Source organism: Sciurus carolinensis, chromosome 13, assembly GCF_902686445.1.
Source record: "Sciurus carolinensis chromosome 13, mSciCar1.2, whole genome shotgun sequence".
Classification (NCBI taxonomy): Eukaryota; Metazoa; Chordata; class Mammalia; order Rodentia; family Sciuridae; genus Sciurus; species Sciurus carolinensis.
In genome coordinates, this window is record NC_062225.1 from 83,939,953 (window position 1) to 84,012,041 (window position 72,089).

General features: G+C 40.4%; 1 protein-coding gene across 1 annotated transcript; it reads right to left on the reverse strand.

Moving 5' to 3' along the window:
• Window positions 1-28,603: 28,603 nt before the first annotated feature.
• Window positions 28,604-33,062, reverse strand: Lratd1 (LRAT domain containing 1). Its single transcript, XM_047523550.1, has 2 exons — window positions 32,848-33,062; window positions 28,604-31,829 (listed from the first exon to the last, which is right to left on the reverse strand). Exon 2 carries the CDS (start codon window positions 31,791-31,793, stop codon window positions 30,915-30,917), a length of 879 nt encoding a protein of 292 aa, XP_047379506.1. The 5' UTR covers window positions 31,794-31,829; window positions 32,848-33,062; the 3' UTR covers window positions 28,604-30,914.
• Between the last annotated feature and the right edge of the window lie 39,027 nt (window positions 33,063-72,089).

Genomic DNA, 72,089 nt, shown 5'->3' on the forward strand with positions numbered 1-72,089 from the left:
GCAGATCTGTACAGGAGATGCACTGCCCAAGCAGACCGGGATGGGTCAGCTAGATGGGCGGGCCTGGGTTCTTTCAAAGGACTGACTCCAGAATCTTCAGGCCAAACTCCTGCTCTCTTACCAGTTCTATTGTCTTTATGAAATCAAGGACAAAATTTATTCCCTCATTCCTTAATATTTCATCTGTTATATGATGCTTAGTATTTCATCTGCCAAATTATATAGGTCCTTACAGTCTAAAATGGTTTGAAATAATTGTATGAAATAATAGATCAATAAATAATTTGGAACTGTAAGAAGTAAAAGTTGTTCTTATTAAAAGGATTGAAAAACATCTGAAAAGATAAAATTTTTACAAAGGTAGATAGTATCATTTTGTTATAATTTGCCAAATTTTAAATAATGACTTTCCACATTTGTGTGTTACTGAACAGTAGCAAAGAACCTCTTAACTTGTTCTCCTAGGGATGGGAAGTGGCCTCTCCAAACAGGGGGCACAGTTTGTAAACTAAGTCACCCATCATTCTGATGATGTGAAACTTCACCACTCAGCTCTGACCAGCGACAACACATAGGTGTTAGTAGGGTGGTGTGAGGGGTCAAGAAAGATTGAATTTGCAGAGTAAAAAAAGCCAACCTTGGATGAGCCTGTACCTCCCTTCAAACTATGGAGAAATAAACAAAGTTTGTGTGTGTTTTGATGTTTCCCCCAAAGACACTGAAGGCCTGACTTCAAGGCTCATGGGTAGTAACATTTACAACAATTTGGCAAGTCTTCAATAAATTTGTACTAAGCTTTATCAAGAAGAAAACAGACAGATGATCTCTTATCCCAATAGTGTAACACTAGACATTAGTAATAATAGTTGAAAAGTATAATAACTAAAACAAACATAGACTAATTGAAAAATATTTAAAAGCACTAAATAATTCCTGTGTTTAAGTGGATATAAAAACTATAATATGCTTATTAGAAGGTTACTAAAAATAAAGAAAATCCATGAGAAAGAGAATGGGACCAAAGCTGTACTTAGAGTAAAATAAATAATACTGAATGATTTTCTAATTTTAAAAGATCAAAATGCATTGAGTTAACTAAGCATGAATTTTAGAGAATGTTAGTAAGTGCAGAACAACAAAACCAAAAGGGAAAAGACAATTACCAGAAGCTAACAATTTATTAATAGAACAGTAGAAAATTAAAAATATGATTTTTTTATTTCCTTGATTAAGAATAATCATGTAGAGCTTGATACAAATATATTTGATATCTCAAAAATAAAAAGTCAAACAAATTAATTTTTTTTCTTGAAACATTAATGACCAAATGTGTTTCAAGAAGAAGGAAAAACCTGAATAAAACATGGAATTGAAAAAATAGAAAAAATTATGATTCTAAATGACTCCAGGCTCAGACAGTTTTGCATATTTTATGTTTTCATAGAATAATTCTCATGCTGTTGAAACTGTTCCAAAGCAGAGAAAAGCCAGAAATACAAATTTATTTCATCAAAATATGACAATTATAGCACAGAAAAAGGAACCCTGACCTCACCTGCAATTTTGGAGATAGATGGGAAAGAAAAAAAAAAAAAAAACTTTATATACTGCCAAGAAATTGTGATTCAGAATCATATTTAAAGGTTAGTATGGCATGGCCACATAGATTTTATTCTTGCAATGAAAGACAATTTAAGTAAAATTGGTTGTATTATTTTAATACATCTTATCCATACATTAGAAAAGAAACATTTTTAATTACTTAAAAAGGGGTAAGAAGTCACTTAATGAAATTTATCACCCATTCCAGATTAATGAGAAAAAGAAACAGATACCCAACAATGTAAGGTAAACTGGGACTATGAAGACAATGTTTCAGAACATTGTAAGAATGTGAAAGTCAGGAACCCACTGCATGTCACTGTCAAAGCAGTGGACATTCCTATTAAAGTTGGGAACAAGTCAAAGTGAAAAATAAAAGCCCATTATCAAAACAGTTCAGCAAACAAAAGACAAATGAAAGAGAATCTGCAGACTCATTCCCATCAGTCCTGGAGGACATGGGTTGGGGACAGCAGCCACGTCCTCCTGCATTCCAAACTCTCATTGCCCAGTGAATGTAACCTATAAACACTTCAGTTTAGTTCCTGTAGACTTCCTGACATCATTAGAATGATAAACAACTTGGAGAAGGTCTGTTCCTGCTTATTACAATTCTTACCTGGCAAGCATGACATAAGTGAGGACCAATAGCTATTCTCATGCACCAATGCAATTGTAACAACTAGTTTGTTGTAACTGTAACTTCCTGTTTTTTTAATCTGTAACGTCAGACCCCTTGAACACCATTTTGGGAGAACTTACTTATTCTGTACAAGTAGAATTTGTGTCCACCCTCATCCCCAACCCCAGGGGCGATCCTCATTTTGGTCCTAATAAACTATGTTCTCACATGAGGTGTGCCTCATTTTGCCTTTTAGGTTGACAAAACTTTAGAAAATTCAGTAATATATAAGATATAAAGGTTTAACTGGTTAGATCAGGTATCTAGTTAACCAAAGAAATCCATTATTCAGGATATCCAAGAGAATAGCAAACTGTTAAATGAACACGTGATTTTTATAACATGATTGGATTTAAAAAATACAAAATGGAATAGTTTACATAGCTACCAGATTTGACTAGGTTAAAATTATGGGAGAGAAAAGAAAATTCTAATAGATCAAAAGAAAAATTGGTGAACCTCTGAAATACCCAGGAATAACAAGAAACATGCAGATCTACCTGAGAACACTAGACATTTATGGCCCAATGTAAAAGAGACACAAATAAGTGGAAAGATATTTATGCCCTCAAACAGGAAACTAAAATATTTTAATTATTAAGGACAATTATATCCCAATTTTTAAAACATTCAATGAATTTTGACTTCAAAGTAGTTCTAATTTGGAAGAATAAAGAAAGTTTTAAGACTGGGGAAATCTGGAAATTTCTTCCTACCAGATGTTAAAACCTGCTTTAAAATGACGATTGAAACAATGTGCTGTTATTGATTCACGAGGGCATGCACAAACTGGGTAACTCCAGGAGAATTTAATGAAGGAGCTACTTATAAAAATGTGGATAGGCAAACATACTCTTGTTTGATGGTCTTCTATTTCCTGAATTCAATCAGAAACCAGGGAGCAAAGGAACCCCTTCAGGCAGGCAGATAGAAGACAGAACAGATTGGACATAGTGGTCAGATCCAGAGATTGCCACAGACAATCTTCCACAAAAATGCCAGAACTGACAACTGCCTAAAACAGATAGTCCAAAAATACACTCTAACATAGTCATTAATTCAACAAATATTCATTGAGTGCTTCCCCAATGCACAAGGACATTCATATGTTTTAAATCAATAAAGGAAGCAAGACTATTCAATAAATGGTACTAGAAAATTGAGTAGCACTTTGCAAAAATTAGATTAGTGCCTGTGCAGTTCTGTGCAAATGGATTCATTTAGCACCCATTCCCTCCTCTTTCTAGCTTAGCTTCTTGTACCCCAGAGGCTGGGAAGTCTAAAACCACCTGTTGTGCAGCACAAGGGTTGAAAGTACAGATTTGAGTCAGACAGTCTGGGTAAAAATTCTAGGTGTCATCCATAAGCCATGTGATATTAGGCAATTACTTAACCTATTTCTCTATTGTAAAACAATAAGCCATTCAAATACAATGGAAAATACACGTGAACTCTTCAATGTGCCCTGCTTGGGAAGAAAAATCCTTATCAATATAGAGAAACTAGATGGTAATTTTGAGCTATGTGACCGTATCATTTACATGATATTGTATTGAAGATCATACCTGGAATTAAAATACATGCAGATCAAGAAGAAAGTGTGACAAATATGACAGTGGCCATACTTTAAACATATTTAAACTTAAAATAAGTTATCATAAAAATGTTTTGAATCTAAAAGATACCACCAACTAGTTCTTAATACAGATGCATCTGACATGTGCTTCTGGGTAACCTAAAAATGCAAATTAAAAGCAAGATATCATTTCTCCTCTTTTCCAGGTTGGCAAAAAATAAAATAAAAAGATTAAAGGATTTATTTTTATGCTGGCAAAGGAGGTAGCGAGGAAGCACACTCACTCAGTTGGTGGGAATATAGATTGGTGAAATCATTCTGGAGGACAATTTGGTAATATTTACCAAGGATTTATGCATCCTACTCCTGGCTCTAAAAGCCAGGCTTCAAGCTGTGGCTGGGTACATAAAAAAACAGCTTGAAAACAAATTCTATTTCAGGCAATTGCCCGCAGTCGCTCCCTGGCTTGACTTGACTCTCTGCCAATCTCCCCAGCCACAGCATCCTGCTTCTAAATCCCAATTCTGTATTCGAGAGCTCTGGGATCCTCATTTATTCCAAACTGTTCAGACTTCTCTGGATTTGACTTCCGACCCAACCCTAAACCCCAAGCTGCCTGGTTTCCCAGTGTCTCCTTTAGGTTTGGAAGGGGATCCCCTCCAGTTCTCCAGTCACAGCCGTAGCCCCTCCATCTGCATCCCTCCACTCACATTAGAGGAGACAACCCCAACCATGTCTAAAGTTGATTCATTTCTGCCCAATGCAGAAGTTAATGTATAACCTTCAGAATGAACATCATTGAAAAGACTCCTTACATGACAATTGTGTTTTTTTTTCATTTCATATCCTTGCATGTGACTGACTCAGTTATGTGCTATCTCTTGTTGACCACTTTCAACAATGTAATTGCTTTGACTGTATTTTCTGCAGCTTTGCTCTAAGCTTTTTAAATGATTGTTATTCTCTTCCAATATTTTTGGATTCCTCCTGCTCTGGGGAAGTAAAATTTCTCCCTTCTCATTTAAGAACCAGTGGATTTTGTGAGTTATGGCTTTAGCAATTTTGAAAATTCCTATCTTCCTTTTCTCCAATTTTTGAATAAAATGTGAGTTGTTTTTAAATGAAGGAAAAAAATGAAAAGGCACTTTTTATATCCCTTCTGTATTCTTTGCAGTGACTCCACTTAATACGGATCATATTATAACAGTTAATTCTCTATAGAAATCAGAATGAATTTTGAAGAGATAGTGAATGGGTTAGATTAAATGGCAACTGTAGCGGGTCAGACAGGGATCTTAACTTTCTCATTTTAGCACCTGTAATAGCTTTCTGAAGTATTGTATTGACTGTCCTGGGGGAGAGGCGGCAGTTGGATATTTATCTGAAGATTGCCCACTTTAGAAGTTCAAATAGAATAACAATCCCTTAGAGATGACTTATCTTACTTTCTTAAAGGCTTAAAATGCACACACACACACACACACACACACACACACACACACACCTGTCCCTGGTTAAAATCATCTTCTTACTTTATTAAATGTTCTCATCTCTAGTTCAGATACGTTTTTCTTCTCCTTTTTCTACTCATTGAGCTCAAACATAATTTTTAAAAAAGAAAATGTTAAAAATAATGTACAGCCAGACAGTACAGAAATAGGGTCTTTGCATTATGGCTAGAAGAATATAAGTTCAATCAACAACTCTTTGTCAAATATCTTCCGTGTGTCATGCAACTGAGGACATGGAGGGTCCTAGTGAGACTATTGACAACACTCTGGGGGAGAGCAGACTGGTGAAACAAAAAATGCTGTCTGTGCTGCACTTGAGATGGGCAGAGAGAACTGCCAAAACAGAGCAGGGAGCTCCCCAAAACTCCAGAATCCACAGGGCTTCTCAGAGGACTTGAGAGTTTGCATGCAGAGGTGTCCATCTAGACAGTGAGAAAAGGAAGTTTACTAAGGATGAGAATTCTGGAGGGTGGGAATGGCAAGAACAGTGGTAGAAAGGTAAAGAAAGAGACTAACTGGGGTAATTGGTTGTAACAGGTGCAACCTCTTCAAGGACTGTTGAGCAATACAGTTTGGCAACCAACCTGTGTCCAAACTCTCTTATTTATCACTATCATTTCTGGAGATAATTTCAAAGAAATAATGTGAAAGAAGTAAAGAAAAAAAGCACGAAACCATTTATAGCAGGTCTTTATAATATTAAATTATGAGAAGCAATCTCTAAGTCTCACTAGAATACTTTATTGTAAAAATTTGAAAATTGCAGTTTCATTAGAAATAAGAAAACTTGTCCAACATGAGTCTAAGATAAAGTTCCTGTTATGGTTATATGTAGAAAGCTTTATAGAAGAAGGGTTAAAAATAGCAAATGGTCATAAAAATTGCCACTCCAGGAAGTGAAAACAAGTTTTAAATTTTTTATTTGTGAAGTTTTAGGATAATTTAATATTTCTCTATACAATTGCTATAGTGCATAAAAAGGAAATGCCAATTTAGTGATTTCTAAACCTCTGAATTTGGACTTGAACTTGAACCTTGAGTCTTAATTTCCCATTTAAGATAATAATCCATGAACTAAAAGATGACTTTACAGAAAAGGTGGATTTGAGAAATCAGAATTTAACCTTTTAATCAAAATATATCATAAAAGCCATGATAACTTTTAACTGACATTGCATGGTGGACAGTGTTTGAGGTGAGGTACTAGCAAACCAAGACTTATAACAATCATGATAAATATGCTAAATAATTTGGATACAGTATATGAAGAGATGAAGAATTTAAGATGATACATGAAAACTAGAAATAAGAACAAACTAAAAATTGTAAACTAAATTCTAATTAAAATACACAATATATGACAACAAAAATTCAAAAATTAAATGAATAGGATTAATACCAGATTTTAACTACAGAACTGATATTGAATACAGAAAAGTAGAAATAATCACAGCTGAGAGAAAAAGGATTGAAGAACATGAACAAAGCCATAATGACCTGTAAGACAGAATCAAGTGAACTAATGTTTAATTGAGGTAAAGAAAAGAGAGTCCATGATGTATTAATACTTAAGGAATGTTGGCTAAAAATTTTCAGTGATCAAAGTAGCAAATTATAGAAAAAATCTGCAAAGTCCACACAGGATAAATACAAAGAAAGTCATATCTAGGTTTAACATAGTCAAACTGCAGAAAATCACTAATTTTAAAAAATCTTAAAAGCAACTGGGAAAGTAGCAATGGGTTAGAAGACAAATCATATCAACAATAATGAGTGACAGCTTACTATAAATCCCAAAATAAGTATGGCCAGAAGAAAATGGAATAATATCACAAATTGCTGAAAAATTTTTAAAATGTTTATCCAGTAAAAGTATGCTTCAAAAGTGAAGGTGAAATAATGACTTGTCACATCAACAAAAGTCAATACAATTTCTCATCAGCAGTCTCCATCCAGAACAGTTCAAGAAAGTCATTCATGCTAAGTGGAAATGGTATCAGATGGAATTGGGGTCTAAAGAAGGAATAAACCAGAGTGGAATGCTACATATATAATATAAAAGACCCTTTATGTTCTTAAATTCTCTTAAAAATTGATTATTTAAAGACAAAACTAACATTAAAGTATGCGTTTTTACAACAAATTTTAATATAACATATATGACAATAATTACAAAGAAGAGAGGTGTATGATGTTATGTCTTACATGAAGTGATGTGAGATTAATGTAAAATCCCTAGAAAAGTCCCTGCAGCAAACTATAAACAACAAAACAAAGAAATACAGCTAAAAGCTCAATGGAAGAAATAAATAGAATACTGAAGAAGTGCCATTAACTTAAAAAAAATAGTGAAATCCTGAAGAGATTCCATTAAGACAAGAGAGAACAAGGAGCAAAGAACAGAAAGAACAAATAGAAAAGCAGCAAGATAATGGATAAAAACACAGCCACATTGATAGCAGCATAAAATACAAGTGGCCATTCCAAAATACAAGCTCCATGATTCAAAGGCAATATTTTCAAATTGGATAAAAATAGACAGTCATATGCTGTTTATAAGAGACATATTTTGGATATAAAGATAGAGTTGAAAGGAGTAGGAGGCAAGTGTTAAGCATAAGCCAGATAATGGGTAGCTGATATCATATACAGACAGATGACCAGACAAGAACAGGCTATCTCATAATGTACAAGGTCTCTCTCAGTAATTGGTGGAGCAAGTGAATCAGTAAGGACATGGAAGGTTTGAACGACACCATTAAACAACTTGAAGCTGATTGACATATGTAAAACTTGTGCTAAACGACTGCAGAATAAACAGAATAAACTTGTGACACATCACGGAGATACACGACATGGGCAATAAATAAGTCTCAATAGGTTCCAAAGAGTTGGAATCATACTGACTATATTATCTGTTCTCATTAGAATTAAACCAGAAATCAGAAATAATAAGCTATCACAGACTATTTGAAAATCAAGAAAATATTTTTAAATAATGCTTGGGTCAAAGAAAACGATTAATGAACCCAATAAATTTCTAACTAGATGCAGCAAAGGGGAAAATAAGACAAAAGACCAAAATTATCAGGAGTGAAAAAGAGCACGTTACTGCAGATTCCATAAACACTCAAAGACAATAAGTAGGCATTGGTGCAATTAATTGAACAGCTTACTGGATGAACAGATTCCTCAAAAATCTTTGCAGGTGGTGGTAATGCACAGCAGAGGTGGCCATCTGTGGTTTACGGATGCCCTGTCCATACTCCTACCCACCAGGGTCTGCCACCCTCTAATCCATCCCAGGGCACTTCTGACCTGCTTCCAACTTCCTGGCTTCAATTCATGAAGGGCTCTTGCTTGCCCACAAGACAACATTCTGATTTTGTAATATAAACACACTTCATGACTCATTTTGGTTAACTTATTCAGCCTCTTATTTTCATTCACATCTGCATCTTACATTTCAGTTATAAAACCGAAAAGTTTAACTGCACATTTTATTGATTCTGTGGTGCATATTTTACACATTTTGATGTCTCTGACTTCGGTATTCATTTTATAATTAATGGGATCACATGACTAATTTGCATGTTGCTTTTGTCTGAGTGATATCTAAAAATAGCAATGCTGTCTTTATAGATGTCATGCTTTCTTTCAAGCCTTCTTGATTAAACACATATCGACTTCCGTCTGTCTTGCTTTCTTTCTCTATTCTTTATACCTGGTGATCTGAACCCTTAACAGTGTTCACAAACATCACCTGTATGTTGAGTTTATCTTAAGAAAAACTCTCTGGTCTATGACATGACACTTTGGTGCTACTGTGTTGCTGTATGCCATGTGCTCCTTTTGGCCCAGGGAGGTTGACTTAATGGCACAAAAGTCTCAGTGCTAGCTAAACAGTAGCAAAACAGGAACAGAACATACATCTATTTGCTCCTCCAAGTCTTTGTCCTTCCCCAGTCACCAAAAGTTCTTTTCTGACACTGCCCCATTATCTGCCAAATTAGGCATCCACTTCTCAGAATTCTTATAGTATCTTTTTACTGTACTGTAATAATTTTTCTTCCATATATTCCTGATTTATGAGGCAATAAAACAATTTCTTCCTGTATCCTTCAGAGTTCGCAGAGTGACTGATGTACGATGATACTATATAGTAAGTAGTGTATTCAAGGAATGAATGAGAAATCCCCGATAATGGGATTTTCCTGTTTATGCTCCTTCCAAAATTACTGACTACAGACAGTGACAGTGATACTGGAAAAATCAAACTGTCAGAAGACAGGATTGTGGCTGGAAGTGAGAAGCCTGAACGGTAGGGAAGTGTAACAAATGACTCTGATCCAGTATTCGCTCTTAGGGTTCAGAAGGATTCTGAAGCTGCCTTAGCTCAGTGGGAAGAACAGGATTCATACATGCATGGTCTCTGTGGCAACCTTCCCAGGATGGATTGGCTACCTGCACTTGAAAGAATTCAGTTGTCTCCATCCCCAGGGCCCTTGCAGCTGCCCTCAAACCTCTGTGATAGTGATATTGAACTAGGCAAAAATCTCACTTCATCAGAGAGGCAGAAGTCACCCTTCATTCTAACCTAGCACGTTTCCCACCACGCACTCGCTGACCCTTTCTGTGTTGTGTATTTATTGCCCTTGTGGGCACTTGACATGCCACATCCCACATCTTTACATGGTGTACTTTTGTTTATTCTCTTCCAGTTTATCTCCTCGTGTAATTTCAAAGAGGACAAGGACTTTTTATATACCCAGCTGCTCCAAGAACACCCAGCATATAGTAAATGTTGAATCAATAACAAATTAACCAATATAATATCCTCTCCATTCTCTTCTCTCAGTGGCAATAATTGCAGAGGAAAAGCATGAGAAAAGATACCTATGTTCTTAAGGAATTTATTATACTTAATGTGGATCAATTTTGTAAATTCCATAGCACTGATGTCTAATATATTCTGCATCACTGCTCATAATTCTCTTATTAAATCTTATACTCTCCACCTCTCCTTTTCCAGGTCTTCACCTAATGGAATTTGCTATTTCTCTAAGAAGAGAGAATTTCGAAACACTTTTCACTATCCAGTCCAAGAAATAGGCTCTTTATTTCCTTAATGCATGGTTTTAAGGATTTGAGAAGATTAACTCCTATATTTTTAATTGCTCTTTCTCACAAGTATTTTCTGTCAGTTGTCTGAAAACAGTCCTCCAGCTAGCCCGGACTGTGGTAAATTGGCTCAATTGCAGATTTGCAAGGTCAAATTGAGTAGCAGGCCTGATGCTCTCTTTCTTTCCATGTTGGGCCTCCTGCAAAATATGGAGTCCAGTTACAAAGAGGAGAAAAGGGTGTGTCTTGAATGTCAACATCACCTCCAAAGGCTTAGGAAAGATGGTGGCGCAGTTGCCTAGTTTAATATCACTATCACAGACGCTCACTAGTCATAGTGCCCAGTTCCAATAATACATTGGAGTATATTAATTAGGATATCGTTTCAGTACCTTTTGACCAAAATCCAAAATAAAACAGTGGTTTGCACAAGATAGAAATCATCTTGCTTTTTTACTAAAAGTTTAAGCCTCTGTGGCAGCCAGGAGTCACCAATTCCTCAGGAACCCTGTTCCTTTCATCCAACATTCCAAGTTTTATCTTTGTCCACGAGACATTCAGTTACTTTATTTCTATCCCCCGCAGCAGGAAAGAGGTGAGAGAGAGACAGGTATTATAAACCTCATTCTTTCAAGAACATGGACAAGGAGAGAAACATCACCTGTGCTCACGTCCCATTTGTTAGGACCTCATCACACGAACGTGCCCGCGTGCAAGGAAGGCTTAGACACGTGTTTATTCTCGGAAGCTGTGTAGACAGGTCAACATTAGAGTTGGCCTTGCTATATGAAGACAGAATGATTAGTGGTGCATTGGTGAGAGGGGTTAGTGACTTCCGTGTCATCCGAACTCAGGAACCAACAGTGGAAAATTTGAAATTCTCATCGAGTTTCCTTGTGGTCCAGCACGTGGTTTTCTGGGACCACTAGCTGGACATTTGACAGTCAGTAGAAACTGTTTCTCAGGTTTTTAGGACTAAAGCTGGCATAGATTAAAGACAATCAAACTTTCTGGACCTTCACTTGACTTGGAATCTGCTTGTTTCTTGAGTTTGGATTTTCTAGTCTCTGAACTGTAAGAAGTAAATTTCTGCTCTTGATAATCTACCCAGTTTGTGGCATTTTGTTATAGCACTCTAAATAAACTACAACGCTCTTGAAAGACTGAAATGTAAACCAGAAAAGGAGCCTCATTTAGAATGAGAAAAATGACTATTGATTGGCACAGGCAGTTTGTGTTAACAGGATCTTAGGGAAAGCTGGCCGAAAAGCCAAGATAATTGGAAAGTTGCTGTATGAGTATAAAGAATAACAAAAGAAACCAGTTATTCCTAACACTCAACCAAAGTGGACCAAAAAGAAAAAACCAAAAAAAAAAAACCAAAAAAAAAAAACCTAAGTGGTTTCTAGTTCTTACAATACAGAGTTATAGGACTTGGAGAATATTTAAATATTATGTCATTCAGCCTCCATTTTTGAATAATTTGCAATAGAAATTCAAAGTGGGAAGTGACTTGCCAAGAAAATTTCGTAGTTCATCAGGGGCAGAACAGGGCAAAAGCAAGACAAAATGGAACAGAAGAAACAGCTCCCCAGGTCTACTAACACAAGGAAAAGCTTTTATCCACCCTGCACTGTGCTGGGACCAAACCCAGGGCCCTATGCCTGAGAGGCAAGTGCTCCACCACTGAGCCACATCCCACATCTTCAGCTCAGGACTTTTTTAGTTTAATTCACACTGCATTTCATCTAGTGTTTCATTTATATTGTCAATTACTCAACATACATGAAATAGAATGTCCTCAGCACCTCAGAGGCCCTCCAAATATCCCATTCAACAAGTAAGTTCACAGAAATAAAACAGTATCCATCCAAAGGTAACTGCTACTCTTATGTATAACATCACAGATTAATTTTGTCATTTTTTAAACTTAATATAAACAGTAGAATATTTACTCCTTTATTCAACATCTTGTTAATGATGTGTATATTTTTGCATATAACAGTAGGTTATTGATTTTCATTTCAATGATCTATGCTGCTACATAAATATAGAACAAATTTTGATGGGAAAAAGATAATGTTATTTGTTTAAAAAATGATTCTAACTAACAAAGTTCAGAAATAAAGAGAAGGGTCTGAGATTATCAGACATATAATCAATGTACAAAAATTAATAGCATTTAACAAAAATGGAATTGTCATCAATTAAATAGATGCAATTACATTAGGTACAACAAACAAAAATCTACTAACCTACAAAACCACAAAATTTTCTGAAAAAAAGTTTAAAATTTTATTAGCAACATAAAAGACATTATTAATATTAAAAATATATAAATCAGTGAGAAAAAAACTGGAAGCTTATTGAACAAATGGGCAAAGATAAAAATAGGCAAATTAGATTGGAGAAATATAAGGGACTAGCAAGCATATGAAGAACTGCCCAAATTCACTGGTATTTAGGAAAATGAAAAAGAAAACAATCATGAGATATTACTTTGTTACTGCCAGAATGGGAAAAGAAGAAAGTAGGATAATGCTAAGCATCGGTGGGAATAGTGGATGACATGCACTGTTGCTGAGAATGCAGACTAAAGCAATTTGAAAAGCAATCAGGCTGGACTCAGTCCAATTACTCGTATAATGCTGCATTCCCAATTAGTCTGTTTTCTCTTGCTAGGAGGGAATACCTGAGACTGAGTAATTTAGAGAGAAAAGAGGTTTGTTTTGGCTTACGGTTCTGGAGGCTGAAATGTCCATGATTGACTGTCTATATCTCTGGAGAGCCTTGTGCTACTTCAGCTCATGGTTGAAAGTGAGAGGATGGAACACTGCCCCAAAAGGACAAAGTGCAAGAGGTGACCTCACTTTATAAGCCAAAATATCTAATGAAGTCCTTCAAAAACAAGAACTCACTGCCTTGAGAAAGACATTAACCCATTCAGGAGGGCTCCACCTCACAACCCAAGCCCCTGCACCATGACCCCATTGAAGAATTAAGTTTCCAACACACAAACTTTTAGAGGACACAAGTCCAGGCAAAGGCATGGACAAGGAAGTTTATCCCAGCACTTGTCATAGTGCAGAGTTAGAAGCATCTTAGGGAAGTCCCATACTTAGATGTAGGACTTAGTCCGTTAGTTAGGATGCACAGGGAGTATCATGCATGCAGCACTTGGTGGTTGGTCTACACAGAACAATATTGGTAGGTCTTCAAAACTTAGCAATGGGTGAAAAAAAGTAAGAAGCCACATGCAGTCCATAGAACAATATAATTTGTGTGCATTTAAAATTTGTGAACACAAAAATGCATACTTATGTGGCCACATACTTGTAAAGGGATACAAATCAAGCATATTAGACTGGTGTTTTATGCTCAGGGTGAGGGTGATGGGAATGATGATAAGAAATCAAAGGAAACCAATCAATCAATAAAGATCAGGAGGTTGCACAGATCAATGATGACATGCCAAGAATACAGACTCACAGCTTGCTGCAAAATTCATTATGTATATATGCATCTGAAATATTTTATATCCATTTACCCAGTAACTCCACATTCAGAAACATATTCTAAGGAAATAACTGAAAATAAGGAAAAAGCTGTTTGTCCAAAGATACCCTTTGCAGCATGGTTTTCAATATTTAAAAGTGTAAACAATGCAAATATTTAATAATAAAGCTTAAAGAAACCAGGGCATATCTATTAACATAATACTTGGCAAGCATTAAATTCATGTTTACATGAAATTTGTATTGACATTGGTGATGCTTGTAGCATATTAATAAGTAAAATGTAGGATATGAAATTGCGTTTATATAAATTCAATTGAAATTGAGGCATTCTTTGAAGTATTATTATAGAAAAATACATGTATGTGAATAGTGGTTTTATATGTGTGGTAGGACTATAGCCAATTTTTTTCTTTCTTCTTGCATTTTCAAAGGTAATTTAATGAATAGCTATTACTTTCAAAAATGTAAGACAAATTTTACCAAGAAAAGAAATTGCTCCCAGTTTAAATGCAAATATCCTAAGAAATACGACTAATTATGAGCTGTCAGTACTTAGTTCCTAAGCATAAGAAAACAGGGCAAATTACAAAGCCACCTGAGTTCCAGGACTGGGTAGCAGGCAGTGGATATTGGTTTCTTTAAATATCAGGATGTTAAACTGGATACTTTGACTATGTCACTGAGATAAAAAAAGAAAAGGGAGAACTTGGAAAGTGAGAACCTGGAAAATCCATAACGGGACGGCAGACAACTTGTTTAGACAACTGTTAAACCAATGTCTTTGTTTGTCACTATTTTAAAAATACCATAAATTAGATAACTTATGAGCAATATAATTTATTTCTAACAGTTTTGGAAAGTGGGAAGTCCAAGATCAAAGTGCAGATTCAGGGTCTGGTGATTGCCTGATTCCTGGCTCATAGATGGAGCTCTCTCACTATGTCCCCACGTGGTGGGAGAGAAGAGCCATTCCTTAGGACCTCTTTTAAAAGAAACACTACTCCTGTTCACAAGGGTGCCATTGTCAAGGACTGGTGACACCCTACAAGGCTCCACCCCCTAACAGCAGCACTTTGGGGGTTAGGATTCAACATATGATCAGAGCATATCAGGAGAGAGGGCTTTAGGGGATGCTGGTGCAGTGAGTCCCCACCACCCGCTCAGGGGTGAGCTGAGCAATCCTGCCTCACCTGGGGCCGAGCAGGAGGGACTTCAGGGGACCACTGGAGTTCCTCCTTTGGGATTCCTTCTCAGGACAGTGAAAGGACAAGATGCAGACAACTGCATCTTGTGCTCCCAGTTGGGCATGCTAGCCAAGGAATTGCTTCTCACCTTTCCTGGAAACCAGGAGAGAGTTTGCGGCTGCTGAGGAGAGCGAATTCACCTAGGAAAGGGTGGGTTCTCTTGCCATGCCCAGAGTGGGCGCTGGGCGGGTCTCTTAAGAGCAGCCATGAGAGAACCACAAGCAGCTATAAAAATCCGCCCTGCACGGGAAGCACAGAGTTTTCCTATGAAAGTGCTCCTGAAGTCACACACTTCCCAACGGCTTTGCCAGCCTTCCTCCACCATCCTCTCCACACCTGCCATCCCTGTCACCCCCCGCTCACATGCACACACTCCAAAGGAGTTGGAAGCTTCAGTCAACCCAGAGCAAAAAATGAAGATGGAGAAAGTGCAGACAACTGTTCCCATCTGGGAGAGAGGCAAGTTCTATAGCTTAAGCTGGAAATTGGCACTGAAAAGCGGCTGGGGTTTCCAAGTACAAACCGAGACTGTGCTTTTTACAACTTCAAAGCCCCACTGCACTTTGTGTTACCCTAAAAGAGAAGAGAAAAAGTTAAGGAACTTGTCTGACTTCATTCAGCTACAGGGAAGGAGCTACTTTCATGAATAAATGTGGGATTAAAAAATGTCGTTGCTTGATTATATTATTTGATGTCAGTTCCATGTGTTTTTCACTGACTTGGCAGGTAGCTGACCCCAGTGTGACTACTGGAAGCAGCTGGTTTGAAGTTCCTTGGAAAAGTAGACAAGATTCTATTGCAGGGTATCTCAAAGTGTCATCCTGGAAGCTCGGGTCCCTGAGTTCCTTTTGTAGGGTGCATGAGGTCAAAGCTATTTTCAGGATTTGACTTTTCTACTTCTAATTGTTGCACAGGTGTTTAAAGGAGTTCTGCAAAAGTCACATGATGTGTTCTAGGTGAACAAGAAAAGTGACAAAATAGACATAGAACACATTTCTCGTCTATTAAGTAAGAAATTAAAGAATTGTGCAAAAAAATGTGCAACAGTGTCACTTTTCTAACTTTTCCTTTTGGAAAACAGTCATTTAAATTAAAAGAATCACTTATGTAACATGGATGGGTTTATCATTGGTACTTTTAAATGCATTAATAAATAATAATTTTAACTGTAAGAGTATTAATGTCATGGCAAATATTGGCAGATATAACTTGCACAAACAAAAGATTCTTTGGGTTCCCCCAATAATTTAAAGCAATTGAAAACTGCTATAGTCATGAAATAGTTAGGGATTTAAAAGGGGAGATTGATTTAGGGAGTGATGGCTTTACCGATTAAAGAATACAATTTGTATGTATTTCCTCTGAGTTTTAAGAGTCTGAGTAAACAGACAAGTAAAAGCACCCTGTTCATAACAGTCATTCAAGGAAGCCCCCTCCACTGTGACCCGTGATGACCCACACAATACAGTTCAAAGGGCAAAGTTAATTGCAAGCATGAGGCAGGGCCTCAGAAGCAGGGAACGCAGAGAAGAGTTAACTGGTTTTCTGTGGAGGGTGTGCAACGATGCCTGCAGAACCCCCTGACCATGGCAGCACGGCCCTGGGCACTGCTTTACGGTTCCTTGCACCTTACAATCCTTGAATACAGTATTGGGAGGGGTTCTTTGCACTTCCGTTCCTAGAACACTGTAGCATTATAGTCCATTGGGATTGTGGCAACAAAATACCATCAACTGAATGGCCAATTCATGACAGAAATTTATTTCTCCCAGTTCTAGAGTTGAAGTATGAGATCAGTGTGCCCGTATGTCACCTTGTGTTGGGGGCCTTCTTCCAGGTGGTAGATTGCTATCTTCTCATTTTGTCATCACATGGAAGAGAGCAGCGGGGAAAACCAAACTCTCGAGTCTCCTAAAAGGTCACTAATCCCCTTCACGGTGGCTCCACCCCATGACCTAATAGCTTCCCAAGTCCCCACCTCATAGAAGCATCACTTTGGGGGTTAGGATTTCCGCTTACGGATTCAGTCCATATCAAGTAATTCCTTCTATGAAACATCTTGTTTTCATCAACCTCAGAGGGACAGAGGTTAAAATCTTTTGGATTTTATCAAGAGGTTTTAAGAATTATATGTTCTTTTAAGGAGGATAAAAAATGAGTGATATGAGATCCATTCTCTCTGAAGATTTACTATCTAAGTAGAGAAAAAGCAAACATGTTCAAGAATTAGGAAGTCTACTAAAGAAATTTATTTAGTATTTTAATTCAATTCATGTCTACCCACTGCCTTTTACATTAAATGCACTGTGAGTGAACAGATTTATAGACAGTTAGTCCAAATTCATCCTAACTCTGTGAATGAGGGGTGGAGATTTCCTGTTGAAAGGTGAAGGAATGGAGGTCCAAGATCACATGGCCAGAAAGCAGCCAGTGAACTTTGTAAGGCATGCATTTTTCAAAATCCAGTGTTCTTTCCCTTGTATCATTCTTCCACTAGCTGATTTATTTACTGGATTCAGTTTATTTGGGTTTACTTTGATCCCTAGTCAGTTCATGGTTCATGAGGAACAACTAATCTCATTGAGAAAGGAAAATGCCATGTGTTGAGTCACAAGATATTCTTTCATGAAACTGGCGTGGATAAACATTGATTCACTGCAGTATCTCACAGGACTGCTCTCTTAGTGAAGCTGAAAGGCCTTTATATGCATAGAAATAGATCCTCCAGCCAAGCTGGGCGAGACTTGACTCATGTGGTTACCCTGCTGTGGGCCCTGCCTGGGCACTAAACACACCATTGTTTTGTAAAACTATTACGTGTTGTTGCCAGGAAAATTTAATTGAAACCACATATGCATTTTTTAACCCAGAATTTTTGAATTGTAAGAAATTAGAAACATGGTAAGCATTGATTTTTTTCTTGTTCTACTTATTTTTGAAAGGCATTTTCCCAAAACATGAAAACAACATAATATTTTTATTAGAGCATTATAGTTATACATACTATTGGGGTTTATTTTGACATAATTATAAAAGTGTGGAATGTAATGTGCTTCAATTCAGTCCTCAGGAGTCCCCTTTCACACCCCTCCCCCTCTTCCTTTTCTGGTGGTCTTCCTTCTATTTATTTATAGTTTTTTTTTTTTTTTCATAAATCAGTGCTTTATACATAAAGGTGGAATTCATGTGTTACATTCATATATGTACATAGGACACTGGTCAAGTTCATTCCATCTTTCTTTCCATTACTATCCCTCCTCCCTCTCCCTCAATCTCCTTCCTTTGTAGGTTGCACTGGTCTCTCTTCTATTTTCATAAAGTTCCCCCACCTGCCTTCTTTTTTTTTCCTTATTTCGGTCTAGCCTCTGCATTTGGCAGAGAACATTCTACCTTTGACTTCTGAGTCTGACTTATTTCACGTACCGTGATGTTTTCCAGCTCCATCCATCTATTGGCAAATGCTATAATTTCATTCTTCTTGATGACTGAGTAAAACTGCATTGTATGTAAATTTCAATCTTGAGATTCTTTTATATGTTTATATATTTAATATATTTATATATGCTTATATATTCAAGATTAAAACAACATATGTTCGAACAACATGATATTTATTAAACAATAAATGCAAAGTTCTCTGAGAACTACACTGGACCTCCAGTGAAAGACATAGACTCACTGAATATTTTCCAAGAATATTATCTCTGTTTCTGAAGTTCAGGCTGAAAAACAAAGAATCATAAGACTGAAGCTTGATTCCATTTTAAAATTTTAGACATGTATTTGAGAATTTCATTCCAGGAGGCTGAAAATCAAGTCTAGGTGATTTCAAGTCATACAATTGACTCAGAGTTTAGGTGTGTTTGAACTTCCTAATACCTGCTTCTTTTAGGTATATTATTTTGAAAAACTAACAAACTTCATTAATCAACTGCTACTTAAAAATTTGGACAAATTCTCTCATATGTTAATTGGAAACATGAAGTAGGTTTTCTCTGTGAAAAAAACAAACAAACAAAAAAATCCATTTGATTATTTCAAGAAAGACAGAGTGAAGGAATTTAATGTTTTAAAGTTTAAAGTAGGAATTTAATGTTTTCATATCAGAACACCTGAATTAAAGCTTTGCTTTTGCTAATTGCAAGTCATGTGATCTTTTTTATTAAATTTTAAAATTTTATTTGTTCTAATTAGTTGCACATGACAGTAGAATGCATTTCTACACTTTCATAGATCATACGTGTGATCTGAAGCTGGGTGCTTGCCTCTTCCAAGCTTCAGTATCCCCATTTTTCCACTGGAGTCTGTAAGACCTGGCTGATCCAAGTCAGTTGCAAAGATGACAGCTGACTGCATAAACTACATTCCTCTGAGCAAGAGTCAATAGTTCAACTTCTGATGGTGAGAACTTACTTGCCTTCTTAAATTATTTCATCATTGTAAACAAACATAATATTGAAGACACTGTTGCAAATAATAAAAGGTTTTTCAAAGGAAGCAAAATCACCTTGGCCCTATGAGGTTGGAAGTTTAAAATATTATGTTAGTGTTTGTTACTTAAAATTACTCTGATGGAAGGATTCTTCCTCTAAGCAGCCCATATTAAATTCTGAATGTAATCCTATTGGAAAAATAGAACTACAACATCAGCAATACTCCTTGAGGGCTCTTGTCAATTTGACAGATTTGACAGGCAGACAAATTTAATTTATTAAAATATTCTGTCTAGCATTTTTAAAAGACAAGGGGTTTTTACACTGTAAATGGACTGTTTTCACAGCCTTATTAAAATAAATGCATAAAGTCAGCTGTTTTCTTTGGAATTCATTAACATGGGATCCAAATTTTAAAAAATTGCAGTCTAGTAACTGATGCTTGTATACCTGAAAATTTTGACAAACTTCTCTATCTTTGCCTATAATCTGAAAATCTTCCTTCTTAAAACAAATGGGAATCCCACTCAGGAAGGAACATCATGCTTGTGTTGTGGACTAGATCTCATGAAGATATTTAGTGGAGGCATTTAAAAAGCTAGTGAATGCTTTGTGCCAAAGGCCATTGTCAACACGTTAACCAGTTCAAGGTTTGTTTAGGCAATAGTTCTGTTTTTATTTTCTTCAAGAAAATTCTATTATTTCTATTGAAGGAATGCTGCCAAAGTTAATAAGATTCCCTGTTTTTTTTTTTCCAAAAGGTCATTTAAAAATTAAACATAATATTTCTTCAAAATTGAACTATTTGTATAGACTGTGGGCCAAGACCATTTCTTAGAGTTGTCAATTCCCCAGTCATTGTTCCACCTTGACTACTAATTCCTTTTTGGCTGAAGAACCTTGGTCCTGAAATACTTTGTACCTTCCATCTGACTGGCTGGTTTCCTCGTTGAGCCTGATGTTTTTGTTGCTCTCTCCCTTGCTATCTCACCAGCCCCTCTGAACTCTCCTGGGGTCCTGTCCTTCTGTCCATGACCTTGACCTCTCTTGTTGAGGGAGATAAACCTTCTTAGTCCATCACTGGTGTGGACCCAGCCCAGCTACAAGAAGCCATTATATTTGTACAGTTTCTCTTTGGAGAACTTGTCCCAACCCTGAGAACTGAATCTTAAGAAACCATTCCATCTGTCAATCAAGGAACTTGTCTACAGAGATACATTATCAGGTGAACTGATTTGTAAATCAAATGCTAATAACATGCTAATCTTAGCAGTTTAACAGCAAGAAGGCTTTGCTTCTACATGTTTAAGTCTTCTACCAACTTTGAAGAACCAAACTCACTGTAAAAAATAGCATTTTACAAAATAATGACATAGGATAGTCTATTATATTTAAATAGCAAGTAAAAATATTAATCTATGCTTCTAACTATTAATAAAAATCCAACAAAAATGTTAGTTGTTTGGAGTCATTATTTAAGTCTTCCACATCAGTCAAAGACTTTGATTTCTTGGAGTCAACACATATTTTCAAATGTTTCTTCTTTAGACCTTCTAGGGTAGTTTTAACAAATTACACCTTGGTAATGGCCCATATTTCAGGCCATAACGGAAGAGAGCAAATGGTTGTACCTGTCTCCACCAAATCTGGTTCCTGAAGGCTATACTATGTGCATATCAAATTAAAGGGTTGCCTTTCATAGTCCTCAACAACTGTTTCAGGAATTGATCTCTTATTAGAAAATTAACTTAAAAGTAGCACTTTATCCTTCTTTTATAATGGGAGAATTACTTTTGAATTAAATTTACTGAGTTGAATCACATCTGCCTTGGTTGAGCATCAAATATGAGGCAGATACTAGCCACTAATGAACCAAAGACCAAAATGCCAAGATCCCTGACTCAAAATTAAAATCTATTTTGGAAGGCAATCAGATTCCCATTAACTTAAATAAATTGTGTTGGACATAGTTTAGGGGTTGAAAATCGGAATATTAATTGGATGCGATGAACATTAAGTGTTTGCATAAAATGTTCAGGAGCTCAGTGGGAGAGAATCGGTTTGGCCTGTTGTTAACCACTGAAGTTGGTGTTGGAGGAAAAGTGACTCCACAGAGCAGCCAGTAAGTGGACTGGGTCCCTGACAGAACTCAGGTTTTGACCTGTGTCCAGGGAAGGAAAAAGCATATATCACCCAAATGAAATAGCTTAAGCAAAGGGGCACAAGGCACTGCTTTTACAGGAAGATAAGTCCCAGTACAGGTGGGTTCTAGTGAGAATTACTTCCATGGGTCAGGGGTGAAGCTTCAGAGTTCAAGCCAGGGTGGAAGTGGTGGTGGTGGGGTGTGTGGAAATGGGACAGACTGGAACAGAATTTGCATGCTCCTGAGAACCTGGATTTTATCCTGTAAGTTATGGAAAACCCTTTAAGGCTTTTAGGAAGCAATAGGGGCAGAGCAGATTTGGTTTAGACAGCTATTTTTCTGGTCTGTAGAGGATGGAGTAACTTGCTCTGTTCCTGTCTTCTTGTGTAGATTCTGTCTCATAAAATCATACACAATGAAGTGCATGCATGTGCAGGACACTGCTTCTAAAACCAGAATGATGAGACCTGCAGATTAGAAAAATCTCCCTCATCTCCTCTGGAAATTGTTCTCTGGGAAAAAAACTTCATTTGACCAGAATTCCTATTTACCTGAAATTCTAATCCCAAATTAGAATATTTCACATTTTATATTACTCCATTATTGAGTTCTGATACTATTTTTATGAAAAAGATATTATGGCTTAAAAATTCCAAATTAAAATGACTTCCCTTAGATACTGACAACCATGAGCATAACCAAGACCAGATTGAACTATATTAAATACCCAGAGGTACTAAGAGGATAGTACCTATTTGGAAAAGTTTGAGTGTACCTCCTAAGAGATCCAGGAAAAATATCAAATATGAAAGCATGTATACTTTAAGAGACATTAATCTAGTTACATTTTTAGTATCAATTGCATTTCAAATTATTTCAAATTATCCGAGCTATTCAACCAGCCTGAAGGTTCAAATGCAAAAGACCCTGGCTTTTTTCATCTCCCCTTCCCCTGACCCTCCCACCCCTGCTGGAGTAAGTTGAGTATTTTCCTTTTGCATATAGAAGAAGATCTATTAACTTAATGTTAAGATTAGGAGAATTTAACTATCCGAAATGTGAACAGGACATGGGTTTTCAGTAGATCCCTTGAGTTGACATCTCTGGTAGACTAGAGTCCATTTACTAAAAAGGCCCATATGCAAAGTGTCTTGTTTCATCTTTGAATTTTGAAAGTCAGTCTCAACTGTCTTCTAAATTTGCAACTCTCAAAGCTCTCTCACCTAGGAGGAAATTAAATTACCAAGAGGAGAAAAATCTGTATTTCCATGGTAATGAAACTCATAAAGTTCATTCGTGAAGAAATGTATGTGCTAGTATAACCAGGATTGAGAAACTTTACAAACTGTGTGTGGCTAATCTTTCATCATTTGTAGTATAATGCAATGCAATGTCAGTTCCTGATCATTGGAGCTTATTTTCTAAACAGAAACTAATTTTCAACTTTATGGTTCTGAGAATTATGTACAAGTAGAGATATACTTTAGGTCATTCCTATTATGTGCGGATTACTGATTTGCACCTCCTTTTTTCTCTTCCCCGGTTCTTTTTCCATTCATTCAGTAGACCCTAGATGAGTGCCACTTCAAGTGATAGACTTTGCAACTACAAAAATGACTATGTCTGTGTTTTCCCCACCAGACCTTAATAGACCCGAAGAGGAACCAGACATCACAGGAGGGAGCATCTGGGAATGCTGTAAGAAAAATACAATGGGAACATGCAGAAGAAAATTATTCTAAACCATCAGCATGGAGTTGTCATGACGGATGGATGAATAAGGGTTTGTCACTCAGAAATTGAGACTGGCAATCAGGCAAAAGGGACAGTGCTCAAAGACATGGCAGCATGAATGAAAACTACATCTTTACAAAAAGTCCTATGTGGCCTCATGTTGATGTATAGATATATGGTGTCCCCCAAAAGCTCATGTGTGTGACAATGCAGAATGTTCAGAGGTGACTTGATTAGATTTTGAAAGATGTAACCTCATTAGTGTATCATCTCACTTACATAGATTATCTGGTAGGCCAGGAGCAGGACATGACAGGAGGAAGTAGGTCACTGGGGCCTGCCTTTGGAGTTTATATTTTGTCCTTGGTGAGTGGAACTCTCTTTGATTCCTGTTGCCATGTCCTGAGCTACTTTCCTCTGCCATGCCCTTCCGCCACGATGTTCTGCCTCACCTTTGGTGCAGAGCTATGATGTTGGTCAACCAAGGACTGAACCTCTGAAATCAGGAATCGAAATAAACTTGTCTTTCTCTGAGTTGTTCTGTCAAATCTTTTGGTCACAGCAATGAAAGCTGATCAAAGCACCCAAATATAAATTGAGAACTGAGGAAAATGTGGGTGAGTATAGACAGGCTCACATTGTGGACGACTCTGACTGCCCACTAAGGAACCAGGCCTTTACTTTGTGAGTGACATGTCCATATTTGGAAAGATCACCAAGGCTGCAGGTGTTTGGATAGAAGAGCTAAAGGGAAGAAGCTGTGTGAACAGCCAGGTGTACAGTGAGGATTCAGATGGGATAAGTAGCAGGTGGGACTAAAGTCAGTGATGAAAGTGATTCTGATTGTGTCTAGAAAGGTATTCTTCACATTATAAGATAAAAGATGGTGTGTTTTATAAAATACAATCAAAAGAGTGCAAGAATAGAGATGTCTGGAACACCCACCCATACATATGCAAAACCAACCCTCTCTCAATGATTATGGGACCTGTAAACTCTTCTTTCTGAGACTTCTCCTGAAATTCATACTCGTTCCTGAGCATGAATCTGGTTTTTGCCTTCAAACATGCATGAACAATCAGTCAAGACCTCAGGTGGTGGGCAGGAAATGTGTCCCTAGTTTGTCAGCTCTCAAACATCTGGGGCACAGTCACTTTCTCAGAAATGGTGAAGTTCTCTGTGTAGAACTGCCAGGTAACACTGGATGTGCAGTTATATTTGAACTTCAGGTAAGCAGAATTTAATGTAAATATGATCTAAATATTGTACAGGATGTACTTACCCTAAAACAGTTGTCATTTATATGGAATTCTAATATTACTGATAATCATGGTTTTTTGGTTTGTTTTTTGGCTAAATATGACAATCCTTCTCCTGAGTTTTGCCTCACATTGACTCAGACGCCCCAGGCAGACCCTTCCACAAAGAAGAAAGGAAGAAAGGAGGGAAGAAAGTGTGTGCTATTGGGAGTTGGGATGCTTTACAAAGTCATTGTTAGTATGACCCCCAGGTCTGAGCGTCCTCTGGGAGAATCTAAAATCTGAAAAGCGTGGGCTTGGAACTGAGCAGAGAGCTGATGTTTTACAAGATGGTTGGAGGTAATTTAGAGTAACTTATTTGCCAAAGCAAGTATCCATATACTTACAATAAAAAAGCTCTCAAGTGTCCTAAGGTGACATGAGCAGAACACTAGTGTCTCTACCATGGATTAATGGCAAGAATTTTCTTTGGAAGCATGTGTAAGAACTGGTCATATGTGATCTTGGTTTGTTTGTTTGTTTGTTTTAGCATTAAATGAAGCTCAAATGAACTTTTGGAGCATTTATTTTGTGCTAGAAATTTAAGACACCAAATATCTCATAAGTACCTACCCTTTGGGAAAAAATGAGTTCAGAATTCATGTTCACAAAAAAAAAAACCTGTATTATAAAAGTCATCGGGCATAGCAGTTATTTTAATATTTTTATACAAATGAGTAATGTTTATTCAGAAAAACACCCACAACCAAACTGCACCAAAGCTAATCTTTCCATAGAGTTAAGGGCATATTCCAATAAGGCTTTCCCTACATTTTCAGCAAGTGCTACAATAATAAGCTTCCTTCTGGACGAATAATCTTGTGATTTCATGCAAGAGAGATTTTTCCTTGAGGTGAATGAGATATGAAGTTGTGAAAAGTTATAGTCAGAATTATTAGTTTGCTTTCCCTGTTCTGACAAAATGATAAGAGAATATTTTCTCGTTTTCTTGGAATCTTTGATTTTTTTTCTAGAAACAAACTGGATATTCCAAATGCCTGAAATCATTCAACCTAAGCCTCATGTGGTGTGTTTATGTAGCTAAAGCCCTGCCAACACATTAAGTTCTTTACGTTTTCCTCTGTAGGTCAAATGGTGTGCTTTCTCAGTTTTCTGGTGACCGAAGTTACTGGAGAACTACCCTAATCTTGTGTTTAGGGAGCGCCAACTATGTGCCTTGTCCCATCAGCCATCAGATGATTTGTATAGGCCCATGGCACAGGAACCAGTCAACTGGGTGTTCTGCCATCAAAATCGAGAATTTCAAGAATCTTCCTCAGTAATAAGGGCAGGAAAGACTATCATTTTTCCAATATATTCAAATACTTAAACTTCTTGGAGTGCAAGTCCAAATGTGATAAACATTCAACCTTAAAGGTGAACTTTGAGTTAAGAAATTAGAGAATTGCATAAATTATTGAATTGTTGAAAAATAGGGTCCTGGGTTTTTTCTATGGTGTTCAGTTAAAATAGTGCAGCCATTCCCCATGGAAAAGCTATTAGCTCATATTATCCCATAACCTACCCACTGCATACTGTTCCCTGTTTTTCAACTGCTTCCTAATCTTTTCAGCTTTCCTTTGAATCTTATTTTTTTAGAGAAACCATGTCCATACTCCAAAAGTGAGATGAAAGCTAACTCTGCAGCTTTCGCATTTTCTCCTTGTTGCTATGCTGAGTTTCGGACATACCTGCTTGCTGGGTAGCTGCCCGTTAGCTGGTTCTGACCCCAGATCTTTTAGACCCACTTTCATAAATCTCAAGTCACTCTTCATTTTGTTTTAAAAAAGCCTGGGTGCTTGTGAATGTGTACATATGTAATGTGCATGTATATAATACGTACGTTTACATAATGTTCGTATGTGTGTAAATATGCTTAACAAATATGTATATTCTGCTAATAACTAATAATTTTCAACAAAAATAAATTGGCATGTGTCTTACGTAAACATTTTTTAAATGCAGGAAACCTGTATTTGTGAACTGCAAACTTTTGTGTGTGGCAAATCATCTCTGTGAAGCAAACTAACTCAGTTCTCTTCCGTTGTTTCAAAGAGAAAGACTGTCTGCTGGTGGAGGTGGTGCTCAGTCATAGGGAATGTGCTTAGTTAGCATCTGAGACCTGGGGTTCCAACTCCAGCAATGGGGGAAAAAGAGAGAGAGAGAGATTTGACTGTATGCATGTGATGCATGTGGGTAAAAGAAAATTGGATACCCCATTATGACTATGCGATTTATGGTTAATCTAACTGAAACTTGACCCTGCTCATTTCATTGATCAGATGACTAGGACATTTTACTCTTAGGGATGTCAAAAGCATACAGAACATAAGTAATCAATAAAGTGATGTCTGAGGACTGTTAGAATATACTTGTGATTCAGGTAATTAATTATTTTGTAAACATCAATACCATGGTTTTCTAAAAAAAAGTCATTATTAAAAAAAAATGTTCCCCAAAGATATGTGACACATAAGGAAAGAAAAATAAGATAATTAAAAAAAAAAACTAGTGAAACCCCATTTCTGTGTTTGATTTTATATCTGGCACGAGTACTTTTTAACTGCAAGTTGATATGTAGGACTCTTTTAAAATGCTGTCATGACAGGGACTTAAAGTTTTAAAGGTTTTAAACCTTAAAGTTTTAAAGTATATTATTGGGCTCATTGATAAACTTTTAAATTAAAAATAATAAATGCAGCATATGTAGCTTCTACAGGAGTTCTCTTTTAAAAGAAGGAATGAATACCTTTTGGAATAACACCATTTTAGGCTCAGTTTTACTAGAAAGTATTCCCAGTTTTTTTTTTTTTTTTTTTTTTTTTTAGTGGTAATTTTCTTTTCAGAATCACCCCTGAAAGGGGAGACAGAAAGGAGGAAATGGGAGCTTTCCTCTGCACTGGAGAAAGTTGAGCAGAAAAAATCTTTACCTCACAGAGGGGACTATGACACTGTGGTCCCCTGAGGACAAGTAAGGCTAGAATTAAATTTCTGGCCTGTATCAAAATGTGGATAGACTTGTGGTTTAATTTCTGTAACTTTGATACAATCTAGAAATAGTGCATTCACCCCTAATAAAAGTGGGGGTGCCCGTGCCATCTACAAAGGGAACTTCCGCCTTCTTGGATTCAGTACCATCCTTAATAACACCCTAAAAAACACACTGTTTTTTTTCAGGATAAAGATCCTAGACATATTATTATTAGAATTATTTTGCCATTGGTTTTTATCAGCATTGAGCAAGAGATGATAATTATTTCAAAAGGAATATTTGCAATGTTGAGAAACATTACAAATCTTTCAAGTTCATTTTGTAACCAGTGTTTTTTTCATTTAAGAAAAGTTTTTATTTTACTTTCTTTTTTTACTGTCATGTAAAACTAATTAGAACAAATAAGAAAAACTAATAAAAAAAGAAAGTAACCAGTGTTTTATTATGGTGAATTTGTAAGAAGTTTTATTAGCAACCACATCCTTAATAGACCAATACAAAATGAATCTACTTTAACTGCCCAATTCTTATTTTTATTACCATCTAGTTTCAGGAAGTATGAATCTGGTAAACCATTCTTCGATTAAAGTGACACTCTCCCTAAGAGAGAAATGAGATTAAGTGCCATCAGAGGAAGTAAATCTCAGCGTTTGGTGAGATAGAGACTGATTGATTTCTTTTGCAGAAATCCCACTCTTTGAGTGACAGGTGGAAGACAAAATGTCAAGAAGGACTCCTGTTAGAACAAGTGCTTAGGATGGTGTTTAATATAGCAGGGAGCTGAGATACAGTCGTAGGACACAGTAAAGAATATGGAGTATGTGGATACAATAAAGAATTTCAGTTTATGATCTGCCATCTGTTATTCAGAAGAATAAGTTAGGGAAATAGATGACTTTCAGTTCTCCATACATGCAAAGTTAAGATAGTTATTACAAAAGTTTTGCTGTTGCATGTGCTGAAAGAGAAGCATATACATTTAAACATTTTCAAAAAATAAATCACTCAGTAGGCTTAAGAAAAATACTTTAGTTCATATTTCATTGATCTGACCTTTTGATTCAAGATCAGGAAATGAATCCAGAATAAAAACTAACAAAACACAAAACAAAACCACACGCACACGCACACGCACACACACGCACACATACACACATGACAGAAATGAATCATTTACCATGGAAAAGGCATTTCCAGTCTCAGCTAACCTCGACTAGTTTTTATTGCATTATTTTTGAAATGCCAGAAACTGGCTTTGGCCATAATATTTGCTGTCCAACTATATCGTAGCTGTTATTATGCAATTGCTTGCAACAATTAGCTAAACACCGTTATTTGACAGATTCCCTCAAAAGAGACAGATGCTGCAAGGTGTCTAATATACAGAGCCAAATCACAATCAGTCAGTAACAATCATTTGGACTGGGGCTACAGCCCAAGGGCAGAAGTTTGTAAACCCTTGCTCAAGGAAAGAGTTTCACGCAACCTTAATATTTTGGAAAATAGATGTTTGTCCCAATTCTTCAAGTTATTCCCTGTTTTCAGGAATGAACTGTGGGACTAGCTAAAGAAGGAGGAGACACAAACTTTAGATTTCTTTTTAAGGAGATCAGTAGAAGAGAAAAAAAAAATAGAAATGCAAATGTGAAATGGTAATGATCTACAACATGGAGAAAAGAACCACCATGGAACCTGCTAGAGATTTCCACCAAAACCCTTTAACTGACAGAAATTCAGTACAATGTACACATTAATCAACAACTCCACCATTACCAGGGCTGCTGTTTAAGCCAAAAAATTAACTACAATATCCAAAAACAGAATTCTCATAAGATTTGAGAAAAAAATAGAGTGAAAGGCAATGTTAGCTAAGCTCTTAGCTAAATCCACTCTTAATGGCCCCCAGTATTTAAACTATCATGGATTAAAGCCATGAAAATAAAAATTTCAATTTGAAATTTTATTAGCATGTTGCTAAAATGGTCAATAAAACATCAACACGATAGGCTTTGTTGACATAGTTGGAAAACTGCTCTCTCGTTTTTAAAACTTAATTTCCATTTCCCCACCTTCTAGGATTTCTACGTTAGGAAAAGCCGAGCTAAAGATACTGGCTATGGTGTTGTCATGATGCTGGTTTCTGGAATGTTGCCGTGTCCTCCCCCTCCCACTCCTCCAATCCCTTTAAAAATATGACTATTTTTGAAATGCAGCCCGAGGAGGGAGTAATCAAGGGTTCAGAACAATAAGCGCCCTTCTGCACCCATTCAAGTTCCCAGACACCAGGTGAACTATCTCCTTTTCCCGGGTGGGGCCGGCTCTCCATGTCAAATTAGCTATGCCATTGTCCTCCCGGGACCGGAAGGCTTCCCTTCTGCCATGGAGGGAGACTCACAGGCAAATGCGGGTGGGGTGGCGACTGCTTCCTCTGATGCAAAGACAGGAAGCAAAAACTATCTAGCTTAGCCCAGAGCCTGGAATAAAGTCAGGAGACCTGGGGCTGGAGAGCTGAAGAGTCCCAGGCAGCCTCAGGATAGCCCAGAGTCCCGAAGTGCTCTCTCGCAGAACTATTCCCAAGTGCACAAGGGGCAGGCTTGATTTCTTGGAAATCCTGCATTCTGGGGACACATTCGTACAGGAGGTGAACGGTGCCCTGAATCGGCCAATCCTCGCCTCCGACTGGCCTGTATGTGCACATTTGGGGTGGTGAAGGTCCCTTTTTAGCAATGGCTCGTTTCCCTGTCAGGTGCAAGCCACTGACCACTGACTCACGGGAAAGGTCACGTCCCCACTCCCCTCTGCCCATTCCCCTTCTTCCCTTGACAACGCAAGGGAAAAGCACTCTGGGTCCCCCACACCGTTACCAGCGCTGGGGCTCTCTTTCAGTCCCGGGGTCAGTTCCTGAGACTTCCTGCCGTCTGCCGGAGGGGTGCGAAGGTGGAGCCCCGCACTGACCACCGGCGGCGGACGCACGCGGGGGTTGGGGATGGAGAGCTGCCAGCCGCGAGCCCGGCGGCACAGACCAAGGGAGCCCGGCGCCGGAGACGGGCGGGGGACAGGCTACTCCTTGTCGTCCACGAAGTCGGCCAGCTCCTGGAGCACTCGCAGGCGGCCGCTGGCGTCGATGCGGCGCTTCTCGCGGATGAGGTCTTCCAGGCTGTGGAACCTGGCGGTGTGGATTTTGTTCTCGCCCAGGTGCACCTTAAGGTAGTACTGCTGCTGCGGGGGCTGCGTGGCGGCGGGCACCTCCCCTCCGGCTTTGAATTCCCGCTTGCCAAAGCGGCACCAGGCGGCGAAGCTCTCCGAGTTCGTCCAGCAGATCTCCTCGCTTTTGAGGCCCAGGTGGCCGCAGGCGTTCTGCACCACCAGCTCGGCCACCAGCGGGCGGTAGCGGTACCAGCTATTCACCACCCGGCCCACGTTGGCCGCGCCCGCCTCGTACAGGCTGTCCTGGCGGATCTCGCCTTGGTGCAGGTGGATAATGTGCCCGCCGCCCACGTACACCGCCCAGTGCGGGACGGGCGCGGGCGGCTCCCGAGCCGGCTGTAGCCACAGCAGCTCCAGCAGGTCGCCGGGCTCGCAGAGCGCAGGCAGCGCGGTGACCGCGTAGACGCTCAGGTCCGCGCCCTGAGGGCCGCCGCTCACTTTGGAAAAGATGCATTCCTGGCCCCGAAAGGCGGAGAACTGAGTCTCGTTAAGGACGAGCTGGTGCAGCAGGTGGTGGTGGTGGCGGCTGGGGCTCTCTGGGCAGGGGTTGCAGCCTGGGGGGGCCTTCACGCCAAACTTGTCGGGTTGCCCGCGTTCGTCCAGGTCCTCCTCCTCATCCGAGAAGAAGTAGGCGACCCCGACCCGCAGCTCGTCCTTCTCAATCCCGGACGGGTCCCCTGTGGGCAACTCGCTGTAGTTGAGGTGGGTGATGCGGTCCAGTTGGTTGCCCATCAATGACGCGGCGAGGCGAGGGCCAGGAACTGGGATCTGCGGAAGGAGAGGAGAAACAGGCACCATAGAGTCAGGGACTCTGGCGTCCCTCCAAGATGTACAGTGCCTCTGGGACCTGCCCGCCCACCCACGCCTCGCACTACCCACGCCTCGCACTATTGTCACCTGCGCCAGCCGAGTTCCCAGTGCCTCCTTGGGGTGGAGAAGGCGGGTGCAGAAGCCACCAGTCCCGCGGGCCAGAGCGGACGCCACCACACCGCCTCCGACCCGGTCCGGGAAGCCTGTTCTAACTCCCACAAGATAAAATGCCGGCGGCTGGAGATCGTGCGAGGTCCCAGTAGGGAGGAGAACACAGGTTGTGGCAGCGTGGGAGACAGACGCCCAGGGAAGGACAGAGGATGGGTTGGAAGGGAGAAGGGACGTCTACGGCCTGAGAGCTTGAAGAAAGCTGCGCCCACATTTAAGTCCCCACCCTCTACAGCCCACCTCCCAGTTTTGCCTTAGGTCGCACCCCATCCCTGACCGAGGCTCACACAATGACAATCGGACACATTCGCGGGTATTCACTAGATGCCAGAAAAATTTTACACTGACAGGTCAGTACATATACCCACAATGACAAACCTTCGCGACGACACATGGGCACACTTAGACGCCCCCCTCCCCCATTCGTACACAATTCCAAACCAAGCCTGCACCCTTGCTGATGCACGAACACTCAAGCACCCGGGCACACCTGCCCACGCTGGCAGGTGCACTCTGCCCCTTACTTTGCTTGCCTTTGACCCATCAGAACCAATCGGACTGCGCCAGGGCGAGGCTGCTCTGTCTAAAATAACCTAACAAAGAGACCGGGAAAGGAAAGAGGAAGCCAGTGCAGAATATTAGTGCGGCGTGCGTGTGTGTGTGTGTGTGTGTGTGTGTGTGTATGGAGGTTCACTTTCCTCCCAATGACCCCCTTCCTCCTACCGAACACACGATCCAAACAATCAGACGAAAAATAAATAAATAAATAAAACACGTTTCCGAGGCAAAGAAAGCCGCTTCTCCGTACCGGTGATTTCCCTGCTCCTGAAACCCCAAACTCCTTTAAAGTCTCCTGGTCCCCATTGATGCTGCGGAGACGGCGGTGGCGAGTGGGTTCTGGACTGTGCGTGAGGCGGTGGCTCAGCTCTACCCCTCGCTGAGACCTGCGGTGCGGTGCCCGGCGCCGTGCCCGTGCGCTCCTGTCTCGCTGGCTGCGAAGGCTGCTCCACCTGGGCAGTCGGGTTGGGCTCTGCTTTCCTACGGCCGCGCGGACGACTCTAAGTAGCCTGAGCCGCGGCTCCAGGGCCCGCCCCGGAACACGCTCATTGGCTGGAGTGGGTGCCCGGGTCCTGCCAATCTCAGCTGGAGGGGGCGGGATCAGGGGCGGGTCTCCGGTGCGCTCCTCCTCGCCCGGCCCCCGCGCACCCGAACGCACCCAGCCCCCGGGAGCGTAGGTGTGAGCTCGGGCGGGGAGCGCTGGAGAGGCGCGGCGCAGCTGTGTAGTGCTGCTGAGCGGCTTCGCCCGCGTCGCCTATCTCCTCCGAGCTGATTGTAACTAAGCTGATTGTAACACAGTCCGCCCGCGTTCCGTGTTCCCTGTTCCCAAAGGACAGACTCCAGGAGGGAAGCTGAGTCTGGGGGTGGAGAGAAAAAAGGAACAAAAAAATCCAACTGTGTACTCATCTTGGCCCAGGCGCTGCGGGTATTTGGGGACAGGGAGCGACATCGTCTGAGGCGGTCCAGGAGTCTGTGCTGGGACTCCGGAGCCTCGGTTCCTGACCACCCTTGAGCTGGTCCTTGGCTCAAAGACCTTTTTCCAGCCAGGCACGGACGCTTTTGAAATTGCGCTGGTGGCCTTTAACTCCTTTGCTTTCAGCCAAATGAAGGTGTTGACCCGCCGCTGGCGCTTGGTTTAAAAGGAGAGAGGTGTCAATTGCGACCCAAAACTCTGAGCCTTGGCCAGCCTCTTCCCAGACTGTGCTTGATTTTGTCCTTCATTTTTTTTTTTTTTTTTTTTCTGTGAAAGGGGTGCATCGCAAATGGCGATAGTAGGGCATATAAGTGTTTCCTAAACCCCAGAATTTCTATTGTTAAGGAATTGTTTGGTTTTGTGGGAGAATGATATTCATCCGTAATTCCTGACTGCGTTTCTGGATAAAAACCTAGTGAATGAATGCCCCCTGGATATTGAATGCTAAAAAATGACGGTTACAATACAGAATTCTAGACCAGCAATTTGAAGTTTGAACCTTAAGCCTCGAGGACATCTGGATCTAGTATCCATGCTGCTTATGCTTAAGGCTGGACTTATGTAAATCTTCCTTCCTTCCTTCCTCCCCGCCCCCCCCCTTCCCTCCCTTCCTTTCTTCGTGCTAGATATGGAACCCATGGCCTTGTATATGTAGACTTTCTCTCCAGAGAGAATTTGATGTTTCCTCTTTGTACCCCCTGGGCAGCTGGAACAGACTCTGTTAGTGCATCTCCTCTGCTGCATTGCACTCTTGTGTTGACTTAACTCCTTTTTACAAACAACTCATGGTCATAGGCTTGCATGGGTATGCAGCCTTGTATTCTGGGTCTCCTTCTCAATGCTACATATACATGGGTTTCATCAGTAATAATAAAAGGAAAATAGCCTATAGTGACCACTTGCACTTTGCTAAGAGATTTAAGATGATTTAATCTCCATATCTGAATTGTAATGAGGAAACTAAGGCCCCAATCCCTGTGCCAGCAATCCGTCTAGAGTTGTGGGAAGTTTAGCCAGTTGTGAATCAGGCTATAATGATTTGTTGAATGAATAAACTCTTTTGTTTTATAACATGAGAAAGCTGGTGTTTCAGAGAAGTTTGCTCCTTGGCCCAAGGTTACATGCAGATTGATGCATATTATCAGTGCTTCTTTTCTTTGACAGACTATTCTGCTTGAATACTTTGAAACTGACAAGGCTCCAGTTCATGTTTGCTGTCTGAAGGTCTCTGCCTACACTCATAGGCTCCTGATGCAGTGATTTATCAAAGTAGATGCTTAATAAGTATTGTGGGAAGATTGGCTTAAAATGACCACCTCCATACATTTGATTTACTTAAATCTTTCCAGAAATTTAGCTACTGTCCATGTGCCAAGTTATTAGGAAACAAGTTGCCATCCTTGGAACTGATCATAGATTGTAATGGCTTTTTTTTTTTTTTAATATTTGCTGTAAATAATAACTCATTTTGACCCTGAAACTAAGAGGATTGAACAAGTAGTTTCTGAGACCAAGAAGTGAGTTATTGGTCTTGTTATAAACTGGACTTTGAATCTGCCTGGGAAGAGGAATCTGAAGAGTTCACACTGATGTCAGCTCAACTCTTGACTCTGAATACCCGCCCCCCCTTTAAAATCTTCCTTGCATTCTCAGGATTAAATCTTGCTCACAAACATTTATAGCCTCTATGCTGTTCAGTGCTGTCTGTCCTGTTCCATCCTACTCTCGGCTACAGTGTATCAGTTTTCTTACTGCTTGGTATCCAATACTCTAAAGCTTAATGAACATAAAATATTGTCAGTGCTTGCAGAAACAGTACCTACACTTTCAGATACCAATATGGGACTTTCTGAATCTTCCTTCCATCCCCTCCCTTCTGACTGAATAAAAGACTTACTGCTTAATAGTCAAGGGAGAATAAATACCCGGGAGTCCCCATGAAATACACTGCAGGGGTCACACACCCATTCTGAGGCTTGGGAAAGACAGGAGCTAAAATTAAACCAAGAAGATGTATACTTTGTAGGCTTTGGCAATTATGAAGAAAACAAATTAAAATGTCAAATGATGCCAACATTATAAAATATTTCTCTTCATCACAAATGTTGTTTGCAAATTGTTTTGTTTTTCTGCCTCCCTGCACTCTAAGAAAATACAATGTCATCAAAAGCAGAATACAGTCATCAAAGCACAACCAAAAGCCAACCAGTTTGAACTGTATTTAACACTTGTGACCTGGTTAACTGGGTTTGTTACCCTAACCTTTCTGAGTGTCAGATTCCTTATCTGCAAAAAGTAGATAATAAAAATATCTCCCTCATGGGGTTGTTTTGAGTTAATAGATGTAAGCATAGGTGGAGTGTCTGGTACCTAGTGAGCTTTCAGTCAGCGTTACCGTATTATTGTTGATGGAGGAAGGGGAGAGGGTGTTATAACCTACTTGTTCATGACAATTGTGGTTTATATCTGGAATGTCCCCAAAAACTCATGTATTAGAAGCATGGATCCCCATTCAGCAAGGTTCAGGGGTGAGGCTTTTAGGCAATAATTGACTGTGAAGGCTCTGCTCTCCTTAGTGGACTAATCCATTCATTTGATGGATAGTGAATAGACTATTAGGAAGTGGGACTAGCTGGAGGGAGTAGGTCGCTTAGGGCGTGCCCTGCAAGGCCTAAGCTTCAACCAGGTCTCCTCCTCAAAATACCTTTTTCTCTCTCTGTTTCTCTCTCTCTCTCTTTACAAGTTGCCGTGAGCTGAGTTACTCTTTCCTACTATGCCCTTCTGCCTTGATGTTTCTGCCTTGGGGTCAGCTGACCATGGACTGAAACTCTGAGACCCTGAGCCAAAGTAAGCATTCTTTCTCCAAGTTCTTGTTGAGTATTTTGGTCGCAGGGATGGAAAGCTGGCCACCACACAGCTGTGCAATTCTGTCTTTCCTTTTACCCAGGTAGACACTAACTCTGTCTGCTAGGGTGTCCAGCACTGTCCCTGGCCGGGGTGTGGGACTGTTCCTGTTTCAGGGTGGTGAGAGTCCTGCCTGTCTGTCTTTAGGGTACTTCCAGGCTTAACCCTCTCTATAGCATTCTGCATGTGAGTCTTTGGGCTAATCACCTCTGGGGTCCCTGAGGACTATGAGTCTATTTAAATGAACATTTTCTGTTCTAGGAAGTATGTGTGGCAAAGCTTGGGGAGGAGGGTTCGGAGGCCATACGCTGTGTGTGATGTTTCTATGACTGCCAATGTGAGCGTCATCTTCCTTCCTTCTTCAGCATTGTATGAAAAGTTTTTTTTTTTTTTTTCAAAATTCTGCTGACCATGTCCTTGGCTCGAACTTCCATCCATTAAAACTGGCCCTGGACGGAAGGGTTCAGAAGGGATGTGCATTTTCCTTCAGTACTGCTTTATAGCACTGTTTTCTAAAAAATGTGTTTGCTTTCAATTGTATGGCCTATTTTAACATTTGTCCTTTAATGAAATGAAATGTCCTATATCTTGTTGGCTGCCTTAGGCCCTTGTCATGCTGACCCTCACTGTGCTAAAGAATATTCTGTACCCTTCTGCAGCAGAGTGGGTGCTATGGCTCCACCAGCCCCACCTCCCTCCCTTCCAGCACATGGCTACATGCCAAGTCCAAGCACAGGAAGGTGGATGCTGTGTGTCAGAGTTCTGCCCGTGGAATGTGGGTGGAGTAGAGGAAGCCGCTCCGAGGTGAGCTGAACACTGTTGACATGGTCTTCCACTAACCCTTTTCCCCTTGGTGAGCATCCGTGGTAGAACTCTTTGGATCTGATGGATGGAGGAGCCACTAGATGGAAGGAGGCTAGAATTCCTGAATGACTGCTTAATAGCCCCTTTGTTATAGAAGTTACTCTATGCTGGTTCATATAGTCTCCTCCATTGTAGATATATCTCCAAATAAGAAATATCCCTACCCCTATTGACAATTGCTGTTCTCGTCGTCAAGGTAGACTTTCCTGGGGTCCTTGGAGTATCCCAGCATATTCATTCAGAATTTCCTTTTAATTTTTTTTTTTACTGGTGTTTAAAATCAAACCCAGTCTTGTGCTGCTGCTGACCTGCATCCCTAGTCTGTCATCCAGAATTTAAAGACATTAACAGCGGATGCATCTGTTTCCTCTGACTACCACCTCATCTGTCCCTACTCTGTGTTCTCTGAATTCTTTGAGCTTCCATGAGATTACCCAACACTCTAAATGTTCTACCTGTTTTCTGTGTTTTCAGATCACAAAAAGGCAGCATAAACTCCTTACAACTAAGACTACAGAGGATCCTGTTCTGCTTCTTCCCGTTACCTTCCTGCATGCCTTGGCACTCCATCCAGTTGTCTTAAGTGCCCTTCTCTGAATTTGATTTCCACCTTTTCATACTTTCTTATTAATGTATCTTTGGTAACTTTTCATCATGGCTCTTTCATCTGGGTCCTCTTCTGATTTCAGGAGGAGGTCTACTCTCACTTTAGTAATGGGTGAATCTTGGTTGGGCCGGGGTCAGAATCACACACGCTGCTCATTCTTCCCCATCTTGAGTGTCTTTCCCTGGCTTCCTCCTCTAGCTCCACCGGAGATGTAAAACCCTTCTACTACGCCTGTCCCTTCTATCCATCTGATCAAGTCCATCCTTCATGCTTCCATAGCGCCAGCTGCGTATTGGCCAGGTGAGATGTCAGAAATGTGGCAGAGCACTTGTCAAATTGAACTGGGGTCCTCTGCTGATCTTTGAGTATCTCAGGAAAATCTCCAAATCTAAGCACATTTTTATTCTGTTTGCTGAATATGAGGTTTGCTGCATGGTGTGCACTCAACAGCTACTGTTCGGTTTTTTTGTTGTTGTTGTTTTAAATTATCATTTAATGCATTGTGATTCATTGTACACAAATGGGATACATATTTTCCTTTCTACGGTTGTGCACACACACACACAAAAAGGACCCACCTTTTGACCCAGTTATCCCACTCCTTGGTTAATACCCAAAGGACTTAAAATAAGCGTACTACAATAACACAGCCACATCAATGTTTATAGTAGCTCAATTCACAATAGCTAGTTTATGGAACCAAACTAGATGCCCTTCAACAGATGAATGGATAAAGAAACTGTGGTATATATACACAATGGAATATTTTTCAGCCATAAAGAATAATAATATTATGGTATTTGAAGATAAAAAGATGGAATCAGAGAATATCATGCTAAGTGAAATAAACCGATCCCAAAAAATAAAAGGCTGAATGTTCTCCCTGACAAGTGGATAATGACATGTAATGGGGGTGGGGGTGGGTAGAGGGTGAGAGAAGAATGGAGGAACTTTAGATTGCATAGAGGGAAATGAGAGGGAGGAGAGTATGAAAAATGGTGGAATGAGACAGACGTCATTACCCTATGTACACGTGTGATTACATGAATGGTGTGAATGTACATTGTGAACAACCATAACAACGAATGCTACAGGTTGCCTGACTGTGCATGAATGCGTCAAGGACTGTATTACTTAGCTGTCACTGTTGTTTTTACTTCATCTTTTATTACTTTGAGTGCTCTAACACTTACCAAAAGTATTAAATTAGATAATATGAGAGAGGGTTTGCTATGTGGTGTACACAGTATTGCGTTTCCAAGTGAATCTCTAGCATTACCAAGAAACCTGGTAAAAATATGGATTTCCAGGCTTTATCCCCGATCCACTGAAAATTAATCTCAGGATTGACTCTAGGAATTTGTATTTGGAGCCATCTCCCAGGTATTCTGAGTGCAGTACAATCATCTCTAGTCCAACACTACTCACATGTAAGAAATCATTCTTCACCTCTTGAGTAGTGACAACCCTTGAGGAGACAGCCCTTAATCAATACTTGGAATTATGTTCTCTAGACGTTTTCTGGTCCATTTCAACAGAAGTGAGACACATTTTAGACTTACTGAGACCAAGTTGGTAAATAAAGGAGTCAGTTCATATTCAAAGGCATGTGAAGTCAAGTGGCCTGTTTAGAAGTCAGCGCGTAGGTGTATGGTTAGAACTGAGGTTTGATCTGTCTTCCTCTTGTTTCAGCTTTTGTGTCCCACTGTGCTAAAAGGTTGCGGGTAGAGTGAAAACCTGCATGAATAAGGAAACTCTCCGGCCCTAGATGCTAAATTTGCCTTTCTGCTACTGGTTGTTTGATGATGAAAATCCTGGGTTTGCCTTGCAAAGGAAAATTTCTTGGTTATTTGTATTTCTTCTGGGATTCCCTTCTATTACAGTGCCTTATCCTTCTCAAGGAGCCATGCTTTTGATTACCCCTTCTCTTCACCTTCAGTTATAACTCCACCTATTCTCCTTGTTCCTTCCTAGTTGCATGTGAACATATTTAAGTTTTCGCATCTTAAAAAAAAAAAAAAAAAAAAAATTCTCCAGCCTGTGCATCGCCTGACTCCATCAGTGACGATACACTCCTGTCTTGAAAGAGTTGTCAACACACACTTTATCCCAATCCGTCACAGGCTTTCTGACACACCCATTATTCCACTGCTCAGCTCTCCTCGCTGGTGTGTGGTCCACTGGTATTGATGTGAGGGATACTTCTGGGTTCTAACCCTCCTTCTGAGAAGCACGTGGCAAGGATGAGAAGCTCTCCGTTTGCTGCCCGCCATGCCACACTCTCCTGGTTTCCCTTTGGCCTCTCTGGCTCTCTCTCTTACCGTGTTTCCTGGACTCATTCCCTTAAGTGGTCCTTTCAGTATTGGTTTTCTTCAGGACTGGGTTTCCAGGTTCCCTTCTGAATGCATCCTGTTCGTGATCATGTCTGCCTCTTTGCCTTCCATCTCATTTCTCTCTGATGGTTCCCTAGTGGAACTACAGCCCCAACATCCAGCCAGGAAGACATACATGTCTCTGTAACTGCCCTGCAGAAATTGGAGGGCTGGTGCCCCAGGCTGAACCTTTCCTTGGTCTGGAGACCTGTGCTTCCCTGTGTGTCATTCATGCTATTGATGGACACCGTTGCTGTCCCATTGCAAGCCAAAGCCAGGGCATTAGCTGCCATGGTCCCCTGACCCCAGGCCCACACATGGCCAGCCTCGAGTCCTGTTGGGTCTCTCCAGTGAATACTTTTCCTCATCTCCCCACGTTAGTCCATCCCAAGGCTGTCACCTTAGTCCCAGTCACCCACAATGCCCACCTGAATAGCCACAGCCATGGTCTCCCCAATCCCAGCATGGCTCCCCGTATTCCTCTCCCTACATTGCCCACAGAGTGATTCCTAAAACGCACATTGCCTTAGGTCACTTCCTGCTTGGAACCCTCAACAATTCCTCTTTACCCTTGAGAAGCCTCCGCAAGACTCCTCGGCGGCCTTGGGCTCCAGCCCTGCTCCCTCTCTGCCCCATCGTTTGCTCGCTGCTCTCTGGCTTCCTGCTTCAGCCTTACTGACCAAGCGTGCTTGCTTGTTTTCAGCAGTTGGTCAGCTTTGTCGGCAGCCTGTGCTCTTCCTCTAGCTGCTCACGTCCCTCTGCTGCCGTTCTTCCCGCCAGTCGCCTCTGGGCATCTCCTTCAGGTCTCAGTGCAGACGGCGCCTCCTCTGGGCAGCCTCTGTCCTGCCGGTTCCTCCTCAGGTGCCCGTCCAGGTGCTCCCACCGTGCTGTTCTTTCCCTGGGATGGTGACGTTGCCCAGTTCTGTCTGTGCTGTGAGGCCCAGCTAGTTAGGAGGAGGTCTACACCTCTGCTGTTTCCGCTGGTGTCCATGCTGCCAGGTGAAGCTTACTACCTACAGCCCGGAGAGAATCGAGTTTGCATCCAGTGTTCCCTCCCTCTCCCTCTCTCTTTCCTTTATCCATCCCTGCCCTGAACTTAAATTCCCTTACCACCTGTATCACAGACTGGGGCATCTATGACAAACTTGTAATAAACACATTACTCATTGATAGAGACACTTAAGCCCTTAATAACAGTGGAGGGTGTTTATTTTAAAACAGTCAAGTTGCTGCTGATATTTGTGTTTAACTTGTTCTTCAAGGTGTTTCCTTCTCCTATCATGGTACGTTTTTATAACTCCCAGTGGTGATTCCTTTTGTTTTACTTGTTTAGTATTTTTCTTTAACATAAGAAGGCATTTTATTTATTTTCAAGGTGTTGAACTTTGAATCTAAATAAAGACATAGCACAGAGTTAATGAATTATGGTTTCTGTTTAGAAACATACTTAATATATCACCCCTGCCAACACTTACTCAGTCTACTTCAAAATCGCTGAGGGGAGGACCTTATTTACGCACGTGCTCTTGTTTCTTGCCATCATCCCTCTTGCTTGAGTGTGGTCTTAATTGCTGTCCGTGCTGTTGCCCTTGATCCTAATATAGGAGCTGCTTCTCCTGCCACACAGCAGCTTTAGTGTGGTTCTATTTTTGATTGCTTGGTTCAAACACTGACTCTGTTGCTTAGTTGCTTGAGGGCTCTGGGTGAGTTGCTTAATCCCTGTGTGCCTCAGTTTATTCATCTTTAAACTGTGAATAAGAATGTCTTTTCTTAAGGGACTTTGATGAGTATTAAATGAGATAATATATTAAGGCATATAGCAGAGTGCCTGGCCCAGAATAAGGTCTTGGTGACTGTTAGGTGTTATTCAAGAATTCTGCCCCTCTGAGACAATAACGTTTTTCTTCTCCTATTCCTTCTTTATAATGTTCTGTCTTACTCCATTTTTACTGTTAGTAATAATAGTACCAGGGTGAGGAAGACACATTTTCTCTTCTCTTCAGTGGAGTTCACATTATATATGGAGTGATCTCTAGGACATGAACAAATATAAACTAATGGAAGCTAATGGAAACTAATTTTTTAAAAGCACAGAGGAGGAAATTATTAACCATTGATGGAATCAGAAGAAAACCATTATACAATGAGGCTCTGCAGAATAAACAGGACTTTTCTGAGCAGGAAAGAGCTATGCTGTGAGCATCCACGCCAAAACTCACGCTGGAGTTCAGTTGCCATCATTGGTATGAAGAGGCAGGACTTTCAGAGCTGATGAGGTCATGGGTCAATGCTGCTATGAGGGAGTGGCCTTGTCATAAAAGCCAGCTCTTCCTTGCTCTTTCTCTAGTTGCCCCTCTGCCAGGTTGTGACAGAGATTGGAGGCCCTTACCAGATGCAGCTGCTCCATCTTGGCCTTCCCAGCCTCCAGAGCTGTGAGTTGAATAATGTTCTATTGTCTATAATTTGCCCAGTTTGTAGGTTTCTGTTACAGCAGCAGAGAACAGACTAAGACAAGAGGGTTTTTAAGGGAAAGGAACTGCATATGTAAATGCTTGAGTGATTTAAAAAAGTAACTGCTAATTTCACAAGAGCACAAAGTGGTTTCAAACGGGTAGAGTGTACGGTAGGCGTGGGAACAGTGGAGAATGCACTCTACCCCTGCGGTACAAATTAGCTCACAGTGCCCAGTTTATAAGGACCAGGAAAGAAGCCAGAGGGATTCCACCAAAGGGGCTGGGGCAGGAGACCCGGTGTCTAAGTCAGTTGGGCTGCTATAAAAAGGCTGCATACTGGGCTGCTCAAGTGACTGAGACTTATTTCTCATAGTTTCTGGAGGCAAGACGTCCAATGTCAAGGTGCCAGCCTGGTTGCTTGCTGGTGAGAGCCCACTTCCTGACTTGTAGACTACCATCTTGCTATCTGCTCACATGGTGAAGAATGGGGTAAGAGTTCCTCATCTTCTTAGAAGGGTCTCAACCCATCATGTGAACTCCATCCTCAGGACCTTATCACCTTCCAAAGGCCCTAGTTCAAATTCTGAGGACTGTGACATTGGGGATTGTTATTTCAACTTAAGAGTTCTGCAGGGACATGAACATTCAGTCCATAGCATCAGATAAGCCATCCTAAGGGTCTGGAATAAGGTAGAAGTAGTGGGCACCTATGGCCATATGTGTATTTGAGATCTATGCAGAAAGTATAATAAATAATATTTAGTGAATATTTGGGTAATTGGCACGATGGAATGAATTCAGAGAAGTGTGTGACCTTTAGCTTTCTGGATTGGACATCTAGCTTGTAGCTAGAATTACCTGGCAGTCTGGGCTTCCAATACTACATCACTCTTTCACTACAAAGTATTCTTATTGCTTTTCCCATAAATCAAACTATGTTCCACCAGCTGCTTGTCAATGCTCAGCTGCCATTATTCATTGGCTTGTTTTCTTAATACCGTCTAAAAACACAACCCTCCTCCCTGTATTTAGTGCTTTGGTCAGAGTGTTCCTTCCGTGTCATGTAAGCTCTGAGTTCTCTGCCTCATCTATTCTAGAAGGCAATTCTGATCTTACCTGCCTGGGAGAACTCTCAGAGTGATGCTACTGTCTTCTATCCCTGATATTCCAACACGTTTATTCGACCCTTGCAGCAGATATGATGCTACACTGTGGTCACCATTTCTCTTCCTGGATGGACAAGGAGATTATATATCTCCAGCTTCCTGTAGTTAATTTTAACCCACGTGCCTGTGGCCTCAACATTGGGATGATGAGGAGACATGACGTGCCACATTTGGCCAGAGCGCTTGTGAGAGTTTGGGACTCTCCTCTGTCCATGCATTTTAAAAGAGGAACTACCGTGATGGAACTGAAAAGTGGAAAGAATCAGAAATGAGAGCTGCCGAAGACAGAGGATTGACTTTATTTTTTTATTTTTATTTTTTTTAATTTATTTATTTTTATTACGTTTACATAGGGTAATGATGTTTATTATATTTTTCCCCTCCCCCCCACCCCTCCCACCCCTCCCACCCCTCCCACCCCTCTTTTCCCTCTACACAGTCCTTCTTTCCTTCATTCTTACTGCTCTCCTTAGCCTAACTCTAAACCTAACCCTAAACCTAATGCTAGCCCCTCCCACCCCCCATTATATGTCCTCATCCGCTTATCAGCGAGATCATTTGTCCTTTAGTTTTTTGAGATTGGCTTATCTCACTTAGCATGATATTCTCCAATTTCGACCATTTGCCTACAAATGCCATAATTTTATCATTCTTCATTGCGGAGTAATATTCCATTGTATAAATATGCCACAGTTTCTTTATCCATTCATCAACTGAAGGGCATCTAGGTTGGTTCCACAATCTGGCTATGGTGAATTGAGCAGCAATGAACATTGATGTGGCTGTATCTCTGTAGTATGCTGATTTTAAGTCCTTTGGGTATAGGCCAAGGAGTGGGATAGCTGGGTCAAATGGTGTTTCCATTCCAAGCTTTCTGAGGAATCTCCACACTGCTTTCCAGAGTGGTTGCACTAATTTGCAACCCCACCAGCAATGTATGAGTGTTCCTTTTTCACCACATCCTCGCCAACACCTATTGTTGCTTGTATTCTTGATAATCGCCATTCTAATTGGGGTGAGATGAAATCTTAGGGTGGTTTTGATTTGCATTTCCCTTATTACTAGGGATGTTGAACATTTTTTCATATATCTGGTGATTACTTGTACATCTTCTTCTGTGAAGTGTCTGTTCATTTCCTTAGCCCATTTGTTGATTGGATTATTTGTATTCTTCGTGTAGAGTTTTTTGAGTTCTTTATAGATTCTGGAAATTAGCGCTCTATCTGAGGTATGGTTGGCAAAGATATTCTCCCACTCTGTAGGCTCTCTCTTCACATTTCTGATAGTTTCCTTTGCTGAGAGAAAGCTTTTTAGTTTGAATCTATCCCAGTTGTTTATTCTTGCTTTTATTTCTTGTGCTATGGGAGTCCTGTTAAGGAAATCTGATCCTGAGCCAACAAGTTGAAGATTTGGACCTACTTTTTCTTCTATAAGATGCAGGGTCTCTGGTCTGATTCCGAGGTCCTTGATCCATTTTGAGTTGAGTTTTGTGTAGGGTGAGAGATAGGGGTTTAGTTTCATTCTATTGCATATAGTTTTCCAGTTTTCCCAGCACCATTTGTTGAAGAGGCTATCTTTTCTCCATTGCATATTGTTGGAACCTTTGTCTAGTATGAGAAAATTGTATTTATTTGGGTTTGTGTCCATGTCCTCTATTCTGTACCATTGATCTACCTGTCTATTTTGGTACCAATACCATGCCGTTTTTGTTACTATTGCTTTGTAGTAGAGTTGAAGATCTGGTATTGCAATACCCCCTGCTTCGCTCTTGCTACTGAGGATTGCTTTAGCTATTCTAGGTTTTTTATTCTTCCAGATGAATTTCATAATTGCTTGCTCTATTTCTGCGAGGTACATCATTGGGATTTTAATTGGAATTGCATTGAATCTGTATAGAACTTTAGGTAGTATAGCCATTTTGACGATATTAATTCTGCCTATCCAGGAACATGGGAGATCTTTCCATCTTCTAAGGTTTTCTTGAATTTCTTTCTTTAGTGTTCTGTAGTTCTCATTGTAGAGGTCTTTCACCTCTTTTGTGAGATTGATTCCCAAGTATTTTATTTTTTTCGATGCTATTGTGAATGGAGTAGTTTTCCTAATTTCTCTTTCTGAAGATTCATCACTTATGTATAAAAATGCATTGGATTTATGAGCATTGATCTTGTAACCTGCTACTTTACTGAATTCACTTATGAGTTCTAAAAGTTTTCTGGTGGAATTTCCAGGTTCCTCTAAATATATAATCATGTCATCAGCGAACAGGGATAGTTTGAGTTCTTCTTTTCCTATTCGTATCCCTTTAATTTCTTTGGTTTGTCTGATTGCTCTGGCTAGAGTCTCAAGGACGATGTTGAATAGAAGCGGTGAAAGAGGCCATCCCTGCCTTGTTCCAGTTTTTAGGGGGAACGCTTTCAGTTTTTCACCATTTAGAATGATATTAGCCATGGGCTTAGCGTAGATGGCCTTTATAATGTTTAGGAATGTTCCCATTACCCCAATTTTTTCTAGTGTTTTGAGCATGAAGGGATGCTGTATTTTATCAAATGCTTTTTCTGCATCTATTGAAATAATCATGTGATTCTTAACTTTAAGTCTGTTGATATGGTGAATGACATTTATTGATTTCCGAATGTTGAACCAACCTTGCATCCCTGGGATAAAACCCACTTGATCGTGGTGCACTATCTTTTTAATATATATTTGTATGCGATTTGCTAAAATTTTGTTGAGAATTTTAGCATCGATGTTCATTAAGGATATTGGTCTGAAATTTTCTTTCCTTGATGTGTCTCTGTCTGGTTTAGGTATCAGGGTGATATTGGCTTCATAGAACGAGTTTGGTAGGGTTCCCTCCTCTTCTATTTCATGGAATAGTTTGAGGAGTATTGGAATGAGCTCTTCTTTAAAGGTTTTATAGAACTCGGCTGAGAACCCATCTGGTCCTGGACTTTTCTTTGTTGGTAGGCTTTTGATGACCTCTTCTATTTCATTGCTTGAAATTGGTTTATTTAAGTTGTGTATGTCCTCCTCGTTCAGTTTAGGTAGTTCATATGTCTCTAGAAATTTGTTGATGTCTTCAAGGTTTTCTGTTTTGTTGGAGTATAGATTTTCGAAATAGCTTCTAATTATGTTTTGTATTTCACTCGTGTCTGTTGTGATGTTTCCTTGTTCATTCCGAATTTTAGTAATTTGAGTTTTCTCCCTCTTTCTCTTTGTTAGTGTGGCTAAGGGTTTATCAATTTTATTTATTTTTTCAAAGAACCAACTATTTATTTTATTAATTTTTCCGATTGTTTCTTTTGTTTCGATTTCGTTGATTTCGGCTCTGATTTTAACTATTTCCTGTCTTCTACTACTTTTGGTATTGGTCTGCTCTTCTTTTTCTAGTGCTTTGAGCTGTAGTGTTAACTCGTTTATTTGTTGATTTCTACTTCTTTTTTTGAATGCACCCCATGAAATAAATCTTCCTCTAAGTACTGCTTTCATAGTGTCCCAGAGATTTTGATATGATGTGTCTTTGTTCTCGTTTACTTCTAAGAATTTTTTTATTTCCCTCCTGATGTCTTCTGTTATCCATTCATCATATAATAGTGTATTATTTAGTCTCCAGGTATTGGAGAAGTTTCTGTTTTTTATTCTGTCATTTATTTCTAATTTCAATCCATTATGATCTGATAGAGTACAAGGTAGTATCTCTATCTTCTTGTATTTACTAACAGTAGCTTTGTGGCATAAAATATGGTCTATTTTAGAGAAGGATCCATGTGCTGCTGAGAAGAAAGTGTATTCATTCTTTGTTGGATGGTATATTCTATATATGTCCGTTAAGTCTAAATTGCTGATTGTGTTGTTGAGATCTATAGTTTCTTTATTCAATTTTTGTTTGGACGATCTATCCAGTGGTGAGAGAGGTGTGTTAAAATCGCCTAGTATTATTGTGTTGTGGTCTATTTGATTTCTGGAATTGAGAAGGATTTGTTTGACGTACGTGGATGAGCCAATGTTCGGGGCATAGATATTTATGATTGTTATGTCTTGCTGATTTATACTTCCCTTAAGCAGCATGTAATGTCCTTCTTTATCCCTTCTGACTAGTTTTGGTTTGAAGTCCACATTATCTGAGATGAGGATGGATACTCCAGCTTTTTTGCTGTGTCCGTGTGCATGGTATGTTTTTCCCCATCCTTTCACCTTTAGTCTATGGGTGTCTCTTTCTATGAGATGTGTCTCTTGCAGGCAGCATATTGTTGGATTTTTCTTTTTAATCCAATCTGCCAGTCTGTGTCTTTTGATTGATGAATTCAGGCCATTAACATTCAGGGTTATTATTGTGATATGATTTGTATTCCCAGTCAATTGACTCATATTTGTTTTTGACATGATTTGGTTTCTCCTTTATTTGGCTATTCCTTTAGGCTAGCGCCTCCTGTTGCTGATTTGCATCGTTGTTTTTCATCTCTTCCTCACGGAATATTTTGCTGAGAATGTTCTGTAATGCTGGCTTTCTTTTTGTAAATTCCTTTAGCTTTTGTTTATCATGGAAGGATCTTATTTCATCGTCAAATTTGAAGGTAAGTTTTGCTGGGTATAAGATTCTTGGTTGGCATCCATTTTCTTTCAGGGCTTGGTATATGTTGTTCCAGGCCCTTCTAGCTTTTAGGGTCTGGATTGAAAAATCTGCTGATATTCTTATTGGTTTCCCTCTGAATGTAATTTGATTCTTTTCTCTCGCGACCTTTAAAATTCTGTCTTTATTTTGTATGTTAGGTATTTTCATAATAATGTGCCTTGGTGTGGGTCTGTTGTAATTTTGTATGTTTGGAGTTCTATAAGCCTCTTGTACTTGGTTTTCCATTTCGTTCTTCAGATTTGGGAAATTTTCTGTTATTATTTCATTGAATAGATTGTTCATTCCTTTGGTTTGTTTCTCTAAGCCTTCCTCAATCCCAATAATTCTCAAATTTGGCCTTTTCATGATATCCCATAGTTCTTGGAGATTCTGTTCATGATTTCTTACCATCTTCTCTGTTTGTTCCACTTTGTTTTCAAGGTTAAATATTTTGTCTTCAATGTCTGAGGTTCTGTCTTCCAGGTGTTCTATCCTATTGGTTATGCTTTCTATGGAGTTTTTAACTTGGTTTATTGTTTCCTTCATTTCAAGGATTTCAGTTTGGTTTTTTTTCAGTATCTCTAACTCTTTATTGAAATGATCTCTTGCTTCCCGTATTTGGTCTTTTAACTGTTGATTGGTGCGATCATTTAATGCCTGCATTTGCTCTTTCATCTCCTCCTTCAATGCCTGCATTTGCTCTTTCATCTCCTCATTAGCTTCCCTGATCGTTTTAATTACGTACATTCTGAACTCCCTTTCTGACATTTCTTCTGCTCTGCTGTCATTGGGTTTTATTGATGTAGTATCTAGGTTTGTTTGGGACATTTTCTTCCCTTGTTTTCTCATAATGGTCAGTTGTCAGTGGGACCCTGAGATATTGCAGTTTTCCACTATTGGCTTATAGTGTCCCAGTAGATTTCCAGTGTATCACCTCCCAGCCTTCAGTAGCCTGATGTCTTGGAGGAATCTGATAAAGCAGCTCATTCGAAGAATACTGCCCCTAGCCCCCTACTGGTTCCACGTTTTGGAACTGGCTCTGTGCGGAAATGCTCTCACTGTGGGCCTGCACCGTGCAGCTGGCCGTGTAGGAAGAGCCCACTGCCGGAGTGTGGAAGACTACCTTGGGAAGACTCAAGCTGCCCTGCCCGGCTCTGCTAAGCCACCTCTATCTGGGCCTGCCACCCGGGCTGAGCTTTACCCAGTGGGCAGACTCACCCGTGGCTCCACTTCAGTCCGAGTCTCTCAATGCCTCCCCTTCTTAACTCCTGGGTTCTGGAGCGACCGGGGGTGCAGTCTCCCTCTAGGCCGCCATCTTGGATCGCCCCGTGAAGAGAGCCCGCAGCCGGAGTGGGCAGAGCCGCCTGAAGAGGTCTCCGGCTGCCCTGTCCTTATCCCTGAGGATGACTGCAGATCGAGGCTCTCCGCTGGTTCTTTGCAGGAGTACACTGCACTGCAGGGGCTCCGGGACTTGGAGCGTGCTCTAGAGGATTGACTTTAAATGAGACTTTGTATGAGTGACCAAAACCAAAAGAAAAGAAAACAAAAAGACTTTAATGTGGTAGCTAATGAGGTTTTGGATTGCTTTGTTAACACAGCAAGATTTAGTCTATCCTGAATAACTTGGCCAGTAATACTCGTATCCTTTTCTAGGAAAGGAAAGAAAAACAGATCCTTTCTCACATTGTCTTTCTTGGATCTTAATAAACATCTTTTGAATGGAATTTCATGTTTTTGATGACTTACTGAGAATAGACCATTTCAGACGGTTAAAAGAATATTATTACCAATAATTAGCCCTATTCCCCTCCTGTGTCTCCCACAGTTTTTCTCTTTTTAAATATTTACTGCCTTTCAGCTAATTTATTGACTTTGTTTCCCCAGGTCAGAAAAGAGACAGTCTTAATTGGGTCAGAATTTGAGAATCTCGCTTAGTCATGTTCCAGTGAATTAGTCTTTGAAGTCATGGATATGAGAATATAAAAGGCATGAAACGTGTCTACTTCTGATTATTATTAAAGGCCTCTGGATGTAAGCTTGCACCTGTATTTTTTTGAGGGACAAGAATGCTGATCCCAGCCAAAGTGTCATTAAGTGTTGCTGTGCTGACAGACTGGGCCCTGCTGTTCCCACTTGTAGATAACACAATCTTTTATTGTGTTTTCCTTCATATCTCTGTTTTGGTGTACTGCCACCAATTTGAAATGTGCATGTATTGCTGCCTGCCCTTGAGGACCTTGATCAAAATGAGAAGTCTTAACTAAAATGAAACACTAACAATTTCCTCCTGCCTTGCTGTTTATTTTGTAATAAAAACCCCCTGCATCTCTGAGACTTTGATTTTTCAAGTTTATTATCTCAAAAGTGATTTTAGAAACATTACAAATAATAATACATGATTGAAAAGCAAAGAGGAAATTCCACCTGATGACGGCAGCTATTCATATAAAACCTACCCAGGTTGAAATATTGGCAGAATCTCTCACCTAATTCACAGGGATGGTTTTAATAGAAAATCAAAACCATTGTACATTGTTTTTTTTTTTTTTCATGTATTTGTACTTTCAAATGGAGTTACTTGCTCAGATCAAATCCTCTAGGGTTGTTGTGCACCTTTAAGTTTTTGGAGTTTCTTATTTTCCTACTGTGGCCCCTGTTGGAAAAAGGAAAGGTGACTGGTAACAAGAATTAGTTATACTTCTCTGTGTCAACTCTGTCGCAGAATGAGGAGGGCCTGGAGTGAGTACCAGGCAATGTGAGTCCCTTCTCAGTCGTGAAATCTCTGGGTGGCTTTGAATTAGAAGGTGTCTTTTTACTGGAGCTCAGTTAACCATGTGAGTTAAACAGGGGTCTGGCTTCATCATAGGTCTCAACCAGGAGTGGACATTAGAATCAGTCAGAGAACGTCTTTAAAACACACATTCCTGGGCTCTGTTTCAGACCTGGATCAGAAGGTCTAGGAGAATGGTCAAAGGCGTTTTCAAATTTAAATCCTAAATTAGAATCCTACGGATGCAGGTGTTATAAAGATGGATCAGTCTGGACCATGGTTCAGATCAGAAAAGACAGAGCGTGGTGAGGCTTTGCAGCCGGGACCAGGAGTGGTCAGAGAGATCCTGGAGCAGCGGCAGTTGTGGGAGTGGGACAGCACAGTGCACAGTCACTCAAGCTAAGTGGCGCCTCCTTCACTACCTTGACCGGGTTCTGTATTTATTTGCTTTTGTTTGTTTCATAGCATGTATATGTGTCTATGTTGTAGTGAGTCCTTCAAATTAATTTTTTGGGGGCCTCTCTGCAGTCTGTGGGTGGAGTAAAATCTGATCCTGCCATCACCCAGTTCCATAGCTTGCTGAAGTCCATCCCTAATAGGAGAATTCTCAGGATGAGTTGAGGGTAGAACCTGGCTGTGAAAATTGACAAGTCTGTCCTTTTTCAGGTGGTCAATTTTATTCAGTTCAGTCTACATCCATAAATATCCCTGACTCCTTGTAGTTAAAATGTTAAGTGTGGATGGAAGGAAAAGTAGGGAGGGAGAAACGAACGCCACAGTTAATGTTTTTCTTTCTGGACTGGCAAAAGCAAAGACAGATTTACACACAATTGTAAGATAAGGAGAAAGAATGTATTGAAAAAATACAGGCAGAAATGCGAGATTCACAGAATTGCTCACTGTTGCTTGGTCGAGCAAGGGAGACTTTCTAGAAAAGCCTGCAAGGCCAGAATTCCCCTGTGCTGATTTCAGGAACAGCCCAGAGGAAGATGCTAATTCTGTTTCATTGTGTTGTGTCCCAAATCTAGTGAAGAATCCTTCCTCCTAAAGGACAAATCAAGAATGAGACATTGCTTTCCAGTCACCACTGAAATGCTTGTATATAACCTTTCAGAGTCACTCCATCTGTTTTATTTGTGACCAAGCCATTTTGTCTTGCAGCTCTCTTCTTTTTGAAGGCAGGGCTGAGTCTTTTGCTGTTTTTCTGCTTTTCCTCTCTTAATTGTGCTGGGCACACAGTAAGTGCAAAATTAATGCTAACTGAATTAGTAAAGGTATGATTAATGTAGATCAATGAAATAGTAATGATCAATTAATGAGGACATCAAAAACTAAAATGCATTTTATTTAGAAGAGCTCAGGGGATGTTAATGTCTGCAAGTGTCATTATGGTATCACTCTGAACTTGGTATGAGACCCTGGTATCTCCCCTTAACAGACAGAAGAACAGAGATACAGAGAGATACTGTGGCATGCTAAGGTAGCACAAAAGGTATATTCAATAATAAATATTGACAAAAACCTTTTCACTTATCTGCTCATAGTTCACAACAGCATAAGGTAGAAGGCAAAGGGATTCGCTGCATCTTGCAGGTCAGGACCTCAGGCTCAGAGCGAGGAAACATCAGGCGGAAGGAGGCTGGGGAGACAGTGGCTCAGCAACACAGCCCTGCAATTGACAAAACACATCCTCAGGCGCAGGTGGGTCCCAGCACCATGCTCTGTGTGAGCCACTTAAGTGCAGGTCAGGTTGGGGGCCGCTCTAAGGGAGGAAAAGGGGGTTAAGACGGGTCAGTAGGGAGGAAGGGACATAGAATGGGGCCTCATGAGCTTTTGGTGTTTATTTGTTTGTGTCAACTGGGAAAAGTTACTTCTTTTTTCTTGGCCTCAGTTTCTTTATCCCCCCCAAAATGAGAGAGACGGGCCAAGAAAACTTGTAAAGTTACTGTGATGCTGCTCTATCATGCTGACTTGAACATGCTACATGAAAAATAACGACAGTTTGAATCATTTTAGAATAATAGCATACTTATTGATATTTATGATTCTAAAAATTCATTATAGATAAAATTGTGTTTAAATCAGTTCCCCTAAGATCCTTTAATATTGGAGACATATAAAAGAGAGATGATTGAGATAGAATTAATATTTTAGGCATCCCCTCATCAGGGAGTGAAGGAGAAATACATGGCAGTCTCCTGCTCTCTCTCTCTCTCTCTCTCTCTCTCTCCTCTCTTGTCACCAAGCATGGTCATCGAGGAGGACCCATTCACCATGGTTCCTGTAGAATTAGGGTCTCAGATAACTCCTCAGGGTCTTCCTTTAAAAGCAGGCATAAGGCTGGGTGTGGTGGTGCACGCCTATAATCCCAGCGGCTCCAGAGGCTGAGGCAGGAGGATCGTGAGTTCAAAGCCAACCTCTGCAAAAGGGAAGCTTTAAGCAACTCAGTGAGACCCCGCATCTAAATAAAATACAAAATAGAGCTGGGGATGTGGCTCAGTGGTCAAGAGCCCCTGAGATCAATCCCTAGTACCTCCCCTGCCAAGGCAAGTAGGAATAAAATGGCAGTTGTTCTCCTTCCCAGAGGAATCCTAGGTCAATCATATGCAAAAACTGGCATGGAAGCACTTTGCAAACTGTAGAGTGCTGGAAGTATGAGAGAATATTGTTGTCCAGTGACCTCTGGTGCTTTTGTGTGGGGACAATGGTAAGCTACCCTTGCCTGAATTGCTCAACTCCAGCCTCAAATTTGGGCTTAGAGAAGAGTAAACCTCCTATTTCTGTTAGCTTTATCTGAATCCCTGGAATGACCTGGCTTGCTTCCCGGACCTCATCAAAACCGAGTGAACTGATTGGATTGGCCAGTCGGAAGTGACAAGGAGCACCATGGAGATTTTACCTTTGCCTGATTCGCTTAAGACATTTTATTTACCTGACTTTATTTACCTGTACATTATCACATCTGTGTGACCTTAAAAAAGTCACTTTCCTTTTACGGGCCTGAGTTTCTTGCTCTTTCAGATTTTGGGGGATTTGACAGGATGATCTCTGAGATTCTGTCCAACCTCTTGATTTAACAATGTTTTTTTTTAAAGAACATTCATATAGAAATAGCCAGGGCTTCTCCAGTGCGATGTGCCCAAGGCCAGCCTTTCCCTGTGCCGGCAGGTGAGCAGCTCACTGGGTGGCCTGACACTGTTCATTTTCTTTCTTTCTTTCTTTCTTTCTTTCTTTCTTTCTTTCTTTCTTTCTTTCTTTCTTTCTTTCTTTCTTTCTTTCTTTCTCTCTCTCTCTCTCTTTCTCTTTTTCTTTCTTTCTCTCTTTCTTTCTCTCTCTCTCTTTCTCTCTTTTTCTTTCTCTCTCTTTCTCTATTTTTCTTTCTCTCTTTCTTTCTCTCTCTTTTTCTTTCTTTCTCTTTCTCTCTCTCTTTCTCTTTCTTTCTTTTCTCTCTCTTTCTCTCTTTTTCTTTCTTTCTCTCTCTCTCTCTCTCTCCTTTCTTTCTTTCTCTCTTTCTTTCTCCAGCTGAATTGAATGGGCTTCCTGAAAACAGGCCTAAGGCAGATGTGAACATGAACCCCGCTGTTCTCTCAGGAATGATACCAGCTCCTTAGCAGCTGCGTGTAGGAGAGCTCTGGGCAAAGATGGAATCAGGAGCAACGTGGGGCTGGACTTCTGGGTCTCATGCTACCCATGTGGGTGGGGACAAGACATTGAACCCAATGCCCCATGTATTTTGTCCCTAAAACATGGTGGTCACTACACACTTACTGGTTAGGGAACTTTAATGCACAGACATAAGAGGTGAAACCAGCAGACAAGAGAACTTTATTAGAATAATGGTAGGCAGTGCTTTCCATTGGGTAGAGGGAGGGAGTGGACATTCAGGGGCCTTCTGGTTCTGATAAGAGTCTTCTGATTGTTGAACTTGGGTGGCATGTGCACAGATTAATTTATGATCATTCATTAAAATGCAAATTTGCTGATTTATGAAGCTTTCTGTGTCCATCTTTACTGCACAATTTTCAAAGGGTAAAATTTTAGATAGTTCAGGTAAACATGTGATGCACCTGAGAAAAGGTAAGTATTCAGTGGATGCTTCTATTGGGGGCAGTTGTCACCACCTGAAGCAAATAGAGAATGATATCACTCATTTCCCAGGCGGACTCATGGGCTAAAGGAGTTCAAAGGCAGGAAGTGGTGCATTCAGAGGCCCCTGGCAGTCAGTTCCTCTCCCGGAACCTTGCTGTCAGTTAGAGTTTGCTCCTCTCTGAGATCCTTCCCCTCCCCCCTGGGTTCCTTCCCTCTCTCCAGGGGCAGAGGAGGGCATTGTATTAGCATCTTTTCAAAACACAAATGCACAGTGGTCATCTTCTAGCCTTGCTGCTTACTTGTGTATCCTTACTCAGCTTCTAGGTGCCCTCCCTGCCACTTTCCAAGTCATTAATGCCCTCTTGCTGGACCACCCTGAACATCTACACTGGGTCTCTAGCAGGACTCCGGCTCCATCCCACCTGCCTTCCTAAATTCCTTCCTCAATGACTACTTGGTCACTGGCCCAGGCCAGGCACTTGGCCTGTGAAGGATCAGAGTGTACCAACAGCCTTACCCCTGGGAGTCCATAGAACGACAGAGAGAGAAGTTTTTGAGATTCTGTTGAAAACAATTGACCCTCTCTACAAGAAAGATTACACACACACACATTGTATGTAGAGGGAAATGAGAGGGGGGAAGGGGTGGGGCAGGAAAGACGGTGGAATGAGACAGACATCATGACCCTACGTACATATATGATTACACAAATAGTGTGAGTCTCCATTGTGCACAATCATAGAAACGAAATAATGTACCCCATTTGAGTACAGTGAATCAAAATGCAGTCTATAATAATAAAAAATAAAAAAAAACCTGTATTTGTGATCTTGAACCAGCACCTAGACTAAAAAGACTTTTGAGAAGTGATATAATAGAAATACATATGTGGTAGAGTTGGCATCCCCATTAAATTCCTAGTCATTTGGAGTTTAGTCAGGGTTATCATGAGTTGCAAGATAGAATGTGATACATATAAGCCATGGCAATAAAATGAGTTAGGCAATGGAAAATTCTTTGTAAACTAGCTTTCCTCATAAGTTATTATTGTCCCTAGTAAGTAGTCAAAGCAAAGGCAAGCAGACTTCATCTTCTTGGGTAAACATTAATAAGAGGTGCCATTGTCTGTTTCCTCTTCCTTTTGGACACATGAAAGACTGCAGGTCATGGTCCCACAGTTGAGCAGGACTATATGATTAGTCTTGGAAGTGACATCTGTCACCCCAGGAAGAGACAGTGAAAAGTCTACTTGCGATTCTCTAGCCTTCAATTCTCTTCCCTGTCAGCGAAGAGGTTTCAGGTTAGGGTGATGGGGCCACACAATTGAAGCAGACTGTATTGCTGAGAAGCCACCGAGTGTCACTCAGACCCAGGCTAGAATTTGCGTGTGTGAGATATAAACCTTGATGCTCGGCGACTGAGATTTTTGGAGTTGTTTGTCACCTGATTTCCCATGGCTAATGCATGCCCCAAGGGCACTGGCATTGAGGAAGAGAGGCGTGTTGATTTAGGGGGACCTTTGATTTTTAGAACCCGTGTTTCTTCCTTGTGCATACCTCTGTCTCTTCAAAACGAAGAGCAGAAAGACACTGTCAGCCTCATCTATATGTCAAAATAAAAATAGCCACGTTTCGACCTCTCTCCTCTGAAATGTTGGTGACTACAATTTTAAAGGAATAATTGGTTAAAAATGCCTGGTAACCATTGATAGAAATGTGTCTTCTAGTCCTTTCTCCAGGAAATTGCAAGAAGGGCATGCAGAAGAGATGAGGGTCAACACATGACTGCTAATGTGATTAATTAAAGGGCTTAGTACAAATGGTCGGTAGTATTTAGTGGTACCTTGGAGGGATTAGCGCTGGTTAAACACATGGGTGGAGGGGCAGATTAATGAATGATTCAGTTGCTGTGGAAGGGGTTGGATCATTTTTCAGTGGAGCAGTTAATAAACATCTTTACCTCCACATTACATGTGAGGGATCTCAGTTTAATCCTTTAAATACTTCTACCATCTGTAATTAGGTAATTAGTTTGGGGAGAATTGTAGCACATGCACAAAGAGAGGAAAACAACAAATGCATGTGAATAAACAAGAGCTGTTTATTTGATATCGCATCAGTGCTTCCTATTTCTTTCTTGGTGAAGTGCAGCGATTTCCCTTTTGCTCTCTGCACAGAAACACTACGGATGGTGCAGAACCAGGAACCCCAGTTTTCCTTGGAGTGCCTCTTTGTTAACTTCTGAGCAGCATCAGGGGCGGGCTTAAGGCTGGGCCTAGAAGGTCGGGTGCCAGCAGACACCCAGATCTGAGATGAGAACTTGACCAACCGTCTTTGCTTAAAGATTGTCTGGCCATTCCCTGGATCACGCTGCTTCTGCTTTTTGTCCCCTTCCTCTTCCTTTCTTTAATTACTCCCCTACATCATTCTCTCCCTTTTCTTTGACATTTTTTTTTCTTACCCTCACAGCAGGGTTAGGTGCTACGGGCTGTTTAAGACCTTACCTTTGAGGAGTTCATGATTTATTTGGAGTTTGAGAAATAAGACACGAACCTATGCAAAGTTAACTAAACTTAAGGCAACATGATCTTTGTACCAAATTAGTGGGTCATGCAAGAGGTCACCGTAGGCCTTTGGGGCATTTCAGAGTCATCTTTTCTTCTTGCTGCTTCTTCTAATCTTCCCTAGTACATACTTTTATTTTCTTCTCTCGGTCCACGGCCCACCTGTGCCTGCACCATGTAGCTTTGACCTGTAGTGATAATGAAGTTGTGGGTCACTTTTAAAATATATTCTTTTGTCTATGGATAAATATCACCAGGACAGCAGCTATGAACCAGGGAAGACAATTTTCAAACAAGTTCAATGAAATGCAAAACTGGTGGATTGTTCTTTGTTCCCTGAGTTTCCAGAGATAGCGTATCCTCTTTGGGAGAATGAACAGGAAGGGGGAGAACTGAGGAGTTTTGAAAATGAATTGTCATTATTGTGAAGAATATTATGCAAGACATCAATGCAGAAAGAGAAAGTGTGAGGTATATTTATTATTCCTGTAGAAGGCGTTTCCCAGGACACTAGAGATTTTAAGTACAGATGCCCAGGCAGGACTTCCTGGTGTCTGAGGTCTCACCTCCTGACTGTGCTGACTGGAAGCTGGGGCCCCATGTCACTGTCCAGTACAACAGAAAGTACAGTGCGCCATATTCTGACTGTGGGAAGAGATTATGGCTGAAGTCTGATTTCTGCTCATCTTGAGTACTAGTCTTGAGTACTTGAGTTCTGGTCTTGAGTGGTGGTAGTAAATTGTTTCTGTTTCATTCTTTTTTTTTTTTTCAATGTGATATTACTCTGAGATGGGGCTAGGTGGGACCCCAAGATTCATTTGGTTTATATTGTCATTTATAAATACACTTCTTGCCAGGCAACGACCTATGGGTTTTGAGTATGATCTCATTGAATCCTCACAACAATCCCAGTTTGACATTGCTAGGTTGGTATTATATATCCGTTTTATAGCTGTGTACATAGAGCTGTGTGCTGGCACTGAGTCACATCCCTGAGGAGATAGGAGTCTGCATCTGCTGGACAACTGGAGGCACAGATTTTGCAAGTCAAGAATGTAATGGGGGTAAAGGGAGGGCATCAAGAGCAATCCCATTAAATGACTTGGGATGAGCCCACTCCCCACTTTCTTTGTGTCCTTGTGCTATTAACAGGTTGGCCCTGCTTGCAATGTCACATGTACCCAATAAAGGGAAGCAACAGAACTTTCTTCCCAGGAAAACATCTTAGTCCTCTGACTCCGACTACGTTCACCATTTACCTGTATGTTACTTTGTGTACCTGGCTGCTCGTCTTTGGTTTTGCTATCTTGTGTGTATTCCCAACCTACTTTGACACTTAGTCCTTTTTTTGAATAGAGATTTCCATTTTTGATCCTTTCTTCATTTATCTGTTGATCTGGCAGACGTGCATGGATGCCCGTGTTAAACGCTGGCTCCGTAGGCATGAAGGACACGTGATGCCCACTTTCAAGGAGCTCACAGCCCATTAGAGGAGCACAACTCATGGGCAGACGACTCAGATGTGGTCTGTGTTATGGAGAAAGGAACCAGAGGTTACTGAAGAGGCTCAGGAGGCGTGAGTGTTAATGAGGAGCAGAGCAGAAGGTGGGTATGGACCCCTGAGCAGTGCCCAGATCAGGTTAGAGGATGGGGTTTGTGTGCAGACCTCTGTATTTTCCTGTGTCTGTCACCCAGCTTGCCTAATAAAACCCCCAGCATTGGGACTCAGTCTTAGCCTTTCCTTGAGTGGCTTGACAGCTTTATTCAAGGTCTTCCTGGAAGCCATGAGAGAGGGTCAAGGACTTTTTAAAGTTCTTAAATTTCATATTTAATAATTTGTTGCTAATATAGAGAAATACAACTTATTTTTAAAATGAAAATGTTATACCTAGTAACCTTGCTAAATTGGTAAATTCTTTTAGATCACAGGGTCTTTTGTATGTTCTACATATACAATCTACTTTCTCCGAATAGACTGTGTCCCATTAGTCTTTTATTTTTCTGTTGGATTTTTTCTTCCAATACTTTCCTTTCCAAATTTTAGTTTTAATTTTTCCAGTTCAACAGTCTTCCAGTTTACAAATTGTCTTTTGCTGTGCCCAATTTGCCATGAATCCCATCTATTGAGTTCTTAATTTTTCTTATTATTCATCCTCATATTTTTTCATTTGTTATTTTTATAGAATATAACTATCAATGAAAGTTCTCCATGTTTTAGTCTATTTTGTCCTTATTTTTCTACTTTCTTCAACATATTCCTCATGGTTATTTTAATGTACTTACTGCTATTTCTAACTCTTTTAGTTCTACTTCTGTTAAGTCTTTCTTCTTTTAGTTTTTGGTCCTATAGAACTGTGTGTTTACTTGTCTGTTGATTTTGACTGAGCTTCTGGTCCAGGTCCTTAGCCTGCTCACACCTAAGATTAGCAGACACACCAGCAACACCTGAAAGTTCCCAGGGCACCTCTGAAAGGGGCTTCCTTTTTGGGAATTTTATAATAATCCTTATTCCTCCTTTATTCTCTGATTCTTTGAAATCCTTGTTTGTTTGTATTTTTTAAGTTTATTTGGATTTTCTGATTGGTTTTGATGGAATAATATCTAAGTCTTAAAGATCTTCCTCTTTTCAGAAGCAAAACCATCAGAAGCAAAAACCTTCAGAAAGTATTTATGAATTTGCTGGAGATGGAAGTCCAACATTCTTACCTGCAAAAATTAGGTAGGCTAAGTGGCAAAGAGTCAATGAACCAACCAACCAGTTATTCAACCAACCAACCAACCAACCCACCAGAAAATAACTTTGGAGGGAGGTCAAGAGTTTACAAACAGTTACTATGCAGTTAACTGGATACTTGTAAATCAACAGATCAGCATGCAATGTTCTTTATATAGCATTGAGGAACTTATTGAACCTAATGGCACAGTTGTTTTTATTAATTTCTATATTTGGAAGATACTTGAATGATTTTCCTGTTCCATTTTTAGGAGGAAAAGATTGGACAACAAACACCACCTGCTTTCACCAGCCATTTAAAAATACCCCAAAGAAACAAAGAAAACAAACTACCCAGCGTTTCTTGGAGGAAGCAATCATTCATATTTTCTGATTCCATTTCTCAATGATGCTGCTACTCTGACTTTGTGATGGGTGGTTAGCATCATGTTTTTGAAGAAAGGCAGTGTCATTTCTGATTCTGTGCCTCAATATCCCTGCTTCTAAAGCGAAGAAGTTGGATGAAATGATAGCTAACTGGTCATTTTTCTGGAACCTTACTTGACTTGTTTTAGAGAATCACATGCCCCCAGACTATTGCTCAATAAGTCAATTTGCATAATCATAGATTCCTTTTAACATTCCACATGTAGTCTAGTTGGGGGCCTCTGTGGAACCTCTCAGAGCACAGCTGTAGCAGGTCAGTCCAGTACAGACATCTCCACTCTCCTTCACTCTGCTCTGTACAGCAGGATCCTCTCCAGGAAATTTCTGAGGCTATTCTAACACAGGGTCTCAACTAAGTAAAGCTTCATTCACCAAAACTAAACCAAAGTTGATTTAGACTACAGGCGAAGTTGATGTAATGCTTGATTAGTTAGGTGAAACAGATATTGAACAATACACATTTTAATGTTTAAAATTATAATTTATTTGGAACTTCATGTTGTATTCTGCCTTTTACTGAAAAATTTGAAATAGCTTTTGAATTTCAGAAATAAAATTTCACTTATATGTATAGCTATATAGTACCAATTTAAAAAACAATAAATGAGCAGAGGGAAGACCAGGAGAGTAAGGGAAAGGGGAACAGGGGGAGGAAGGTGGGAGGGAAAGAAGAAGCACTAGAGACTGAAATGGAGCAAATTAGACTCCATGCATGCATGATTATGTCAAAATGAACCCCACTGTTATGTCTAACTATAATGTACAATAAAAGCATTTAAGAAAGAAATACAATTCTGATCTCCATTATCTGTGTGACTCAGACCTGCAGATGTTCATCTATTAAAGAGATTGTTGGAAGTTTCCTTGGGATGGTCCAGATGTGAGAAGCACAGCTGGATCACCAGTATGGCCACTCCAGGATGTATTATGATCCTAGGCTGCTTTTCTCAACAAATCTAAGACAGGATGCAATCAAGTAAGGGTTTGAGGCTTGGATTCTAGCCAAGCTCTCCCAATAATGAACTCAAAGACTGTCCAGAATCACCATTCTTTTCTGGGTCTGACTCAATCTTACCTGCAAAACTGATGTGGGGTTCTCTGGGGGCAGGTACAGTGTTACAGCCTCATTGGCTCTCAAGAGGGAACAGGAAGGGCACAGTGCTACCACTGGGTTGCCACAATGATTGTGGGAGGGTTGGAAAGCCGGACACCAGCTTTCTCACATACTAAAGGCCTGTACCAACCAAAAGGCTCATGAGTCCGTTCCCCGTGGGAAACAGGAGTAAATGATCACTAATGTTTCCTCTGTCATTAGCATTCTTCAGAAAGCTGTCGTTGAGACTGACTTTTGCCTTCCCTGGCAAGTGTGGCCTTCTCGTTCCCATTCTCCACGGCTCTCCCTGGAAGCCAGCTGCAGGATGCCAGCCTGGGAACTTCCCTCTGTCCCTGGACAGACACCACCGAAGCCGTCAGGATTCTAGAATCTTTTCCCCATAATTATGCAGTGTCCAAATATGTAAAATAGCTTCCTTCTTTAGGCATTTTTGTTTTCAGAGTCAGTTTAACTGACTCTCGTTTCCTTTTTCTGTTTTTCAAAGGAAAAGGTCATGAAAAGCGTTTTCCTACTGAGGCAGAGCAGCGTCACCAGGCTGAAACGTCTTTTGTTTCCACAGCCCCTTTCAACATGCTTTTCTTCCATGAAGTCTTCTGTGGTGTGTTTGCCCAGAGGCCTGGGAGTGAGGTTGGAGGAGGATGGTGGGAGAATGAAGGGCTGGAATACAAGGGACACAGTCAGGAATTCTTCCTGTGTTTCCCTTTTCTTACCCATTTACATATGTTTGGTTCCTCTAAGATTCAAACACCCTTCTTAAAAACTTCCACCAGGGAACAGAAAACAAAGATAACAAATTTTATTGAGTCTGTGGATACCAGCTACTATGCTTTGGATAAGTGTCCCCATGGGCCCATGTGCTGAAGTGTTGTTCCCTTGTCAATGGCACTATTGGGAGGTGATAGAACTTTGAAAAGGTCAGGATCAATGGGAGGAAGTTAAGTCATTGGGCATGACTTTCATGGGGATATTGGCGAACTGTCTCCTCTACCATGTGCTTCTGCCATGATGTACTACCTTGTCATAGACCCAAAAACAATGGGACCAAGTAACCATGTACTGAAACCTCCAAAACCATGAGCTGAAATAAACATTTTCTCCTTATAAGTTGATTATGTCAGGCATTTTGTCACAGTGGCAGAAAGCTTATTAACACACACCCTTGACATCATGAGAACTTTTTTCCTCTTCCTAGTAGAACTATCTCCCCTTCCTTATTCCTTTGACTATAGATAGCGTTTTGTGTTGTTAAATGCTGAGTCTTGTCTTGAACGTTATCTGGTTGGGTTCTTTCTGTTAGCATTTGTTTCAGATCCTCCCCAGTTTCATCCCCCTTCAAACATTCCATCTTAGAAATTTAGAGTTAGAATAAATGAAACTCATTTGATAGATCAGAGCAGCATTGTCAAAGGAGATACAAAGCAAATCACATCTGTAATTTATAATCTTCTAGTAGCTACTAAAAAAATGTAAAAGGAAAAAGGAGAATTTAATTTTAATTGTATATTTTAATCAGCTCGGTGTATCTAGAATATTATCATTATCATGTATCGCGTTCCCTCTGCCCGCAGAGAGAGACACGACAAACGTCTGAAGCTTTGGAAGTTTATTGTGCACAGTCTTCCTTTCTTTCCCTCTTTTCTATCCCCTTCTCTCTTTTCTTTCTCTCGCTCTCTTTCCCTCTGCTTAACTCTCGCCTGCTCCGGTCGCTCCGCTTCTCCTGCTCGGCTCACGCCTGCTTCGCCGCTCCGCTTCTCCCACTCGGCTCTCGCCCTCGCTCGCACTCTTCTTCCTCGCTTCTACTCCTACTCTCAGCTTCTCCGCTTCTTCCACTACTCCCCCACCCCTCAAGCTTATATACACTTCAACCAATCAGGGGAGAGCACACGAGGTAAACGCGCGGACAGCTGCAGGCATAGAATAGGTACACGAGGGGGGCATGCTCTAATCACATCGTTAACTAGCCAATCATTGGAATTCGCTGGTTGTTTACTGTATAGCTGGCCGCTTTTGGCTCAGCGCCAGGCACCATCTTGACCGTGCCCAAGGCTGGGGGTCCCGGAAACCCCGACAATCATGTACTCAATATGAAAACTACTAATGAAATATTACTATTTTAATATAAAAATTCAAACGTTGGTATATGTTTTACCCTTACAGCATTCTCAATTTGAGCAGTACTCAATAACCACTTGAGGTTGGTGGTCACATAGGAGAAGGCTTAGGTTTAGAGACTCCAAGTTCTGGGGGAACAAGGACTTGCCTAAAGTCATACAAGTAGACAACAGATCCAGGTCCTGACCCTGCTTCAGCACTTTTACTTAAACAGCACCTGTTTCTGACCGTGTTAATGCTTGTGATATGGCTTGAACAGCTAGGAGAATACATTATGCAAATCTATAGTGAGATGGTGGTAAAAATATGAAGATAAGCTAAAAGGGAAGTTGTGCCTTCAAGTAACTTTTGTTTTGTGAGATTATTATTGTGTGAAGATTGTGACCATATATTTTCATTTCCAGTGATATTGATGGATGAAAGAAATAAACTAAGATTGTAATGTTAACATCTTTCTTCTTTTGGATCTGTTAACTGAATAGCATAATATGTACTAGTGTAGAGGAAGTGGCAGAATACTATGTATTTTTATTAAGATCTATGAAAAAGAGCTTTTTAATCTTATACTGGGGGATATTATTCTGCACTATACTGGTGACCACATGGGCAAGTAGCTGCTCTACCTACCCATCATATTCCAGCTTTATAACCCTGCTTGAAAGTTTGGCTCAATATAATAGGGTCAGTTTCAGGAACACCTGTGCATATGGATCTATTTACTTATTGGTTTACTTATTTGTTTATTTTACAGTACTAGGGATTGAACCCAGGTCCTTACACATACCAAGCAAATGCTCTACCACTGAGCTATATTCTTAGCCCTGGTCTTTTTATATAAGGTCTTGGAGTCCTAAAGTCTAAAACATAATCCTAAAGTATAAAATTTAGTTCAAGTCAAAATTAACATTTACCTGATCTAATTGGCATAATATTGAAAGTTATTAGGAATCATAGTGAGCAAATGCCTTGGATTCCTGGTTCAGAATCCTCACTCACCCATAGAAACTCACTTCATTCCTTTGACATCTGTGTCTTTCTTTATAAGTGAGGAAGGATGAGATCTATCCTACTTTGTAGAAGTTAATTTTTGATATAGTTCCAATGGACACTAGTCCCAGGGGATGCAGTATCAAAGAGGGATTTTATGGTTATTTGAACTTGAGAAATCTGCATACTCAGAGACTCAAAATGCATAACAATATTTAAAAGACCTGGTTAGTTCTAAAGAAAAGCAATTTGTTAAATAACTTGTTCCCTAAATTTTTTTGACCAGGGAATCATTTCAGTATTTTCTCTCCTACTACCTATTCCATAGAATATTCTTAGTGAAATATCATAGAGTATTCTGAATGCAAGGTAAACAAAAATATAGGAAAGTTATTTTTATATTTGATAATTATTCTCAAGTCTCAGCTATTAAAACACTAAGTGTTTCCTATCCCAATGTACAGATCCCCAATAGTGCACTTTCTCCTGGAAATTCTAAAGTCACTATGCCATTTGCTTCTATACTTTTGATACCAATTAAACAACAGATTTGTCATGAGAAGAAAATTTTGGCACAGAAAAAAGAAAATCAGATGTCAAGATGGTAACATCACTCTTTTGAGCTTTTACCCCTCTCTCTCCCTGTATTGTCCTTGAAAGAAAGGAGGACAATAAGACACCATGTCCCTGAAGTCCCCCTTTCCTCTCCGAAGAATCTAGCCAACTTAAGGGAACAATGAGAGGGAGCCTAGGCCAGAATGTGCAGATAAATATTATCTTAGAGGACACACTCTCTCTCGTGTACTGGAAACTAGGGTAAACAAATGTCATCTGCAGAAACTGCTTTCTTGCGCCAATTCCATGACAGCTATTCTTTGGAATGCTGGTCATGCAATGGAACAAAGCAACTCTTGGTGCCACTGCTTCTGTAACCTGCCCCACACACCCCTCTCCCTGAAATAAGTGGTTTAGAAGAGAGCACTGTGGAGGGGACAAGTTTCCTGTGGGACAGAGGTGCTACCTGTCCAACCTGCCACTGCTGGACCTTCTACCTGAGCAGTTTTCAGTGAACCTTACGCCTCCCTTCTCTGGGTGTCTTCTTTGGTTTCCTGGTGTTATGGTTTAGATACAAGGTGTTACCCCAAATCTCATGTATGAGACAATGGAAGAAGAGGTGAAACAGTTGGATCATGAAAGCTTTAACTTATTTAGTACATTAATCGGGATTAACTGGGTGGTAACTGGAAGCAGGTAGGAGTGGCTGGAGGAGGTGGTTCCTGGGGGTGTGCCTTTGGGGTGTATATTTTGTCCTCTGTTGAGCAGAGTTCTCTCTTTGCTTCCTGGTGGCCATGTTCTGAGCTGCTTCCTCATCACACCCTTCCACCATGATGTTTTGCCACACCCAGGGCAAGAGCAATGGAACAGGCTACTTATGGACTGAGACCTCTGAAACTGAGAGCACCAAATAAGCTTTTCTTCCTCTAAAATTGTTCTTGCCAGGTCTTTTGGTCACACTGGCAAGAAGCTCACTAAAACACTTGACAACTGATCCCACTGTCCTAGCAACAGGATTGAGGATCATACATTCTCCTCCCCTCCATTTCCACCCTCTCCCCACCTCTCTCTGCCCTTTCCCTCATTACTCTGATTACCTGACACAGTCTTTGGGTCCAAATCAACTAGGTTTGGTTGGGTCCTTACTTTTAATAAAAGGCCCATGTCAGTGTTGGAATTATAAAGTGTTAAAATATGGACTTAACTCTCAAAAATCTTACTTTCTAGTAGAGACAATGTATGTGGAACTATTTATTATCAATAAGAATAACTCATTGGGACAATGGGATTCTTTGTAAGGTACAGGAAGTAGCCTATGTGATGGAGTAGTTAGCTTTGCTGGGGAAGGTGGAGAAGGAAGTGATCACTGGATACTTCACAGAGAGGGAAACATCTAAGGGGCAGGATATCCTAGGTGGTCTAGCATATTAAGGTGGTTCTCGAAGAGAGGACAGATCGTGAAAATCCACTGAGGCAAAAACATTTCAAAATATATATTGGGACATGCATATCATCCAAATAAGTCATGGGAAATGTGGAGAGAGACATTCCCTAGAACACTTAGGGCAAAGGCTTTCAGCATTTTTAAGTCTTGAGAACTCATTGCCATTGCATATGGAAGCTCACAATTTATTTCCAATCTTTTCTTGCTGAAACAAGGGCAGAGAGTTTTCACCAAGTGCTATTTGAAAGGCACTGTAGCAGAACATGGTCATATTTGTGTTTTCTAGAGACGCTCAATACATTTTCATTACTGGCATGAAAGGATGAAAGTTTTCCAAAACTAGGAAAAAGGGAAGGGGCAATGGGAACATTTGCTCTATGGGGTGCTACTTTAGATGAAAGCCCAGGATCCATCTTTACATTCAGTCACACACACAAGCAGCTTTCAGGAAAAAGTGCTGATGTATATTAGCCCCCTCGGCTATTAAACACACTGCAACATATTTTAAAACACTTTAGAACTAAAATCATACCCATTTATGTCTCCTATTCCTTCGAGGCCTTTTAGTAATAGACAAGTCTGAACTACATTTATCCGTGTTGGAATAGAATTATCTTTTATTGTCGAGTGCTCTCTGTTTGCATGAAAGCTATAATAAACCACTGATGGGTATGTCGGGTGGGTGTGCCCTTGTGAAATCAAAAATGGGAAAGGTTTGGGTGAAAGGGATTTTACTATGAACATTATAAAAATATGGTTGGCTTCCACACCCCTGTTCAGTCATGGCTCTCAATTTTAACATGACAGCCTTAGAGAGAAGCAGCTTTGGTTACTTTAGTTGGCAGCCCTAGATTGGTCTCCCTAAAGAGAGAGTTCTACACACACATGGGTGTCTCTTATCAGCTCCCCTCTGGTGAGATGGTATTAAGTCTTCAGCTCTGTCCAAGTCAAGGTCAGCGACAGACACAGAAGAATGTTCCCACATGACTTTGCTGGCCTTTCCATAACTCTGCTCTTTTTCTCCCATAAAGATAGACACACAAAACTTAGGCTCTGATGTGCATTGTCTGTTCTGTTCAAATTGCCTTCTTCTTTCACAAAGTAATACCTGCTCATTATAGACACATTTTAAAAAATACAGAAAAAGAAGAAATCTAAGCCACTGGAAATAATTACTCCTGGAAATAATTACTATTGACATTGAAAGTGTATTTTTATATGCTAGTATTTTCCTTACACATATTATGATGTTAAGAAATGGATCATAAGGAACAATAAAATTATGGCATTTGAGGTATATGGATGGAATTGGAGTATATCATGCTAAGTGAAATAAGTCAATCCCAAAAAACCAAAGGCCGAGTGTTTTCCTTGAGAAGTGGATGATGACACATAATGGGGGTGGCGGGTGGGGGGTAAGAGAAGAATGGAGGGACTTTAGATTATGTAGAGGAAACTGAGAAAGGGAGGGGCGGGGGTATGAAAAATGGTAGAATGAGACAGACATCATTACCCTATGTACATGTTTGATTTCACGAATGGTGTGAATCTACATCATGCAAAACCATAGAAACAAAAAGTTGTACCCCATTTGTGTAAAATGAATCAAAATGCAGTCTGTAAAAATTTAAGAAAAAAATGAGATCATGTCATACATGTTTTGTAACCCAATTTTATTTCATTTTAAGTATGTCAAAAACAAAAATATTTTAAAAGTTAGTAAGCACCATCTTACAACACAGATTTTACAGGGATCCACACTATTTCATTGCAAGGATAGATCTCAATTTCTTCAAATAAAATATTACTTTTCGACATTGGTTTCCTCTCTTGCCCTCTGACAAACACTGTTACAAGAATTATCCTACTTGCTGAAACCTCCCTCACTTACACCTATACTTGTCTCTGGAGAGTAATCCCCTCAAGTGGAACCTCTGGGTCAGCGACTCTGCACACTGTCGTGGCTGTTGACCTGCTTTGGAAGACTGGCCTCATGAATGAAGAATGTTCTTATTTATACTCCAAATCAGAGTGCAAGAGACCACCTGTTTCCAGCTTAGTATAATTTAAAATTTCTGGGACTTGATATCTTCCCCCAAATATGGGGCATATAATAAGACATTCTCGAGGGGTACAGAAAGGATAGGTGAGATGAGGGAGCAGAGGAGCCACTCCATCGGGCTCAGTAACATGATCAGAATTGGTTTTTGCATTGAGGAGCCAATTCATAGACCTAGCTTGTTGATGGCCATTACACTTGAGCTGTAAAAACTTTATAGTAAAAATGAGGTCATTCTCTGTACCCAAGGGAGGTCCCCTACCAGGTAGAGAAAGAGATACCTCAAGAACTCTTACAATCTATTTGAAATCAAGCAAACTGAAGAGCCTTGAATAGTGCGTCACTGAACTGCATCATGTGACCTGTAGGAAAAATTGCTTTTGTTCCTGGATTGGGAAGCACTTGAGCCTGATGGTGAACTGTGCTGCATGGGTGGAGGCAGAATTTTGGTTCTACCATTTGGTTGCTAATTGAATTTGAACCGTGGTCCAATGGCTGTAGAGTTTTGTGAGGACGAGATGAGGGTGTCTGTGAGTGACGTAGCACAGATCCAGGGAATTGGGAACCATTCAATGTGTAACTGCTGTTATTTACTTCTACTTTGGTGCCCTGCCCTGTTTACACAGAGGCTACCAGGACTGGATCCACTGTAGGAGACTCGCTGGCTTACAGAGGCCAACAGACGTGGCCTCCGCCATTCATCACTGTCCATAGTTTCCTCTTAGGCAGAGAATCATGAGAAAAATCTCCTCCCTATTTTCTTAGATGCAGTAATGTTGCTTACTGTTTTCATTTTCCTTTCAGTGCTTTATTTTCTGAGTCACGTAGTCTATTGTGTCTCCCTTTCTGTATCAGTGGCTAGACAGCTTAGGGGTGAATTTATGGGTGATCTCTATCTAATATGTAGAGCTCAGCAGAGCTCATTCCACAAATCAGCCACCCTCCGGGCTCCAACTTTTCTTTCTTATATTCTTTCCTCACCTACTTACATTTTCTCAAATTTAACTTTATCTTGTACGTATTTTATAAACAATTTTAAATTGCTTTTAGAATAAGGTAGTGTAGATCTAAAGAAATAAAAATAAAAGAGAAAGTCAAGCTGATCCATGGAACACCTACTCCAATGCAAACCCTGTTCATATACTGCTGTGATTTCCTTCCTGGCCCAGCTTCCCTCTCACACCTCTGGTTCCTTCATCCAGGAGTCATCCATCTATCTGGTTTACCTGAAGGCAGGTTCTTTCTAAAATAACTTTGATGGCTGTCTAGCCTTCTATCATATAATTAGCCAAGATTTTCTTAACTATTCCTCTGTAATTAAATATAGCTATTTTCCTGATTTTTCCATTGCAGCATAACATTTTGAACATTATCACTATAATTCCTTTTACATTTGTCTAATGCTTTCCTTTTTTTAAAAAAAAGAACTTTTATATACATTATTTGCAATAATATTTCTCTTATCAAAAATGTCATTAAAACAATGTAAAAATCTGTCTTGTCCTAGCAGAGTCAGGAGAATGACATTCCCTGAACCAGCCCTCTGTCAGCCAACTAAGTCCATAAAACACAGTTTCCTCTCCCTCGCCATGCAGGGGGCTTCTAGAGAAGTCAGTGAGAAGCAGGTAAGGTCAGTGATGAATCCATGCTGCATCTCGCTGCTTCCTCGTCAAGCCCCCAGAGACAGTGCCTGACCACGTAACCCTCTGAGGAAGGAGAGAAGGCTTTGCTCCAGGGGAGACATGAGTTTGCACGTATCATCAAACCTTCCTCCCAGACTGGACCCCTCATCACTTGGAGTTTCAGCAAAAATACAGAAATCTGCCATCCCCAGCTCTTCTGAGGATTTTGAGTTGAATAATTTTTTCCCCAACTCAGTTGGATGAAATCTGAAGGGCATTTTAAAATAGAAGATGCTTGAGCTTTTAGCTTTAATTAAGGAGTAAGAGCCACATTTTAAATTCCCCTGCCTGAACATTGCCTGCCCACAGCCTCCATGCCTCGTGACCATGGATGCCTGTGTACTTGGCTCTGTGGTCATGGTAGTACGTTCTGCTCAATCTACTGACTATTTTGTTTCCAGTCTGCTGCTGAAGTCAGACTTAGACCTCCTTCAAAAACCACTCTGCTGTCTGTCGGGATCCTCCTGATTTTTTGATATCTGTGTTAGCAAACACGGCTCTTTGCTTGTGCTATTTTCCAAGAAGCAGGCTGGCGTGGCTCCAGGCCCAGCATCTGCCACCTTGAACACCAATTAGAACTTCAGCTTTCACAGCTACAGCAAGGAAAATAACTCCTTCTCCACAGAGTCCCTGTGAAGCTTGAACTGTTGTGAGATGAGAGATCATCTGTGCTAGGCCTCACCCTCGACCCCTTGTCTGTTCCATTGCAATGACTTGGTTTTGATTTGAAAGTTTGACCTGGACACAGCTGGAGGACTCACGGTAGCCAACCATGCCAGAGTTCTTGGTATGTGTCTCATCCTCAGTTATCAACAATCTGGCAAGGTAGGTACTGTTATCGTCCCCAGTTCTGTGGAGAAGTTAAGTGACTTGCTGAGGTTTAGAGCTGGAAAAGACACAACCATGATTTGAACTCAGGCAGTCTGGTTGTAGAATCTATTTTCTTGGCTTCTGAAATATATTGCCTCAATCCTAAAAATTGCTTAAGAGCATGTTTCTCTTTAAA

Excerpts from the sequence above, each read along its gene's own strand:
- Lratd1 (XM_047523550.1), bottom strand. The coding sequence starts at position 31,793 with ATGGGCAACCAACTGGACCGCATCACCCACCTCAACTACAGCGAGTTG.